At 40.1% G+C, this 72,089-nt stretch overlaps 1 protein-coding gene across 1 annotated transcript; it reads right to left on the bottom strand.

Moving 5' to 3' along the window:
* Window positions 1-28,823: 28,823 nt before the first annotated feature.
* LOC106654865 (transcription factor HES-1-like) lies at window positions 28,824-34,779 on the bottom strand. Its single transcript, XM_014374955.2, has 3 exons — window positions 34,176-34,779; window positions 33,758-33,853; window positions 28,824-30,654 (listed from the first exon to the last, which is right to left on the bottom strand). The coding sequence occupies exons 1-3, from the start codon at window positions 34,266-34,268 to the stop codon at window positions 29,539-29,541; spliced, it is 1,305 nt and encodes a 434-aa protein (XP_014230441.1). The 5' UTR covers window positions 34,269-34,779; the 3' UTR covers window positions 28,824-29,538.
* Window positions 34,780-72,089: the final 37,310 nt, after the last annotated feature.

The following is a 72,089-nucleotide window of genomic DNA, read 5'->3' as shown; positions in this document are numbered from 1 at the left end:
GTTGGAACTGCGTCAAGTCCAGCGCTGGCGTGGTCAAGCGGCTGCTCAGTCAAGAGGCAGAACGTGTTATTCTTCGAGGAGAGGGCGTCGTACTTCCTTAAACAAACGAGAGGAAAGCAGCGGCAGCAACAGCAGCAGCAGTAGTAGTAGTGGTAGCATCGGTCGAAGTTACTAGTCCAGATCTTTAGAGGTACAACACCGAGTAGAAGACACGAGGAAGAAGGAGGGATAGGATAGATAAGGGGTGAGTCCTGCCGCGTTGCTGCTCTGCTCTGGCTGACGGCCATAATCTACGCGAAGGTGCAGTGAGCTAGCCAACGTCGTATTCGCAGTCATCGTCGTCGTCGTCGTCGTCGTCCGGGGGTTAACTTATAATAACAGAAGTTGTCGGAGAGAGAGAGCGTGCGCGCGTAGGGAGAGAGAATCTAGTTCGTCTATTGAGGGAGGGAGTATAGTGGACAACGCTTGGGAATGAGGGATGGGTCGTCGCCAAGTGTCCCCATGCTTCAGAGTGTACTATACACGTATATATGAATGTATACATGTATATTGTATAATGGTATACAAGACGACGGACCAGGACGTGGACTCGCTCGGCTCCTTCTCTCTCTCTCTCTCTGCCGCATGACCACCAAGCAAACTAAGCGTGCTCTTTCTGTCTAATACTGCCTATATACCTGTACATGGGGCGAAGAGCTAGAGGGAGAGAAGCCACGGCGGCGCTGCTGCTTGAAATTTGTTGATAGGACTTTCGCCGGAGTTACTATCTCTGTTCGTCTTGACCGAAAAGACTCGATTTGCATTAGACTGACCGACGCACGCGTACAGCTCCTCATCAGAGTTTATTCATGAAACTCTACACACACATACACTCGCATGCGCACAAATACAAATACATACATAAATATATACACAGACACTTGCACCGGCAATACACATAGACAAATGAGAATATACTTGGATACATCTCTCCGGCATGCATATATAGCAGTAAGACGAACTTCAACGTGTTGTATAATGACTTTTGCCAAACCGTATTATATGTCACACGACTTATACACGCAGCCACACGCGCACGCAGGGCTGATTCGACGAGCGAGAGCGTACTGTGCGCGCGATACATCCCCGAAATTTATATTATGATCGATGCTCGCGTTATTAGTCACATAAATTATAGACAGTTGCGGAGCAGAGGCTCAGGTTATGAGCGCGCTAGGTGGCTCGTTTCTACAATTATATAACACGAGGTTTCACCGAGGTAAATGATTAATCGCGCCGCGCGCACAGATGCGCCTGTTGATAAAACGCCAAAAATGTTTAGCGTGTACGCGCGCATCATGAAGAGCAAATACGAAGCTTGCGGATATACATGTACGCACGCGCGAATACTAAATCATTAATTAACAAACAATTTTTGATTCTAAAATTAAACGAGACAGTGGAGAGAAGATTAAATAAATAGGAAGGAGGTGCAGCTCCGCGCGAGTAAAGTGCGGCCGACCTGACTGTGAGCTGCCATTGTGTTGTGCTGTGTGGCTCGTGTGTAATAAATAATCACCGGTGCAGCGCTTCTATCTCTCTCGCGGCGCAAAGCTCGCTTGTACACTGCGGTCCGCGCTATAAGTCAAATGTTCAATAGGCGACAAACAACTATTATTATCCGCAAGTAGCTAGACACTTAAGCCACACGCGTTCAACACTGGCACACGCATATTATAATGCGTCATTTTTACGAGGATGAGTTTCAGCAAATGTGTGCGCAATGTATACACATTTTGCTTTTGCCTTTGCCTTGTATATTATATGCATTATTGAGAGGCTAAGTTTATTCAAGCTCTCGGACAGAGAGAGGTAAAATATTATTTCGAGAATTTATGAGTACAGCGCTGAAAACAGCGATACAGCTCTCTGAAATAGATCAGAGCCACGCGCGACGTACAGACTTCGATTTCTCTCGTGTATGTGTGTGTGCGTGAGTGTGTAGTGTCGAGAGTCGCAGAAACGCTCGTAAACATCGATTAGCGCGCGCGCGAAGGGTGTGTTTCGTTCGTCTCGATGTCGTAAACAATCGCGTTAATACTTTAATTTGGCGCGAGTGCGAAGCTGCATACACATATATGTGGAGCGTATATTACGGCGACAACTTTTCTTTGCTGCCACGGTATTTATACGTCTCGTATTATGCGCGCGCGTGTACGCAATGCGACTCGTTAGAAAGTAAGCTCTGTGTATGATCGACGATTTACTTCGAACGAATTGCGCGCGACGAGAATGGCAGGCGTACCGCGCAATTATGACAATCAGCTCCGTATACGCGAGAGAGACCCCCACGCACACACGTGTAAGTGTGTGTTTGTGTGCATTTTGGATGAGCGATACGATCGCGCGTTTGTCGCTCGACGTATAATAGTCGTCAGCGCACTCGGTCGGTCTACGCGATATACGCGCGAAGGCGGACAAGTTCAGATTCTTGTTAAGTATTATATTACAAAGATACTAGATGTTAAAGCCGGTGTAACGATGTCCTTGGCCCAGCTGCTTTGTTGTGAGGATGACATAGCTGCTATGTCATTGAAGTGTAACATTTGTGCCTTGTCAGTGCCTCATCAAGTTTTAGCGCATAATACCTGGTAGAAATGCTCAACATTTTGTAACTAGTTTTCGACTAACGAAAAAGTTTCGTGGACATTAATGTACCATTGAAACTGGATACATACTGATCAAAATTGGAACATATGTGGCAAAACTGTGGCAGAATCACTCAAAATACAGCTGACAATTACAATTATTAATATACAATAATTTTGATTTATACAATTACTTTGACTTTGCCACTTGCAGATTTACGAATAAAGGTACTCGCCATCTAGTGTCCACAGAGTCATTTTATCGTATTAAAAGTGTTTGAAAACTAAATCCAATTAATTCTTTTGAAAATTGATCTTTAGATAATTAGGTCGTATTTGATGTTAAACTTTTTTAACAGGGATGTGACGGAGCCTATTACAATAATTAGAGTAGACGATATTCGAACGGTTTTACTTTTTTCGCTTATTCAATCTGTCTTGCAGTACCAAAAGTCACAAATTATTTTGAAATATTTCATTTTAGTATTTGTGTCTTATGGCAAGTATCATCATTAGCAAACAGAAACTAGCGTCATATCAAGAGCAATTAATAAGTTTTATGTAGATATCGATCATTATGTTTATTATGATTTTATTTTCTCTACCATATTCAGTTCCAGTATAATCAAGAACATTTCATGCAAATAATGCACTCGTATTAACAATACGTGTATGATTTCGTTTTACTCCGATGTTGAAAAAAGAAAGAGCAAAAAAATTGGCCAATTATAACCCTTTATCGATAATCGCATATCGAACAATACGCAAAAACTACTCATAGATAAAAGTGAAGCACATTTAAAGTGGTCTGCGCGTAGGCGTTTATATTCGTATACTTTCAAATGTATGGAAAGTCGGCGCTTGAGTGCATTAATTATAGATAACCCACATATAGCTCGGAATTGTAGTCGCACAGGCAGACCCGGGCAACAAATGCAATTTATAATGACGAGAGAGAGAGAGAGAGAGAGAGACGCAAAAGCAAGTCAGGCTTGTCATCATGCACCTTGAATCTGGTATATAAAACGAGGTAAGATAGTATATCTTGAATGGAAGTATAAACGCTGCTGGCCAGCACTCTTTCAAAGAGCTGCTGTTGCTCGTGCTGTTGCTCGCTGTAAATTCAATTACGTATTAGCAAATCGCAACTCTATATACACTTTGGCGCTTCTTTATTAGATTTATCTACATATACATATTATACGCGTTCGAGCGGTTGTATTCTTAAAAAGCTCGAGGGCACATTTTCTTCTTCTACTTTTTTTCAATGTGTTGCGCGCATGTATAGGCACCCGTTGGAGCTTAGCGCACTTAATGAATAATCAGTAAGATGGACACATAGGCACTCGCGTATATATAGAAGCTACCTAATATATTTTGTCCCCGAGGATATATTAAAATGCCTTCGGGCTCCAGATGCGGCTGCTGCTGGTCGTGTTCTATCTTTTCGCTCGCGCTCTAATGTAATTAAAAACGTCAAGCGCGCGAAACGCTCTGATTTAAAATGCGATTGTATAATATATACCTGAGCCCGCGCGCGCATGTGTGTATACAGTTACCCCACGTGCATGAGCAGTCAGTGCGTTTTATAAGGCTTGCTACTAGTGCTATTACAACCACGAAGCGATCCACGTACCTGTGCTGCTACTAGTGTACTAGTAGTGTGACGTACCCGAAGAATGTCGATTGACTTTAATTGGAATTTATTTTTCACATTCGACCATCGTGTGTGCTTTTGGATTAATAAGATTGCACGCGCGCGTTCTGACCAGCATCCAGGATGATTACCCTTGCTGTTTAATTGCGTTATAAAGTTCGAGACTTTTTACTTTGAGCCATCGCCTGTTTGGATGCTCTAGCATAGGAAAAATCATTAATTGATGATAAATAATTCACTGGTTCACTTGGGATAAGAATTAGTTACACCGAGTCCTTTTATTACGGTGTGAAGAAAAAAAATAAGATACAATAAATATTCAATTAATGTCTGCCAGCCATTGATTTTGTCTACATTTTAACAAGCACCGAAAAATCTTGGTTGACCTTTAATTTTTTATTCCTTAAACATTTTAAAAATAGTATTTTTCATAGGTATTGATTTTTTAAAAATATGAATTTTTTGTGGAATTCTGTCGAAGATTCTTTAACAGCTGATCTTATACAAATGCTTATCAATTTCAAAAATCAATACTAACATTTTAGTATAGGAAAATAAAAGATAAACATTCCATAATCCATATTATATTTTAATAAGATTCATCGAAATCAAAAGTGTTGTATTTGACAATGAGCTTTTTGATTCCATCAATAGATGGAGCCTTGTAAATTCGCAAGTGGCAAAATATTTTTTGAAGGGCTTATATACAAAACGAGTATAATTTTCAGCATACTCGCTGCCACGACAACATTAGAAGCACTGAGACAGTAATGTACAAAAGCAGCAAGAGCATCTTTCGTCCTTATCCCTCTTTCGTCCCCGTTCGTCCTGCATAATGAGAACTTCAACGTAGGCTTTTTTATTCATGCACACGCACACAACATACTGGATTTCTCATAAATATATGAGAACATCGCGAAGAATTCTTAAAAAAACCTACTCTTATACCCACTCGCTTGGCAAGGAGGGTAACGATCCTTCTCCTTTTATTTCGAGACAAGAGGGCTTTGTGCATAAAATTTGATGATAAATCACGTTTAATCGTGCTACTGCAAATTTGAAAATTGTACATAAATTAATCAAGCTATAATGAGATTTTAGACTACTTTCATTTTCAATATTTAAAGGGCGCATAAAATTGAGGACGAGAAAGTAGATGATCGAAAATTTAAAGAAATTCAAAAAGTTTTATGTTTCGATTCGGTGCTTTTGATTTACTATCTGCGGCTCTTGTATCGAGAGAGGGAAAAAAAACAACTTTTCATCGAGACTTGATGCAGTGTACATAATAATGCAAACAAGAGAAATCATGAATTACAAAGAAGGCATATAATATTTAATGTATATAGCCAGGCTCTTACATTTAATACCGCATTGCCCGAAGCAGATACATCAGCAATAAGCATACATAAGATAAAAATAATTTGATGGTGGTTGGAAATGTATTATATGAAGTTTGATCACCCTTTATACGGGCACACGTGCAGTGCGCGCGTTTCTTTGCGCTACGGACGAGAGCATATTAAAAGTAGTCGGTAGGTAGGTAGACATCATTAAGGGATGAGCCGTTCTACTTACAGGAGATGAAAAACTGGCAATTAAAAAGGCTTCCTGATTGGCCACGACCACGTTATAATTCTCTCTTTCTATCTCTCATTTGCTGCTGGCTTGCCACGCAGCATTATCTCCGCGTATCAAAGAGAAAATATGTATTATAAATATCCAAGCCCTGATCTGTCTGGCAGTAGTGAGCGTATAATAAGTTTATGTGCGTATACTCGTGTATGCGCTTGTAGTTTTACCAATGTAACAATGTCCCCGATAATGAAGAATTATCACCGGTTACGCACTCTATAAGACACGCCTCGTAAAAGGACCTTCGAGTAAAAAGAACGAAAAGAGTACGCTCTCGTTAAGAGAGACGCGTAAGCATCGTAAAAATCATTCACCCAAGAAAAACATAGTAAAACCTGCGAGTATCTTGAATCCACATGTGTGCTTGATAGTATTGCTTTCTGATTCATGTCAATTTATGAGAATTTATTAATTTTATGATCTTATACATTATCATGTATACAGGGGGCAAATTAGGGTATTCGTTTCTTTTCATTAACATTTCAATGCGACTAAAAATGTAATTTTTCATAATTTCTAAAAAATAAATATTAAATGGATTTACGATCTAAAAAGTTTAAATAAAATATTGTATTAGATTAAAAAGAAAGTATTTTCACTAAAACAGGTGAATTTTTAAGAAATAGGATAACATATTTTTCAATGTCTAAAAGTGACCATTTAACATTTTTTAGAATTTTAACTAATTTTATATTTCAATTGTGCAATAAATATCAAGTGTAGTTAATAAGTTAATTGATTCATATAGTTTAGACCAGTTTTCAACTACTTTAAATGCGATGATACTACTTTGAGCCTTTACCACTAGATGGCGAATACCCTTCTTTGAAAATCTGCTGGTGGCAAAGTTAAAATAATTATATAAGTCTGCGTGGGGAAAGTGAAAGTGAAGAATTGACTTTTATATTGTTAGCAAAATTAAACAATTGGAACGTAAATAAAAGTTCTAAAAATAATTTATTTTTTGCGTGAATCGCTTGAAAAAATTCAATCAAAATAAATACCAATTTTTACCACTAGATGCCGAGTACCTTTATTTGCAAATTGCAAGTAGCAAATTATAAATGATTTTATAAGTACAATTTCTGTTGTATACAATTCTAGTAAAATAATTTTCGTCTAGTTCTTCCGTTACACGTTTAATACACGCACTTACGCATGCAGTTTCATTCTGGTCATTTGATTGCGATAATTATAAGTTACTTCTAATCTTCCAAGTCCCACGCGGCTGATACCTGTCAAAAAGTATACTTGAAAAAATTACGTCCTACGAGGCTCGTACTCATCGAACCATGTAAATACTGGCACAAGATTCATATTTTATTATTCAGAAGGACATGAAAGGAGGCAGCCAGTATATAGCCAGTCAGCGATTTGCCCGAGGTGCTGCTCCTTATTCGCACATTCACGTGTCTTAACGGACTATATATGTGTAAGTATAGACATGCTGCGCGCTACGCTGCCAAGTGCGCCGTTACCCTCAAGGCACAGGCGCGCTCGCTTCCTGTTCAATATAAGCGCACGCACGCACGGTGTGTCGCGCACAGCCATTTCGCAGTGATACTCTTTTAATCCCTACTTCGATCGTAAACAATTCAACAACGATCCTTAAGCATCAGCAACTTTTTGGCGAGTGTATTAGCATATTTTAATGAGCTGCTACCATCTTCAAAGACGCTGTGAATTTGGTGGCATTTCACGCGATCTTTAAACGGAATTCCACACCGATGCAGCGACTTTGTGAGCCGAGGTAATGTAAACTATGTGCTCGGTGAATATTGATAATGAGAATTTCAATTAAAAAAAAGTCAGCGATGGTACAAAATACTCTCATCTCCACTATTATTACACCACAAAATTTAGTGTTTTTTAACAGACACGTGTTATGAGTCTTTAGGCTATACGCGGCGATCAAGAAAATAAACAATTACCCCAGCGATGATTCTGCATGAAAATCAAGTATGCAAATGGAGATATAATTGAAGAATAAAAGTAATCCGATGCACATATTAAGAGAGCAAAGCGCGATAAGGATCGCGAGCATCGCTCGAGTGCAGCTGCGTGCGAGGCGCGTGCGGATCATCATCGTGCAAATACGGTAGCTGCGCGCAAAAAAGCTCTTATCAGTGAGCACATGAGCTTGGCTCGCGTATGCTCATATATAGCCTGTGCGCGATGACGTCCGCTTTTGTCCAGCCCTACCGTATGTATAAGAGCCTAGCGCGCAACGATCGCGCTAATTAGATCGTTGATGATCTGAAGCAAGCTCGAGCGGCTGTCCTAACGACTGCTACATATACCGATGTGCCCTTTCTATCTCACTTTATGCACACAAGTACGGGTAAAGGTGTGTGTGCGCACATGCCCACGCAGCCGTGTGTGGCTATATGCTTACCAGGGCTTCTCGATAATTATAATTAGTAGAGTTAGGTAGACGCGCGCCGGATTAGTAATTAACACTTGACAGTAATCGCATGTGCTGATGCTGCTGCTGCTACTGGCACCGTCGCCCGCTGACGCCGCCGCCGCCGATCTGCATCGATGCTATTTCGCGCAGTTACCAGGTGATGTGCATACTCGCCGAGCTACATACGCACACACGCATACACACATATACATACAGGAGATCCGTATAATAACCTGAGAGAGAAAGAGAAGCCGATTTATAACGTAGATCATAATTGCAGGGACGAACTTAATATTCATGAGCCAATCAGATTTGCCTCCCTCAAGCGACGTTATACTACGAGCTCTCTCGGGCTCCTCTATTTGCAAGCGCCCATGTATTACGCTTATACGTACGCGAGCGTATGTGATCGCAATGTATGTATAAGTATGTATATAGGTACCTATCTCTGGGACGCCACCGTTGTGTGCACTTGCAGCAGTTATCCGCGAACGCACGATGCTTTTCTTCGCAAGTATATACAACCTGTTTGTACTCCCGCTCGCCCTATTTTTCTGCTGGCTCGTCTCTCGCGAAATAATTATTCCGCTTTCCTTCGGCTCGTATCTATCCGGACGTCATCCTAATGATTGGCTATATATATGTACGTAAGCTCAGGTAAATAGTGCCCCCGTGTGCTCTCGTCGCAAACTCGTGCGCACCTATATATGCACGCTTGTGTATATGTGAGCTCGTGGATGTGTGTGCAGCTCTCTCTACGTCGAGTAGTACGGACACATCGGGGGCCACGTTCGCGTAGCAGCAGCATGCTTGATTGGCTCAGAATCGTGCTACGTGAAAATTACGATTTCCATGTGCATATTGAGCTGCTTGCACCCCCTCGTGTGCCAACATGCGCGAATTTTACGTGATCAATTCCATTTTAGCAATTTTCTATTTTCTGACAGTTTTTTACATGCCTACACACACACACACGCGCACACACACATTTACACACACAAGCGAGGGCATACACACTTTGAAGGGCTTACCAAAACAATTTTCTATTTTGTTAGTTAGTCAAGTTCTAGCTACTAGTTTTTTTCCATCAATTTACTGTCTATTCTCACGTATACGCGCGCGCGTGCATATACATCATAGAGGATACAATTTTGAAAATTAAATTCGTAAAATATTTATACTGCAGCAAAGGTGTGTATCTATGCGAGCGAGTGCGCGTATTGCAAGTGCAGCGTAGCACACACACGCACACGCACACACCTCGAGCGCCACGTTCAAATACCCGAGAAAAAAGTGAGTAGGTATGAATTGAAAAAAACTGATTTTGTAAATAAAATCTATTTTAAATAACGGGAATATGTTCGATTGAAGTTTGTCAAATAGATAGCGCGCGCGCGGCCCGGCCTGCAAACAAAACAGTTTTCACTAGGTTATATTAAAAAATATTTGAGTCAACGTGCGTGAGGTATACGTGCATGAAAACCATAATACGCGCGCGTGCACGCAGTATCATGTACGATACATATACTACATGTATTAAAGAACGAGTTTGGGATTCTTTTCCCCCTTCGCCCATTTTGAGTGGGCTTTGAATTTCAGTTGGGTGAAAAAAGTCTATTTGCAAAATAGAATCTATAAAAGGTTAGAGCAGCAACGCGCGCGCTCGCTGATGGCACGAACTGAAGCTTTTATAAAAAACTGCAAAAATGTATTTTACTTACCAAAATTGGATGCATCTCTTCTCTATTTTGAAATTGTTTCCATTACGAACGCTGTCAGTACATCTCTATAAGCCTGGCCGCTTTTGTTTTACATCGCAAAGTTTTGAAAATACCCCCGAAAATCTGCAAAAGAATGATTGATTTCGAAAGAACTCATCTTGAAACAAAATACATCGATGCTTTGTATCGGAAATATTAATCTTTTCCGTTGCAAAAACAAATGCATACACGCACCCACACAAATATTGAAGCGTAGGTACGCAAAAAGCAAGTATAAGAAGAGTCTAAAAAAAAAAATAGAACAACGAAATATCGTCGTGCAGCCTATCGACGTATATATTTTTTATATAAGCACGAAGGCACGAATTGTCATTTAATTGTGCGCTCGAAATAAATTGAAACGTCGGCTTCGAAAATTTACACCCACAGGATAGAGCCACCGCTGCCGTCGTTGCCATCGCTGCTGCTACAGCACAGGTACCTACCTATAAAGCTTTTTACTGCGCGAAAAATGTGAATGCACCGTTGTTATACTGGAAGCTGGATCACCCGCACACACTCACACGCACGCAGGCTGCAGTATAGAGAGAAAAAAAAGGAAGAATCGCGACGTAGAAAAAGTGCACGCGGCAGTGAGCGCGGCGTTGTCCCATGATTTGACAATGTCGAAAGCTAATCAATATACCTCATCCCTATAGGCATTGGCGCGCGCGCCGCTGCGTTAGAGTATACGCGCGTTACACACCGCGTATTGCAACTGCGTCTATGCGAACTCGAGCATTCGATTTTTCAAAATCGAATCACTATCTCTGACCTTGTTATATGTGCATTTTCCGGTCTGCTAGACGCGTTATAGTCACGCACACGCCTAAACGCGAAAGCAACCGGGAACTGGTCAACCAATGCGCCTGGCGCATAGGAATTGCACCTACACTTTGGTCTTATACAATGCTACTCCTAATAGACGGTTAACGGGGAGACAAGCGAAATGAAAAAAAATCCGAAGAGACGCGTACGAAATACGAGCAACTAATTTTTGGCGTTGCGCTGGGCGATCCCCTTTTCGATGCACGTTACATGCGAATAAATATAAATCTGTAAAGTGCTGCAAAAAAATTTCTAATTCCGCAAGAGAAGTATTTTAGAAAAAAATTGTAAAATACTAGGTTGTGTTTCTGTGCGACAGAATTTTCAAAAATGGATACAAAAAAAAAAAACAAAATAAAGTGTACGAAACCGTAAAATATATCTGAATGATTTAAAATTGAAGCGTACAAATAATCATCAATGATGCAGATGGATTTGTATACGAACTGTATCATGGATTACGAGTCGAGGCGAGATTTAATTATTGCATCCCGCGGCACGTCGCTATATATAGCTAATATCCAGTTTTTAAGAGTTTAATTTAGTTTGCAGGCGCGAGCAAGCGACTTTTTTGTACGCACTGTGCTCTCGAACCCTCTCCCATCGAGCAAACCATGCGTGGAAAAGAGAGAGAGAGAAAGAGACATTTTCGCCCGGTATTATTAATAAATATTACACCAAGCTATCAGAAAAAGTATATATGGGTCAAAATAATACTTTTTTACAAAACCGTGCGCACGTATGTCACCGATCTTGACGCGCTTTTGGTATGTTATAGTACATGGTAAAAAGGTCCCAAAAAAAAATTTTTAGACCCCCTCCCCCCTCCTACCCCCCACTTCCGGTATAAACGTCCATTTTCGATCTATATTTTTTCTGAGGACATGAAGCAAGTAAAAAATCTGAAAAAATTCATAAAAATACTTTTCCACAATCCAAACAACCTTGAATTTTTTCAGATTTTTTGAGTGCTTCAGGCCTTCAGATAAAATCATTGAAAATTTCAAAAATCGAGATACGGCGGTATGAGCCGATGTAGTACTCGGAAATTTTTTCAGTTATTTTTCGCATTAAAAAACATAACCTCAATTTTTTTCAGATTTTTTCAGATTACCTAACGCACCTTTTGAAGCCAAAAACCGATTTTTTTGACGAAAATAATTTTTTTAGGACAGTACGGAGCCTCGAAAAATCTGAAAAAAATTTTTTCTTGTTTTTTTCATCAAAATACGTAATCTCAAATTTTTTCAGATTTTTTAATTGAAGGCGATAGCTTCTAGGGCCGAAAAATGCTATTTTTAACAAAAAATGGTTCCTAGAACCCGATGGTTCCGGTGAAAAAATTTGAAAATATTTTTTTTGAATTCCTTGTCAAATTTTAATAAATTTTGACCGTTTCAAAAGTTCGATTGAAGCTTCCTAGCTCATTTTAGAGCAGGACAAAGATTAGTGCAAAATATCTGAAGACGTTTCTGAAGACATTAAGGAATGATAAAACTCGTTTGATGCTCTAAAATGAGCTAGGAAGCTTCAATCGAACTTTTGAAACGGTCAAAATTTATTAAAATTTGACAAGGAATTCAAAAAAAATATTTTCAAATTTTTTCACCGGAACCATCGGGTTCTAGGAACCATTTTTTGTTAAAAATAGCATTTTTCGGCCCTAGAAGCTATCGCCTTCAATTAAAAAATCTGAAAAAATTTGAGATTACGTATTTTGATGAAAAAAACAAGAAAAAATTTTTTTCAGATTTTTCGAGGCTCCGTACTGTCCTAAAAAAATTATTTTCGTCAAAAAAATCGGTTTTTGGCTTCAAAAGGTGCGTTAGGTAATCTGAAAAAATCTGAAAAAAATTGAGGTTATGTTTTTTAATGCGAAAAATAACTGAAAAAATTTCCGAGTACTACATCGGCTCATACCGCCGTATCTCGATTTTTGAAATTTTCAATGATTTTATCTGAAGGCCTGAAGCACTCAAAAAATCTGAAAAAATTCAAGGTTGTTTGGATTGTGGAAAAGTATTTTTATGAATTTTTTCAGATTTTTTACTTGCTTCATGTCCTCAGAAAAAATATAGATCGAAAATGGACGTTTATACCGGAAGTGGGGGGTAGGAGGGGGGAGGGGGTCTAAAAATTTTTTTTTGGGACCTTTTTACCATGTACTATAACATACCAAAAGCGCGTCAAGATCGGTGACATACGTGCGCACGGTTTTGTAAAAAAGTATTATTTTGACCCATATGAATAATTGATATTGAAAAATCAGATTTTCAACGTTTTATCCTTAATTCATTTTTCCGTCGCGTAATCATTTTAATAATTTTCATCGCATCGCTAAATTTTTACCGTGACAGCTTGCGCATATTATACACGTAGTCACGAGTTGGCCCTTTTTAATTTTGTCAAAACTTTGTATCGAAGCTGCTGCATATATGAAAACAAAAAAATGAATCTTGAAAAAAATAATCCAATACCGTGCGAAACGATGTATTCGCAAATCGAAAACATAGCAAATAAAAGCTGGGAGTGTATTTATATACGAATCATGTGTATAGAAAAAAAGTTGCCGACTTTGGCCGTAGTGCGCGCGAGTAAAATAATAAAAACAAAAGAAAAAAAGGAGAAGAATCTTGGCTAAACGCCCTGTGGCATACAGCATCTCGAGCGTGCATGCGTGAAGCGCTGCCGCTGCAGCATGCGGACCTGAAGCCGGCAGCGCGGCAGATTATAATTAAAACGTCGCGCCCTGTGCAGTCGCACAATAAATTAATGCACAATTAACATAGCTAATTATAATACAGAGACTGGCGCGCAAAATTTTTCTCTCGCACACACACACATATATACGCACGAGACAGGGTAGAAGCAAAGTTACACGCTGTAAGCGGCAGCGGCGGCGTCGGCGAGCAGCAGCTAGCATGTGCTGCGCGCGCGGCGAGTGCAGGAGCAGCAGCGGCAGTCGGTAATTTACGATCAGACGTGAAAAATTACCATCTCAGAGAATACGAAGTGGAGTTTCGTCATCTTCTTCCTTTCTCCCTCTAGCTCCCTTCCTCTTTCTTTCTCTCTCTCTCTCTTTCTCTTCACAAGCTTTACTGGAGCAGCAACAGCGGTAGCACTTTTTTTTGATCTCGCACATCCAAACTCTCTCGCATTATATTCCTTTCTCTCGGGTGCTTCGGTGGCACGGCTATGGCTACGGAGGTATAGTACTGCTGTTTCCGCCTCTTTTCGCTCTGGACTTAATAACTTATTATAATCCTTGAACGGCGTTAAATGCGCCCGCACGTACGCGCGTATATACGCGGGGGTGCGCCTGCTGCAAAGGAGCTTTATGACTTGGCTGCTCTTCTGATTGTGTGCGTGCGCGGCCGTAGCTCGCGAACGCAGATTCCGCTAGCCATCGCCGCGTATAATCGCATTTTTATTCGCTCTCCTTGATTCAATACTTGCTTTTTAATTCACCGTGATTTAAATCTGGATCTTATGCATGTTACTGATATAGCCGCGACTAAAAGCACCGAGTGTGTGTATGAGCGGCTGATTAATTTACTTCGCTCGATTCTTCATTTCGATTTTATGATCGTTTTCTCCATACACATATGCTTCGCGCTCATTTGCGGCGGCCGATACCCGATTGAGATGGGAGGAGATTCAATCGTAAATAGTTGTCAGGGACTTTTAAATTGAGTCTAAATGAAACTCGCGAACCGATAATTTGTACCTCGTTATGTTGAGCAAGCGTATAGTTATTAAAAATCCATTCGTACATGGGCGCTACGTAATACGCGCGCTTTAACATATCGTTGCGGATTCAACGGATTTGTAATGTACGAGAAATTTTTTTTTTAACTAATAAACCGAACTGACCTAGAAAGTATTTCAATTAAAAATTTGAGCACCAAATTATAACTACTTTCAAGATCATAAATATTAAAAAAAACCTGCGTAACCGCTGATCGACTGTGCGACAAGCATTAGATATGAAACCTGTACATAATTCACTTACAAATGCGTACGTTTGTATACTTTTGCGCAGCACAGCCAAGCTCACCACCGACTCGCTGAAAATTCAAAGTCCTTTACAGAAAGCTATTGACAATTTTCACGATTCTCGACGTGCTTATTATACATGCGGTATAAAATTTACATCGCGCGCATAAAACTGCATGAGCTCGCAGAGCAGAGGTATCGTCACGCGCGCGCAACGAACTGCAGCAAGCCCAAGCAGCAAAGAGTACGCGAGGCAAGATGAACTGCCAGTCGCGTTTAAACTTACGAGCCTGAGCGTGAATATAATCAGCGAGATGTATATAACCACTTGGTTGCCTCCTCGCTGTATATATGCGTATACGCACTCTCGGGTACGGAGGAAAAAATAGTTTTGCCGCAATCATGCGAAATACCGGCGTCCGCGATATCCTTGCGAGACGACGACGACGACGTCGACAACGACTCGTTGACGTATGGCCTACACCGTCTTATGTGCCTTTAGCCGAGAGAGAGGAGAGAAAGAGAGAGAGCAAGATATCGGACGACTCCGCGCGCACAATGACTATTGCCGCGCGCACTCGCAGCAGAGAGCATTTGTGAAGTATAAGGAGAACTCATAAGTTCGTCCTTTGCCGTATACGATTACGACAACGACGAAGAAGACGACGACGAGGAGGACGAGGAGCGGTATATTCGGAGATATGCTGCATGGAGGAATATACATAAACATTTTATCCTGTTGACTGCACGTAGAGCACATACACGCGCGTGCAGGGACATAAGTATAGGCTTGACTGACATTAATTGCGCATAATTTCTCCGGATATGCGAGTGTGTATGTATGTGCGCTGCACATAACTGCGTGATTTTCTGTTATTCTCAAACAAAAATCTGAGAATGTAGATGCTCATTGTTGCTTTCTTTCTCCGTGTGGGTTGTTCACCCCTCTCTTTCTCTCTCTGCAGCTTGTTCGCATATGAATGAACGGCGCACTGGCTTGGTCGTGTGCAGTCGTCCGCCAGTATACACCAGTCCAATATAGCAGAGGCACGAGAGAGAGAGAGAGAGAGAGAGAGAGAGAGAATTTGTAATGTGTGTTTACGGATCGAGCAAGGTGTATACGAGAGCTGGGCGCTCGTCATCTTCAAGCGAGAAACCCATTGAAATTGGGTTGTGTTATGGCGATGTGCTGGCTCTTGGGCTTGATGAGAGAGAATCGATCGATCCTTCGCCTGCGTGCGCTTGTCAACGCGAACGACGATCGAGCTTCGAGAGACTGAGCCCAAGCGCATTCTCTTATAGCCAAGCTATATTTATATACACATATTATTACGAAAGGGGCAGCGGAGAAAAAAAATTATTCCGGAATGGCATTTTCGATGATGCCGACTATAAATTACTATTAATTGCCTATAGTTTGTTTAGGGTAGAGGCATGAATTTTCAATTTTCATTGTTTTTTTCTTGTGAACGATGTTGAATGCCATTTTCTCTTTTTTATTGCGAGAAAGAATGGCAAATTTATACAAATAATCGATAATTTTAATCAATTTACACAGGTTTATTGAAATTTTATCCAAGTTTGAATGCATAACATTTCATGGCTTGTTTTTGACCATCGAAAAATTTCTCAATCTTAAGCTTGGGTCATTAAAGCTGGAGGTATACTAACCAAAATAGTAACGTTTTGTTCAAAATTTTATGTCCATATATGACGCTCCTCATTTATTCATCATGTAATGACCATTTTTAATTAGTCGGTTAAAATGCATAATTTATTAGTGCAACTGAAGAGAATTTAAATTGTATAAGTGCGATATAAGTATTTGACCTAACTTTGCCGCATACAGATTTTTTTTTTTTTTTTTTTTTTTAGGGCCTNCAACCTCACCGTTCTACCTAACGGTGGGTCTTGCGTGTATGTGTAAGTGTGTGTGTTAGTGTATTAGCGTGTACCTATAGTCGATATGGTTGCGCCTCCCATACCACTGAGGTTACGCTTTGATAATGGTGTGACCCCACCGCTTACAGATTTGTAGATAAAGGTGCTCTCGCCATCTAGTGGTGGAGATTCTAAGTGATATTATCGTATTAAAGTGATTAAAAACTGGTTCAAAATTTTTCTAAATAGATTAATTTTCACTTCTGGGTTATTTAAAATTTAGTTTCTAGATGGTCATTGACATAAAAAATCATTTTATATAATAATTCATTGGTATTTTAACATTACTAATGTTAAGCATTTTTACCGGGGCAGTTAAAAAATGAATATTTTAGTTTCTCAATTGTTAAATAAATACTAATTCATTCGCGAATAAAGTTCACAAGACACCTATGTATCTACTTTTGAATAATTTACTTTGATAGCGAAACATTAACACCCTAAAGTGTCGCAAAATATAAAAGAGAAAAAAAATCTTAATATGCGTGAATATACATGAGAGAATGATATTCTAAAATCGAGGCGGTGCAAATGCTTGCACATAATAACATCATAATATTTAAATGCACAGCGGCAAGAATATTAATATTGAGTATTATAGCAGCTGCATGTTCGTCACATTAAACGAGTCAGAATATAAACATTATAGGATTCAAACGTATTGGTAGAATCGGCCTTAAAAGCACTTTACTGTTTTACTAATTCGCTTTATTAGAGAGAGAGAGAAAAGCTGCACAGATATATTTAACACGCCGAGCTGCTGTTTAATGCTCGTTCCGTATACTCATTCATTCGTTCGTTTCGTTGTGCATAATATCGGCCTGTTAATGCGCGCGTATACGCCACTGTATGCCCCGCTGGTGGTGGTGCTTTGCACATGTTGCGACGAGTGCATATAAACGAACTACAAGCTTCGGTGTATCATTATCGCATTTATATATTTAAACATTGGCTGCAGTGGCCAGTTGTGTATAGGTGTCTGTGCAGTCGTGCGCGAGCATAAATCGTCGAATAAATCTGTTTCTTTGCCGTCATTTTGTTTATATAAGCAGCATAGCAATAGCAGCATTGGCCGATTGAACTGATTAGAAGCCGTGTCGAACAATAATTAATGATGAAACGTCGCGCGTTGAAATATTATGTGCGTATATATAGCTGATTGATGGACAAATTAGCTGGCAAGCATGTACAGCAGTGTGTGCGCAGCTCGTCTATACGCACGAGTATACACACTCGCAGCAACAGTGAGAACAATTAGTCATTGCATTATCTTCCGTGCCGGTATAATATATACTAATTTCGCATTGGATGCCAACAGTGCGCCAACAGCGGCGTACAACTCGTACTAGTGCCTGCGATGTATATATAAGCTTGTCGTTGTATACGTTGTATGCCTCTGCGCGGCATGGCGTACTACATACACCGCCATCGGTTGCGAGAGCATTATGTAAGCTTAATGAGTTTAGCTTAAAAGCACTGCCAATCTCTATTACGCTTGTACGCGATTCTCTGTTTTATATACGGTGTCTTATATAATTGTTACAATATTAAAAAAAAACAAATGCTGCGACGATATTTTACACGTAAATCGCACTCATTTACAACTGTGTTAATACTGCGTGTGTATGGTATATATAGCACTCGAGGAATCGAGCAATCGAACCGTCCGACGAGTATAATAATCTATTTCGACGCGAGAGTCGAGCATTTTTCAGCCGATGGATCTAAACCTCGCAGCGAACACGCCTTTTGATTACAAATTGCTTATTACCGCTCTCTGCCCCGCTCCTCTCTTCTTTTTTTCCCCTCCTTTTTTCCTCCCGATATTCGGCACGTTATAATGCTCGCGCTTAATGCATACCTTCGCTCTATCTTTTCTTTGACTGCCTGTAATTTTCGATGTTTAATTTATGGTTGATTTAATGAGCCGCAAAATTAAAAAAAAAAAAGAAAAAAAGGAAGCTGTGTTCGCGCCAGAGCGAATACCGAGGCTGCAAAAGAATGAAAAAAATCGCTTTTTGAACTCTTTTGCTTGTAGTGCGAGCGATTTAAAAAGGATTACTTTTAATTATTATCCGAGCATCTGTGTTGACGTTTTACACGCCATGCGGATTGCTATTTCTCTTGCGCATACAATTTTTCGTATATTTGACGTAAGGAATATATTAATAGTATATCAATGCAGTATACTCTATTTTTTCACGTTCGGAATTGATTGTGTCATCTACTGGTTAAATCCGAATCTCTTTGCTGTTGCGCACTTTAGTATGTTTTTCTTGAGAAACTAAAACTTCCAAAGGAAGCCAGCTACATTCCTATTTTCTATCTCAAGTTGTAAGCTATTTGTTAAGCTATTTGGTATTAACCCAAGTACCCCAAGTTCACTGTAAGTTCATGTGTCATTGTATTTACTAACATTTTTAGAAAAACTAATAAAAAATTGGCAGTACTTAACATTTCTTACTTGCTATGGTTCATGTACGTGAATTCTACTTCAGAATGAAAAACTTTGACTACAGTCGTCCCTGTTTTTACGCGGTAGTTCCGTACCAAAAAAGTACCGCGTACAAAAAATCGCGTCAAAAAAATCATTGCTCTTATGGGAAAAGGGGGGTTACATGCAAAGGTGTGACAAATTTTCGATTTCCAAAACATTTTATTCAAAAATACATGTAAATGTTACTTAAAAAAATCAGTAACGCGTGTCTGTTTAGCACGTCTCATAATATTTTTGTGTAATTCAACGTAGGCAGTCACAGCAACTTCACAATCATGCTTAAATTTCATGCTACGCACCATGATTGGATCATACTCGAGGGCCACATCATTCGGGAAACTACATGAATATAGCTGATTAACAATAGAATAAGCGATGATCATTGGCGCTACTCGCGAAGGAATCCGCGTATAATCAAATCAGTGCGCGTAAAAAAATTTTTTCGGTCTCAATTCTGTAACCGCGTATAATTGAAATCGCGTAAAAAAAAGCCGCGTAAAAACAGGGACGACTGTAATTTTTTTCTCTGAGTGCAAACATTTGAGATGAATATATGTTCAGTTTTTTATTCAAATCCTATAAAAATCGTACTTTCCGCCTTTAAATTAAGAATGTACATTTTACGTGAGTAATAACTTATTACTAATAAAATAAAAATGAGTTTGACACAAAAGGTCGAACTACATATTAGAATAATTGTAATGAAAAATTATTTGGAATTTAGAAACAGGAATAAAACATAACTATTTCTACCAGGCCCAGACCGGCTTATACGATGCAGAAAAAAGAATCTTCGACATTTCGACAACAAGAGACAATTTATTCACGTTTATCAGCGTCAATGGCGTTCGTTACGTTTTTATAGGTGCACACACTCGCTCTTCAAATTTGGTTATGCGATCTCTCTCTCTCTTTTTCTCTCGCACCGAGCAATATGTGCACACATAGATGCAGCAGTAGCAGCAGCAGCAGCAGCTCTTTTGCCCTTTTCTTCCTTTATTTCGTGTTTTTTACTCGTCGAGGCATACGAGCGGCGTTACACTTCCATTTTTTTTATTCCACCTCACGTTCCGCATAAAACACGCGACGCGGATCGCAAAAATGTCGCGCAGTGAAAAATGCATCGAGGCAGCTATACTAGATATATATATGTGTGCGTAGAGCTACGATTGATAGGTGCGTAAGCACGTAGCTACGCGCAGCCGAACGTCCAGGAGAACGTCCACGCGTACTTTGTCCTTTCGCCTGCTCTGCTTATTCGCGTATTGATGCGTGTGCATTTGTTGCATTTTGTAACTCGATGAAATATGTCTGAACCCTGAAAAAGGTTTCGAGGGATAAAAGTCCTAAATTTTTTTTGAAAATCTTTGAACATTATGTTAAGAAATCGATAGTTTATGTATAAGTAGGGATTGACCGATCGAAAAGGCGTCAAAATACTTGAAATGGAAATCTCACTGATTATAATTAAATATCCAAGATAATTTGAAACAATTGGAAAAAAGATAACGTGAACATTAGTACGATGGAACTTCGCAGCCTTGTAACCTTAATTTCGAAATGTGCTCCCGGTCAAGCTGCACGCGCGGACATCACACGGCACCGAACAAGAAACACATGTGCACGTACAAGCAGTCTATCATACACAAGAAAGCTCTCGCACAATACCATACATATAGGCATACCGGCATGAGGCACTGGCGCAGAAAGGATATATACAGAGAGGGTGAGAGAAAGAGTAACTGCCACTAAAAACACTGTCGGCAGCGCTACCTAGAGAGCGACAGAGAGAGAGGAAGAGAGGGAACGAAAGTTAGAGAGACATCCATCCCCCTTTTTCGCGCTCAACCACGCGCTGCACACTGCACCGCGCGTGCTTTTTTAATGCTAAATGCTCTTTTGTTTGTATTATCTGCGTGTACGTACGTACTACGTATGGCTGGGACGAATAGGGGATGCGAGCAGAAGCAGCAGCAGCAGCAGCAGCAGAAGGGATCCCGGAGATATGCTGCTATTCACGTACGTCTCTATATTCTCTTTTTTTGGATTATTCGACAATGTTAAATGCTTTGCGTTTTCTCTGTCGCGCGCACTTTTCACACTTGTTGTGTATCCTCGTACGTACGTATTCGCAGTCAATATCGTGCGAGCTGTAACTTAGCTCCACGTACTACAATCCATATCAACCCTCTGTTTCGACGTATGAACGACGTGCAACGAAATATCGCAGACACGCGCCACGCATAGCTAATTAATGCCTCGAAGAATATACGTTTCGTGATATTATGTTTATTTGCATCGACTCGCGTGTCAAATTATTTATCCGATAAAATCGAACGATGCAAAAAAAATTACTCGAAAAATAGTACGGACGGGAAAATAGTATAAATTGAAATTGCATCGGTCTAGGAGAATATGCGAATTCAATCTAACGCTCAGATGCGAGGTTTTTTGTTTCCAGAAAGAAAATAAACTCAAATAGTTAATCCGTGGATAAAGTGTAACATATAATACGAAACATATGGAAAACAGCCGCAATAGCAGCTCACAACACAACTGCTCTCGTTGCATATCAGACAGTTTTAGATATATACGTATTATGGGCGCAACAAGAGCAGCAGCGGACCTCTGGGCAGAAAAATCTAATCCGAGTTTTATCCAACAAAATACCAAAGCGCCGATAAACAAAAGAGGCGCATGTATATCTCTTAAAGTCCAGGCTATAAAACCAAATTGACTTTTCGATACTTTTCGACTGCTATACACCATCACGGCTACTAGGGAAGCTGCGCAGCAGCAGCAGCCCTCGAGCTACGCGAACGCATATATATACCTACAGTGCGTATACATATCGACGACTGCAGTCGCGAATAGCCAGAGAGAGAGAGAGAGAGAGAGAGAGAGAGAAAAAGTATTGTCAGGCCGATATCTGCGCACGTATGAAAACGCGAGAAAACAAACGGGATCATTCGTTACCTTAGCGTTATTTCGGTTGATGTCGCATTAGTCGCGGCGCCCCCAAGTCGTTCCACGACCATACATACTATACAGGCAGATACTGACGCGCCGAGCGCGTACAAAGAGCGAGAATTTCGCATTAATCTGCACACATCTATTCGGTCCTCGTTTGCTAGAAAAAAAACCCTGGCCCTTCTAGTCTGCAGCCATCCACTTTTCGTCCGTGTATGTGTGTATGTGTTTGCGCGTCCGTGTATATTGCAGCAGGTCGTCGTATATTGGTTCGCGTCGATAGCGAGTAAAAAAACGCCTACACGTACGTATAAGAGGGGGATAAGAGGGAGGTTTAAAAGCAGCAGTCGCAATTCACAGAGGCCGCTCGGAGTGATATTTTTACTTTTTATTCGATGTATACACGTACACATTAACAATTTGTATCTACGTTGAAGAGTCACAATTACTCGCGTTGCTTATTCGTCTTTTAAAAACATATCTTTAAAAATTATCTAAATCTATCACAGACGTCGCAGTAGATGTAAGAATTCGTGGTAAACGAAGCAAGGGAAACGGGGTAAAGTATACACAATTATGGACTGTTTTAAAATTGACAATTCGGTAAGCGATCTTAGCTATTTTATTCAAAATTTGAATTAATTAATTTATCGAGGTTTTTCTTGACTTCTTTTCTTTAAGTTAATGTGAGATTATTTTTCGGGAAATTTGATTTTTTTATAAATTGAAAATATTTTCAAGCTATACATATTGGACAAAATGATATATTATTATAATATTATAAGATATATTAAAATGAAAGTGAAACAGAAATTGGGTAATAGCCTCCTGCAGGCCTTTTCAAGGAGGATTTATAGAGATAGAAAAAAATCAAGGTATTTCACTTTTTTCAGGCTTGTACGAAGAAAATTCTGTAAGGTATACGTGCGAATATTCGTCGTGTAAGACACTCATTCTTAGATAATTTAATTCTTGTATAATTTTCCTCGGCGTTTAACTTTATAAAGAAGTAAACAAAATTTTCTGCTTTTGAATTTCAAAATGTCATCTAGCGGTAAAACGTAAAACTACATAATACCGCAATGTCTCATCAAGTACTCGTATCAAATATTATCAAAACAAACAAAAGTAAACAAATGTATGCCTCAATATAAATTTTGGTTATGTTCTTTCTAGTTTTCAAACTGTTTGTGGCAAAAAAAAAACATAATTCATCTATAACAATACAATTATTAGTAAAACGTGCATTAAAAATAAAGTCGAAAAATAAGACTTTTCTGAAGCATCTTCAGAAAAATAAGTACTTTGTCGACAACGTGTAGGGTATTTTATCCAGTGATTGATTGCTCTCAATACAAACACTAAATTGTACCACTTTTAGATGTGCAATATTTACACCTTTTTTTTGTTACATAATAATAGACATGCATAACATATTTTGTAAAACGGTAGCTCACATTGTCGATGTAAATTTTCATTCATTTTACTATAAAATTATTGACTGGAATCATCAAATATACCGATCTGGATGCCATTAATGGCAAATTTTTCTCGATGTAGTGCAAGAAAAATAATACAGAAGTCTTAGTGAGATAATCTTGAACAACCCATAAGCCCTGAAATAAATCTTGCCCCAAGTTTTCAAGTAATGCAATTCGCGTACTCACGAAATGTGAATTATAACATTTGGCGGAAACAATATGCGAAGAAGAACAAAAAGCTTCAATATCACCATTACGCAAAGCATCGTTTCTGTGTGTGCAACGATATACAAGGTTTAATTCCGCAATGCTACCAACTTACCTCTCCGACAGCGACCGAGTGGATGACAAGTTCGATAGCAAGCGCCAGAGCAGGCGAGCCCCTCTTCGGCCTCTTCAGCTCGCGCATTTTTGTATGCGGCCATGTGTATACGTATTATATATATCTGTATAGATGGTGGCTTGCTATGTGTGTGGCTTCGATAGGTATTGATATATTATTCCCAATAGTTTGTGCGCGTTACTCGTTCGGCTCTTCTCCACCTACCAATTGCGCATATACATATATGCACGTAAGCGCCTTTCCTCCGCCTATCGCCGCCGCTGCTGCTGCTGCTACCTCTATACACACATATCCACGATCCACATGCATTCTCGTTAAACTCGTTGCTTTTTCGTCAGCGCCCCGTTTTTTTCAATTATAATTCTTTTTCGTATCCAATCAATCATTAGTATTTCCATTGTTCTTCGACATTTTCATTTGGATTCTCTCTTAGCTTTTGCTTCTCGATTTTTATAATATTATACCCGAGCAGCATACAGCACACACATTTATATGCGAGCATAAAAATTCGAATATGTGCGGTTGAGATACCTCTTGTCTTTCTGCGAACGTTTGCTGGTATTTGTTATGCGAAAGATTGAATGGTGCTGTAAGTGTGAATAATATGGGTAGATGCATATTATTTTTACCTCAACGGGATTTAAATATTTGCTATTCTTTCTGTTACGTTTTATCGTGTGCTCTTATATTGACAAAGGTATTATTATTTGACAAAACTTCGCATGGATTCTATTCTTTTGTCGGTTTAATTTTATCACTTCATTTTTTCATGTGACCGTTGTTTAATTAATCCAACTTGTTTGAATACATTGATGTTCTGTCACAAATTTAGCATTATTACGAGTTGAATAAAAAAAGTTGCTTGGAAATAATACCAAATCTGAAAAATTTGGAAATTAGAATGTGTGCTTAGCTGAAAAAATGATTGCATACATAAGATATTAGAAAAATATACGTTGATTGTAACGATTCCCGATAGGAAGCGCTAATCTTATTCCCGCAAGAGAAAAATAAATTATTACACATATAAATAATTTCTATTATTTATACTCTCAGGGTGAAAATGATCTCGGTCCTTCATTTCATCATTTCATTTAAAAATTCCATTTCATTCATTGGATAACCGAGCATTTTCACTCCTCCATAAAATAATAAAAATTGAAATAATAAATTAAGCTCCAATCTCTATACACTCAAACAAAAATATTTTTACTCTTTTTCTTCGTTCACTTGCACTTCAGCTCAATAAAGAGACAAGGTTTAATGAGGAACTTTTTACACTGAATAAATTTATCAAAACAGAAAAAAGGTACCATAGGTCGAAAAAGGCATCACATCTTCGCATCGTCTATGTGAAACCGAAAAATGTTTAACACGTGTACATTAACCACTAAAAAGACCAACTATTCTGATTTTAAAAATTTTCAAATTTAATTTCATCTTATTATTATGTTGCATACCTATTCATCTAGAGGTTTTGAATCTTACAAGTTAAATCATCATACTAGTTGAATCGAACAAATTTTCGATTTTTGAGATTAGATGAAAATCTAGCGACCAAAAAAAAAATAAAGCCAAAAAGCTCGCAGCTGAGAAAAGAATTGTAATCAAGCTTGTACGAGTTAAGAGATAAAGCGCTTTGTCATGAGTTAATTACAAGACTAAACGAATGCGCACAGTCAAAAGCCGATTGCGCGACTGGCGGTTTCGCTTAAAAAGAAGAAGTGACCCCTAAGCTAAATTTTCCAACGCAGCAGCAGTAGCAGCAGCAGTAGCAGCAGCGTACGTCATATCCAACAATGTAAATTCGAATGCATCTCATGCGTTTGCAAGGATAAAGAGCTCGAGAGAGAGAGAGAGAGAGAGAGAGAAGGAGAGAGAGGGGAGCAAAGAGAAAAAGACAGAACCGACAAAACGAATGAATTTCCGACCATGCATAGACCCTCACACACATACGCGTACACCGAAGTATGGCTATGCGACGAGAAAGGGTTGCGAGAAAGACTTTGTGTGTTAGCCTGCGCTCGGGCCAATGGTTACGTATACTATATAAGGCCAGAGTAGACAAACGCGTGGAAAAATGTTCGCGGGGGGTAGTAGTAGCAGCAGTAGTAGCGCTAAAGCGGCGGTAGCAGGTTTGGAAATGAGATTTGCTGGTAAACCGACAATTTATCGCGTATGACCAGCGAGAGAGAGAGAGAGAGAAGAGCGCGCGGATACTATCAGTCTAAAGTATCTCTCTGTCTTTCTCGCTCACTGCCGCGACCAGAGAGTTATAATTAATACGCTCGTCATACACATATCGGACTGCGTAGGCTACTGTTGCCGCCGCCACCGCCATGTATACAGGCTGAGGCACACACATATCATGCATCAGATTATATACTCTCTGCGTGCATACGTAAAGTAGACTCTGCTGATTAAGTTTGAATGGCTAAGGCCACAAAAACATATTAAAACTTGAACGAGTTCAGATGAAAATTTGGTCTCTCGAAATCAAATAACCGCAGAGCAAATGGCTTGGTGGTCAGTATAGTAGCGGCATACATCCACCGCTATAGTGTTGTATGCGTCGCACCGATTTATATACCCACGCGCGGTATATACGTTTGTCTCTACATATTTTTGCACGCGCGCGTGTATGTATGTGCGTGTGTATTTCGAGCAACAGACACACCACTCTGTCAAAATATCCATGCTGCTGCTGCGAGGCCAAAAAACTCGCGTCCACGCGACTAGAGAGATGACTTCAGTTTATCTATATACCACCGCATGGTTTGTCTCTCCCTCGCACGGCCTCCACAGTGTTATAGACCATAGACAGTGGATTGAATTCGAGCTTGGCGGCCGCGACTGTGCAGGTGCAGCACACATCATAGTTCACATGTGCACACACACACACACACACACACACACACACACACACACACACACACACACACACACACACACACACACATACTCGCATAAAACGCACTCTGTAACTGGCTAGGCTGAATTTGATTTCAATTGATAAATGCTGACTCGATCATAGATCGGTCAGTTTTTTGGCGTTCTGTCAGACTATATATCGATGTTGCAGAGATTGGTTTGTTTACTTACGAAAACTATGATCATACATTCCATGTATATGTGTAGATATGCGCCGCGTACCGACGTCGCCACATCGTTTTTTGTTAATGTCCGATCGCGAACAAGCCCGTAAACTGCTTGTAACCCTGTGACTTTTCCAAGCTTAAATTGACGAATCGAGTTATTGGCACAGCCCCCCAAAAAAATTTTCTTACCGAATCGATATTAACAAAGTAAAACGAACTCGCGGTTCAGACAAACTATGATTGATTGTTAGGTAAAAGATAAATTTCTGTTTTTTCCAATTATTAGAATAAAATACAATAGTCTGATAACTCTTAGATCTTATTCTCATTGTTGAATGAAAATTTGATCAAAATTAAGACCAGTCTTTACAGCTAGATGGCGAGTACTTTTATTCGTAAATATACAAGTGACAAAGTAAACATAATTTCATAAGTCAATATCGCCATTGTGTTAATAATAAGTTTCTTGGCACAATCTTATTGAGCAATTGAACTGCCTATATTCTATCAAATAAATTTCTTATACCACATGCGGTCGATTCAAATAAAATCGGCACATCGGGGATAATCCTTAGTACTTATAAGTTAATAGTTCGAAAACATATTAACAACACTGTTACGCAAACGAAAACAATGTACAAAACCAAAACTCTTTATGGTTCATGAAATTTAAAAAAATCAAGTAAAGAATATTAAAGAAAAAAGAGACAAAGTATCAATATGCATCCTAAGGAGAGTAAAGATGATCAAGTAATGTAAACTATTAAAAAAAATTGGAAATAAAAGTTATAAACTATCGGTCAATGATATAAAAAATCTTACCTAAATAACAAAATAGCACTGCCATCTACCAATCAAAGTTTCACATACTGGAATATTAAGATTCCAACGCTAGCTTTTAGATGGCGCTAATAAAGCGATGGTGAAGCGGAAACTTTTGACAGTCGGTAAGTGTTACCGACCGATATTAATTATTTGATTGTTGCAAAATTTTTTATAAATCATTTATTATAGCATTACGAGCATTTTAATACGTTCATAAAAACTAAAATAAAATACATATTTTTAATTATTTATGTTGTTTTAGTTGGGTCATGAAACAATTTACCATCAAGATGTCATTCAGAATAGTTCTGCATTTATTTTTGAGTGTGATAATTTTAAATGGAATATAGATAGTTGTAATTCAATTTTTCATTTAAGTAATTATTACACACATTTTCCTTTTAAATGAAAATACACGACTACTACGTGCCAGAATGATACCATGCCGATTTATCGAGCAAGTAACTAACTTCACATTTTTATCCAGTAATGAAACATTTTTGAAAGGGATAAAAACATTAATCCATACTAAGATAATTCCATTGAGTGTTTGTTACAATTTTAAAAACAAATGTTAACACTCGGGCGAATCAGCTTTAGAGCTTTCATTGATTTTTACTTGGAAACTCTTTCATGATAATACATGTCGTGGTATTGTTTGAAAATGAAATGCTGTTTTTTTTTTAGGATTTTTATATCTATAGACATTCACAAAAGAGTTGTGGAATAAATGAAAAAAATAGTTGAATTGATATTAATTTATGTTCATCAGTTTTATTTTTCATGACTTGAAAGTAATTATCACAAATCTTAATACTAGAACGCATCTTCAATACTGACCACAACGGATCTTTTACAAAAGCAAATTACCACGTAAAATATTGGTGTGGAAACAACGCGTAATTGATTACCAAAATATATACATATTTACACAATAGATGAATAATAGAAAATATTCTTAAAGCTCGCATTATACATTAATACATTCATACAACAAACTTCTAATTTATTACTAATAAATTACAATTGAAATACAATTGAAATTAATTTATTAGCAGAAATGTTTGTAACTCTAATGAAACTATGATGTATATTTTTGGTAAAAATATTTCGTTTGAGGCTTTGACGACATCGTTTAAAATCACATTTCATTAAAAGTATAAACAACACAAAACATACCCGTAAGTTTAAATTTACACTCTTATAAGGCACAACATTACAGCTAAGGACAAATTTCATACAAAAAAAGAAGTTTTTCAGCAGTTTACAAAAAGTTATCGCGCTACTTATTGAAAACAAGTCTTACATCTCATAACTTGGTTTTTTTCACTTTATATGATACACATTCATTTTTATAAATTTAATAATATCGAACATTAAACACGAATCAACAATATTTAATGAATAATTCTGATTAAGGTTCGATTTACATTTGGTAAAACAAGCGAATTGGCTAAATTATCATAAAACAATCTACCACGGTCTCCACATATCGTTATTCGCTGATTGCGAGCTCTCGGAACTCACAACTGGCGTTATTCTTTCTACCTCCTGTGAACATTCTTCTTTGATTTTAAGAGATGGACTATGTGAACTTGGAGAACCCATGGAAGCCGCTGATGTTGTCGCTTCGTGATATCTAGGTCTTTTTTCGGCCACGGTCAACAAACCATCCGAGTGATGTCTTTTCAGACCAGTTTTAGGCAATTCTAGCGTTCTGTTGTACTTATCAGTAATAACGGACAGGGGTTGACGATAACTTTGTGGAACTGTATTGAAGCCTGACTCAACAATATCAGCCTCTCTCTTCGAGGGCTCGACTTTCGATTGTTCGATAACCGGCGAGATTCTGTCGCTGCTCGAGCTTATCTGTGGTTTTTGTGTTTCAGGCGAGGAAAGGCTCTTGGACGAAGACGAAGCCGGACTTTTCTCGGGAACTTTGAAGCGCATCTGTGGCGAGAGCGAGGTCGGATACTGTGATTCGGAATGATGATTCTCTTCGAAGCTGGATGTCGAAGTTGACGGACTCAAGAGTGGACTGTGAGTTCTCTGCACCGCCGTGAAAGCCGAAGGTTGACCTAGACGAGTATTGGCATCGGCGGCTGGTGGGAAGAAGGGAAAATTAGCAGCGATACCAGACGACGGAGGTACCAAGAGAGCGAGTTCGCCGTTTGGCAATCGACTCGGAATCAGCTGAACGTTGTTTGGTATTTGAATGCGAGAACTTCCGTTGTTGTTCTCGTCGCCGCTCTGCCCGTCCGATGGGAATCCAACTTTGACGTCGGAATATATGCGATCTTGCATAAAAGGTACGTAGTGGTTGTAGTAGGGCGAGACTTGTTGAAGGTTGGTCATGCAGTTGTTGAGATGACTGACTAAGCGCTGTTTCACGGTGGGGTCAACGTTTTCCAAATGATTGACGTATCGGTTGACCTCGTTGGCGCATTCAGAAAAACCTGAACGGAATTTGGTGAGTACGGCAGGATCGCTGGCGACCGCTGTCGTTAATTGTTGACGTTGGATTTGCTGAAGATGTTTCACGGTCATCTCCAAGATATCGGCCTTCTCTAATTTTGAGTGTCTTGTTGGCTGTAATTGAAAAAAAAAGATTTATAAGATTTTGTGTTTTATTTTTTAATGAAAAATTAGAAAAATTGTTGTTTTTTATTGTACGATGTTATTCTAATCATGGCTGCATTCTACATCGTTTAAATCTCAAGCATACATTGATTATAAGGTATACATGATTATACTCTACGAATGGTCGTATAATATTTTATTTGCTACCGAATTTGGGCTTTCTTGGAAAGCTAGGGTTGAAAAAAAATCTGAAGCTGATGAATAGTTCGGAAGATAAATAAGCTCCAGGAAGCAGAATAAAAATGAAAACAGAAGCGCGCCGAGATAAAAAAAAAGATGAATAGCACCAAGACCTTTCATCAGTAAGTCATTATTCTCGTATCTATATAGTTATTTATATGGTAAGACCGCCAAAGAGCCCACAGAATCATCGACCGATCGCGTGTTATAAGTACGTGATCATTTCGAAAAGTCAAAACTTTTTTTCGAGGGTCAGAAATATATTATCTCGGTCGACTTTGCGTACCACTCCGTGGGAACTCGTTACCAGTCAGCGCGCTTATTATTGCAAAGCGTGGCAAATGAAAAAAAAAAGAAAGAGAATAGAAATATCGTAGAAAGAGTAAATAGAGCGAGACGTCTATACATATTCATCGTAATAATAATCGTAACTATTTCCGAGTTTTAATTTTTGTTTGGAGGCATCCGAAAAAATCCAATCTCAGAATTGGTAGCTATTTTGCGAGTAAATTATATTTATTTAGAACTTATAAATTTTCCGAAAAAGCCCATCAAAAGAGGCTAGAATGCATTTTAAAATCGATTGTTTGAAGCATTATTTCGCGAGTACATTGGCTTTTTAGATTCACATCGACTCTTTTAAACACGCGTATTCATGTTGTACAGTACATAAGTCTATTCCGTTTGACACGAGTCGACAAGCAGGGTAATGGACAATGAAGCGTGGGAGCACATTTAACACTGCTGCGAGCCAACTGCAACAAATACAGTCGCTATTATACAGGCGAGACACGCTTATTCAGGTTTATATACATTTACTATGTGTGTAAAAGATCCAGAAATATCCGGGTCGTTATTTTTTGATCGTAATTACAAAATATATTGTAATCAGTCATGTTTTTAAATACGGATTAATGTCTCATTAATATCGTCGCTGAAAAGCTCGAATCACGACTCTGAAAATATAATTACTTCAATATCTGTACAGGAAAAGTCGTAATCTATAAGCGATATTACAAACTTTCTTGTTATTCGGTGTCTCGACCATACGAGAAAAATACTTAATTCGAACAAAGTGGGAAGGAAGAAAAATTAAGTCGGTAAATAGACACCCTCGAAGAGTGAGAGAGGCGAGCTCGAATGGAGCACCTGTTATCCACACACACACACACACGATGCATTTACCCTCATGCGCGCACGAGGGGAGAAAACGAGCGGCACGTCCCCTTCTCTCTCTCCCGTCTAAATATATACCTCAAAAAACGCTACGCTCCCACGTTCCGACACACTCGCTTGCGCACACACACACACGCGCGCGCGCGCACACACGAACGCGATCTTTGCGTGGCATGAATAGAGGCACGCGCGTGTGTGTGTAAAAGTGATGTGGATCATCGAAAATGATACGGTCAACGCACACATAAAAAGCAGTGCCAAGGAGGCGAAGACTGAATAGAAGGAAGCCCTCTCGCTCGCTCGTGCGCTAGAGTACGCTACGCTGCAATGCAATCCGATGCGGAGAGCTCTTTTTAATAATTTTTAAGGTTCCCACGAGAGAGCCTATATGTGAAGTAAGGAGGCGTTACACGCGCACACAGACGTATCGTTGTACACAAACAGCTACACACGAAGCTTTAAGAGCTTCGCGCAGATTGAATGAACCGAACACTTGCATGTGCCCGTCTGCTGCCTGCTATGTATTGATATTTATACGACGCTGATGATGTCGCAAGTGTAGTATATATATATGTATATGTATATACGTCTCGGCTACTGATAGGTACTATATTATATCCGCTTTATATAAACGCGAGATTAGATTTATATTAATATGTAAAATTATTTCTGGCAAATCGGTTTCTGATAAATTTTACCAAATCCAGCAATACCCGTGCGAATCAATCAGAAGAACGATCAAATGTACACGGTCGGAGCCCAAAGTGATAACGAGCCTGTATACGTGTTGACATTGCGAATGTAAATTGCGTAAAAAAATCAGTCGGGGCTTTCGACGAATTCAGGAAAGAAAGATCATTATTATGGTCGCGTCTTGAATTGAAATGAGTCAGCGGCCGCGCTCCGTAGCGAAGTAAAAGTTTGCGGTCATATTAATGATGCGGCAAACGCTCTTGCGTCCGTGTCCAAGCCGCGCGCGCGCGCGCCCCGATGAGAGGTTCTACTCTGACTTTCCCACGCACGCGTCGGCGCCGCTATTTTAAATCTAAAAATGCTCGTAATATATATGTGTATGTGTATAAAAGCCGAAACCTGTCGCGTCTTTAAACTCGCCTCGCACTCCACACAGACACACGCGCCAAGTCGAGGCACGAGCCGCTCCGGCTTCCAAAAACAAACGTCGTTTTCATAAAATATTGTATTTACATGCGCGACGCGGAGCAGCTGTCTGCTGGCGCGCGAAAGATCGGCGGCGTCCGAGAGAGACTCCCACGGTACGTGAGAGTACGCAGCACCGACTTGCGAATTGCGCGGAAGATCGTGACGATCGCGTTGCCAAAGAGCTTTTTTTGTTTAAACCCCGGGTTGATCGAGGGAATTCCTTAAATTCTTCATTAATAAGTATATTTCGCTCGAAGGCTTAAAGTGTTGAGCGCACACGTGCGACTGATAAAACATGACTGAATTTTGCGTGTTACGAGGCTGGTAACATCCGGTTATGTTTTTATCAACCGTAAAAAACTACATTGTGTAATAGGAAGCCCTAGTGCGATTCGAGCTAACTCGCTGGTAATTTGATGGCGCGTTAACTAATAATCGCGTTCTTAAAAGCCAGCATGTGATTAGAATTTCTCGCACAATGAGGTACAACTTGCTAAGCTACATGAATAAGTCATAAACAAGAGCTTTAACTTACGTCTTTTTTCATGGCCTCTAGTATAAGACTCTTGAGTTCGTCGAGACACTGATTGATACGTGCTCGTCTTCTTTTTTCCATAATCGGCTTATTACTCTGCAATGAAAAATTGAAACATGTTATTTTTGAGTAATCAGTGAACCACAAATATTTGGGTGTTTCAAAACACCTGAATAAACTCGAATACACGTCTGAGACATTGACACATGCGATGCATATCGTCGGTTAATATACATATATCGCGAGCAAAGCAGCGCGAAACTTGCGCGCAGGTCACGTGCAAGCTCAGCACGTGCAATTTTGCTAATGCCGATCGACGCACGAACTCTAAACGACTCGCGATCGCGTCGACTTTTATCGCGTAACAATTGAATTGCATGCACGACAATAAGGAAGAAAAAAGAAGTTCAATGCTTACCCTTCTCAATTCGGCTTTGGTCATGCCTGTCTGCATTTGAGGCTCGAATTCTTCGTCGCTACCCGACATTTTGCAGCTGTAGTAATCAACCATTTAATTGGCAATAACAACACAAAAAAACTTGATCAAATCTTGATAACTTTCAAGATTATATGCACTCGTTTGTATTTTCGATGCAACCGTTTTACGAATTGGCCTCGAAAATTCCTTTTGCACTTTTGCACACAATATCATATAATATATATGATAACTGATTTGAAGAATATCGTTGGATATCACTGAATATGCTTGCTGAAGTAGCGAGTATATTACAAACACACAAATAGTGACTGACGATAAGCTCGACGTCGAGTTACACACACGAGTGGTATAATAAACAAAAGTAACTTTGGTACCAAGTATGTGTATGTAAGACTTTGCAGGAGCCCGAGGAGAGAAGCTTCGGCTCGCTCGGGGTGCAACGGATAACTGTTTGACGTATCGAGACTCGAGGAACTCATGAGAATATCATACCGATGCAGCGGCATGTGCCGCCGTCGTCGCCACCACTACTCCGACCCCCAATGATTCCAACAGTGTGTATCGTACGGCACTGGGTGGGGGCAAGTGCGTAGCAGCAGCATAGCGACACAGACTACTGCTCAAGGTGGTGCTGTGCTGGTGGTGGTGGGGACTACACGAGCTACGCGAAGCTCTCTTGCAACAACAGGCAATTGCCGCGTTCCTGTAGTATGAGTATGCACACACACGCGCACACAGAGCTCCAAACGAAGGGAAAGAAAAAGGGAGGGGGTCCGAGCGGCTGCTGCTACCCGGCCCTAAAGGAAAGACCTGTTGATGTGTGGGAATTCACGCCGTGTGTTTTCAGACTTTGTTGTGTGTCGATGTCCCATAAGACCTATACGTTGTGTAAGGAGCTATACGTGAATGAGTATGTGTGTGTGTGAGTGTGTGTGTGAGTATACGCTGCCTATGCTCGTGCACGCGCGACCAATGGCAAGGAAGCATTTTTAAAACTCTCCCAGGCTTTGCTCGCTCTCATGCAGCAGCAGCAGCAGCTCAAGAACATCTGCTTAATTTTTCTTATTACCATTATGGCATTGTTTTTTTCTTCGTCCTTTTTCTCTTTCGCTCCTTCGCTTTCTTCCTTGATCAATGAGCCACTCTACGATATGTCAGACGCAACTGCGCAGCGGCAATATTCGCGCTCTTATCTGCCAATTCTCTGCTCGCAGATAAGAGTTTTTGGCGCTTGTCACATACAGCTACCATACCTTATTAGTAAATATTATTTCTAATAACATCATACATGTCGTGCAGCGAATGAAATGATAAAGTAAACGTATGAGTGAACTGAACGCGTGCGGCAAGACGTTTTTTATTGCTCAATGAAAAATTATTGACTTGAATTAACGAAGTAAAATAAACGAATTTAAAGAAGCAAATGTAGCGAGGGAAGAGTTTATCGATTGAGTGATTTTTTTAATACAGTCAAGACAATTATGAATAAAAATGATTCCTCCCTTGAAACAATTGACGAATGACGTAATGATGGGCTGAAACAAGTCACTTTACCAAGGCAAAATGAATTATAAAAATGAAAAAAGTGGTTAACGTTCTCCCACGCAGAAATTCTTCATTTAATGATCGTAAAATTGCATTTGATTTTGTCCCTTGTAATGATAACAAGCATGATTATCATGCAGCTGCTTATTTACAAGTTCAACAATTTTGTTTAAAATTAAACAAAATTTTAATACCGGTAGCCATGGAATAATCGAGAAAGTACGAAAAATTTTAACTCGGCTCGGCGATTCTTCACCCGCGCCATCATTGGACAATGCAATTTCGTTGATACGTAGAAAAACGGGAAACTAAGAAAGTTACTAAGCAAATATAGCGAACAATGAGGAAGTCCAGCGAGTGCGTGCTCGTAATTAAATTTTAATAGTAACGACCGCACGCGTGTACTTGTCGAGCGCGATGCACAAATACTTTTCAATTTCTATGATCGACGTTAGAGCCGAAAGAGTTAAAAGCTATTTCAAGAAATTGATTTTAACTGATTTCGATCATGAATTCTGAAGTACTCGGAATCTTCGAAAGATATGATTGTAAACACACAGAAGCCATAGTAGTAATTATTAGCCATCATCTGCCATACGCTTGAAAACAATAGTGAATTGACATTCTTCAAATTCGATGGACCTAATAAATCTCAGCTCTTCTTCTAAGCCTTCAATCTGTTCAAACAGTCGCGCGCGAGAGAAGTTGCCATACGTGCGTCGGACATAAGCGATCATAGAACGCAGTAAAACTATAAAAAAATTTACGATCGTCCGAGACGAGCTTTGAAATCGGAATTATTAGACGGCACGATGTTTTTTCTTCGCTTTTTTATTATTTTTCACGGGAAAAGTGAAGAAAAAGGCATCATGCCAGACACGGGCTTGACCAACGGGTGACAGTTGAAAGTTCTGCGCCGTATCTACGCGGGGTAAAGTATATCGCAAGTCTTGGAATAAAGCGTGTTACAGATTGAAACGCGTGTGGTCACAGACGAATGGCCTAGCACGAGTCGTGGAACCGCTGTGGTTCCGAACAAAAGGATTTAGAAAACTCATGGTAAATTCGTCAAAACTCGGGATATTGATTAAAAGAAGATGTTAATATTTACGCGATATCGCGTTTGCCGGATGCTTTTAAAGAAACCACGCATATGTGTGACACTGCAGCGGTATTCCATGCGGAGATGTATTAATCAAAATATTTTCTACTCGTGCATTTGTGGCACGCAAGACTCGTGGCCCGCCCGGGCCTTTATGAATATTAATTTTAATAAAAACTCATAACTGAATAATACAGCTCAAAACTCGTATCATGATTCTATGTATGAAAAATCATTCATCATTTTTTGAGGCGACGAAGCTAGTTCATATTCATAATTTTATTAACTTCTATAATCCAATCGAGATGTACACGTGTTTATCGTATGTAACACTGAAATAAGAAACGAACAAGTACCGCAGAACCAGTAGTCGCGACCAAAATATCAAGATATTTCTCTACGGAGGAGATTACTCCAGATAAACTTGTCAACTCGAGCAATGAAAATAAACTCGCGACAAATCAGGATTTGGCATCGTAAATTGTTTTTTTCTTTTTTTTTTCATTCGGCCAATACGAGTTTGCCACTGCGCTACGCTATTTACTCACTTCAGCAACCCTAGCGCGTTTCGAATGGCAAAAAATTCTCTTTCCAACTTCTCTGAAAAAAAAGTTCTAGCGCTAATGGAGCGTATGTAATAAAGAATCTGATAGCGATTTCTTTTAATGAAATAAAAATACAAGCACGGGACACCTGGGTCTGTATTTCAATATAATACCCTTTCTGTTTAACTTCAACGAGTATGGCGATGCAAGTACGCGTTTAAAAATACTTATAAACATATGTCTTTACCGCGCAAAAAAAAAACTATTTGCAGCGATAATAATCGGCAAAAAATTCAACGACGGGTTAGAGCAATAATAATTCAAGAAAAAAAAAGTATGCGACGACGTCGAGTCAAGCGAATGTATGCCTACGAGTCAAAGAGTCTCTCTCTCACTCGTATTTGATGTTTATCATGAAGCACACGTTGTAATACATCGCGTGATACGGAGCTCTGGCGCGGCGCACCAGCTTCAATATACACCCGAAATATATAATATATAAAGCCAAAAATATACAACATCGGACGGAAATTTTGACAAAGGTGTTTCGTAGTCGCTCATAATCTGCACGTATACGTGAAAAGCAATGAACTTTTGATGCTGATTCGCGCGTGACTGCGGCTTGCGTATTTTTCTCTCCTTATTTGTTTAACGAGTGTCGCGATAAGGACTGCACGTGATTAAAAAAAAAAATGTTGACACCTCTTCTATGACGATAAAAATTCGTGCACGGCAGCGGTGGACTCCATTATAGGCTCATAGATGTGTGGTCGAACGCTCGCGATTATCGGCCAATTACTTTCCGAATTCATGACGCTCGATAATTTATTCACGCAAGTGGGCCATGTGGCGTCAAAGGCCTGAGCGTAGCAACACGCTTCATCTCGTAATGTAAGCTAGCGAACGGGTACGTGCATATACTTGTTAGTCGATCGTAGCGCTCAGAGGCATTGTTGGAGCATCATCTGACAACGCTGCGTGCCACACATATACTTCTACACATTAGAGAATGAATAGAAGATTGAAAAGTCATCAGCGCTATGATGTCACATTCTAATCTGTAGGAATAAATTATGGTAGACCCCTGGGTTGCGGTATAATCGTGGCTGACCATCTCATTAGTTCTCGCTCATTGTTTTCGTTTTTACAATTGCAGCATAAACGACATACAGAATTTCCAAACTTTCTCAATGTAGATCAATTATTACCGATAAACGACGTTTCCGTTACTGCTTCACCCGAAGCTGCCGTGATTTTAAAATTATTCTTGCGAAGTTATTGTCATGTAAAATTTGTATTTGAATTGTTAGTAACCAGTCTCTATTTAAAAGAGGTATCGCATTTGATTTAAAAAAAGGTTAAATAAATCTCGTGCATAATAGTGCAATAAAATCTGTATACTTTCATCTATTTTTTGAAAATTTTCTTTTCCTTTGATCAATCCTTTCTATCGATCCTCGAATCACGTATGTATTAGGCTTCATCTGGAAATTTTAAACGACGAAAAAATAATCCTTCCGATCAAGATTGACATTTCTAGTAGCGCGAACAAATTTCTACGTATAAATCAATGCGAAAATATTCTTGAAAAAAAATCTCTCATGGATAAGAAACGTACTCGCGCACCGCCGTACCGCACCGCGTAACGCCACTCTTGAAAAGTTAGTTGGCCGAATCAAGGGAAAGAAAAAAAAATAAGAAGTAGGTATGAAAGCACTTGCCTTCCGTATTATAGTTATATTGAGGCACCCACGCCCTCGTGCTCGAGACTTTAGAATAAGATACACCTGCTCCTCAGATCGTGGGATAGTCTTGAAGGAATAAGTCTTTTGGGAATTTATTTATATACACTTATATGTAATACAGGACACGCAGGAGTGCGAGCCCGCTGAGCGGTATGCCTGTTGTGTCGATTTGCTTCCGTTTCTCCGCAAGAAGATTATATCCAGTCAATCTGGCAAATTCATTCGATTTTTGTGTTAATTTATTCGACTCGTCAGGCACACCGATGAAAATTTTAATACCAATTTCATAAAACTTTGTTCCTTTCTTCGAAGATACGTTCGACAACATCGCTCATCATTTTTTAAAACTTTTCTCATCTCTTTGACTCAAATGACAAATCGAGCGCGGTCGGAATAAATAGGCACGTCTCGAGTCTTTCTGATCTCGTGTCGTCGTCGCATTTGTGCAAAAAAAAAATATATAAAGCGGAGCGTGGACTTTCTAAACCTCCAAGTCTGAAAAACGCGAGCGTGCCTGCCGCGTGCTACACACTGCCGTACTTACGCCAGAATAAAAAGCTTTTTGGCGCGCATCGCGTCGCGCGCGCGCGACATCGCGTGAGATGCAATTGCGCTCGAGCAGCGGTGTATGTAAGTATACGCGAGCTCGTCGTATGTATAGCCCCTGCATGCACACGTAAATAGTGTTATTTACTCGAGCAAGACGCGCGAGGGCTACTTTCACACGTGCGCACGTATACGTACATACGTACGTGGATTTTTTTGTTACAGTCCGTCAATGCGCTTACCTACCCTTGGCGATCTTGAGGTCCTCGATTTTGCTCGCATCTGATACGTATACCTATACATGTACGCACACACATGTGTGCGTATGTACGGGCATGCCGTATAGCATCTTTTCTCCCCCTTGTTTTTGCGCGCTTGCGTTCGGAAGCTTGCAAGTAAGAGAGGGCATATTATGAGCGAATAACCATAGTGTCTGCGCGCTGAGCACATATATAGGTGTACGCACTGGGGAAAGAAAGAGAGAGAAAGAAAGAAAGAGAGAGAAAGGTTAAAGAAAAGAGCAGATCACCTGGCGGCAGTTCCCACGTTATTTCTGCGCAGCAACCCCATCGAACGGTGTAAGCTGCCGCTGATGCTGCTGCTGCTCTTTCTTATATATGCATGTAAAGCATTGGCCGTTTTTCAAGGTTCTTCTTCCTCTTGCGTGTACGCAGAGTAGCAGCAGCTTGTGTGTAGCTTGTGCTCGCAGCACCAACAGCAGCGCTTAAAGCGCAAAATTCGCATTCAGGGTATGATTCGAGAAAACAAAACGAAACTGTATAGAAACTCCAAGGGATACTCGTGTGCTATTATGCGACCTGTTCGTCTCTCTCTCTCTTTTCCATTCTTTCTTTGACTGGATATCACAATAAAAATTGCGCGTGCCTGACACACGCATGATTGGTTCGTGTTGGCGACGTCTTCTCTGTCGCTCGATTTTTCCAAAAGCCGGAATAACGAATAGCAATTGCCAATAAATCATTTTAATATATTTTCATTTCACTAATTTTTTTTTAATTGATATTTTGAATTTTATCGAAAACAGTTGAATTCAATTGGTCACGTTCCGTTTGCTCTGCATGACAATGCATTTTCTTAGGAACTTTTTTCATTTGAGTTGATTTCGAGAGTTTTGATGATTTAGTAAAAGAAGTATAATTAATATGTACAGATTTACTGATTTAAAATAGAGATGAAATATTGAATGATGATGGGATAAATCAGTGCACTAGACTCCAAAAAGGTGTGAAATTTTTTCCAAATTTACAATGGTTTACCTAAAACCATCCAACAGTTTTCAAGGAAATACCTTTGTTTACATTTCAGTCATACGCGAGAAAGAGAGAGAAAATCTAAATGAAATCACGGTATTCTAGGTGAGCGAGTTATGACCTTGCGATCTGGTGTGGCAGTCTTGTAAATGTCTTGATGAATATTATGAAGATCTATTATGATGTGTCGATCGATTTCAGTCATCTACTCTCATAAAAAATCACGGGCGGTCTAACGCCAACCTGTATTATATCGTTAGAAGATCATATTGAAATTTCGAGATTGCATACATAATTTTCGACTGATTTGTACAAAAGTTTTTTGTTCACTTGAAATGTTTACAACAACATTTATAATAATATTACTTTAAGTAAAATTCTACGTAACTTCTACACAAAAGTATCTGAAGAAAGTTTTTGAAAGACACCAACATTCTTGTACAAAATTTTTTTAAGATCAATAAAAAAATCCGCAAAGAGCCCTTTTGTCCAGATAACGTGAGATAATTTTTAAAGTTCCTCTTAGCTTTCTTTTTCTCTCTGTTTATGACGGTAAAAATTGAAGGACGAGCCTCATCTGCGGAGTATCTGCATCATATCTCCGCTTCTTCCCAGGGTATGTACATTAGATTATACGCTATATAAGAGTAGCCCGCAGAAATTTTTGTGCTTTCTAATTGCTCGCTGCATCCTAATTACCGAAAATAAGCCGCGTGTATAGACCTTCGTGCGAGGATGATGGTGCTCAGCCTTTCTTCAAAAGAACACGTAACTCTTTCTCTCTCTCATCTTCTCTTTGCTCTTGCACACCTACATATTTGCAATAGTTGCGAATTTTCAAGGAAGGAGTATTCTTTCCATGCTGCTCTCTCATAATTATCGTTACTCTTTGCATGTTACAGATGGTTATTTAAGCTCAAAAAAACTGATTCATCTCACGTATACTTTGGGCATATCACGTTCGTTGCTCCGATTTGAAATCACGCACTTTTACTTGACTGCAGCATCAAAAGAGGTAAAAATGTGAGCATGGAGTGGTTCAGGGAACGTTGTAGTACATTACATTTGATGAATTTTATAATAAATAAATAAAATGTAATTTTTTTAAGAAAAAAAAAGGTCATATTATGAATAATGACCAATATCGGATGGGAAACATTTTCCATGTCTTGAACATTGACTCGTTAGATAATCGAAAATCTTTACATTTATAAAAGCTTGAGAATAATGATGAATAAAGTGCTGCCGTGTGCCCCAACACTAGTTGCAAAGCTTCTCTCTGATCGCAGTTATACGAGAAGTGAGGAACGCGCGCTACTGCCGAGGCTTTGCCGTGTAATTCCGCTTCATCTATAAATACAGTAGAACGAGACTGAAAGCCGAGCTATTAATCCATAATCATAGACACGTTCCGAGACATTATACACAGAGCGACCCTATGCCTGCGTTGTAGCGTGCGCGCTGTAATGTACGAGTCGACGATTTGCCTCAATCTTTCTTCCCCTATGGGCCTTGCGGATAATGCTCCCTTGTAACTTTTATCGATTCTTCAACGATCCGTATAAGCGCAAGCTCGTTGATCATAGAGTCTTGAATAATATTTACCGCAATTTTTGAGTTTTGAGTTTTGAATTTTTGAATTTTTAACTCTTTTCATCAAGATTCTTTAAAAAATTCTACTTTAACTGTCACAAATTTACTTGCAAAATTAATCGACAAAGAGTAGAAAAACTGCAACAGCATGATGCTTTATTATATAATTATATTGCAATAAGGAATTATCTTGATGTTTAAAGGTACATTTGAAGCAAAAGAAAAAAAGAAAAAAAGAAAGAGGAAGGAAGAAAAACAGATAGAGAAAGAGAATACGGCAATTTTCTATGATTACGAACAGTAGTAGCTACGCGTATAATTTGATTTATTGCACGGCTTTTCGCGTCATTATCAAGAGAACGCGCGCGCGCACGTGCACGTCTCGCTGTGTATACTCTCAATGATATGATACGTTGATGATGATGACGACGACGACGACGACTACGACGTTGACGTCGAGGACGAAAGCGACAACGATGATGATGATGATAATGATGATCATCGTGTATGTAAAGTAGACACGATTTATTTGAAGAGGATAGTTTAATAAACGTGTGAGAAAGCAGAACAAAGAGTTGACTACTTATTTGTGTACTTATTTATAGTAAAGCTTCGCAGAGGTTCATCTTTTCTAATAACCAACGCAATGAGCTACTGAAATAGACACTAATCTGCATCTCGCAAGGCAGTAAGCGCGACGTCGATAAAATCGAATCGTTACGATCGAGTCGGCGCATTCCATCCTCCGGTGCAATACCCCTTTTTAATAGGATAGAAGCGCAAACTACGGTAGGTAGATGATATATAATGCATGAGCAGCACGAACGAGTGTGCATCCTCATCAGTCGGTCCCGCCGCGTGTGTAATACGCAGCTTCTGCATCAGAAGCAGGAGTCAAGTACACCTACACGGCGTAATTTGCTTATGTGTGTGCACGTAACAACGGTGCGCGGCGCGGTGTATATTGTGTATTATATGCGCGTGTACACGTGTACGGTGTGCGCGTCGTGTGTGCAGAAACGAAGATTGCGCAAAAAAAAAGAGAAGCAAAAAAAGGAGACACCACCACGAGGCTTGTGCGTGGATCATGCACACTCACGCATCGATACACTCAACAAGAGAATGAGAAAGAGAGAGAGAGAGAGAGAGAGAGAGGAAAGAAGCAGCAGCTGAGGCACCTTGCTTGGCTCGCGCCAACTCTCGCTTCACATAATAAGAATCATGTAAGAACGAGAGAAAGATAGAGAGAGAAGAGAGAAAAAGATGAAAAAGCAAATGTGCGTGCGTGAGTGCCAATGCACAGTAGTGTATATAAGCGCGCACGCATACAACTTTGGGCCCAGCAGATCGGTGTACAGACGCGTACTCATAATACGAGTATGCGTGTGTGTATATATAACTTCAATATATGTGTGTGTGTGTATCATGTATAGCAATGTAAGTAGGCAGGCATGGGCAAGCAGCAGCGGCAGAGGTACCGGTGGCGGTGGCGGCATGAGCGTCAGCAGCAAGCAAGCAGCAGCTTGCAGAGCGCGAACAAGCGAGCGGCTGGCCTGGTGAGAACACTCAGCGATCTACGTTCCCACCATCGCGCGGGGCCCGGGCGCCGTCGCTGCTGCTGCCTCCTGCTTATAGTAAGCCTATGCCTCTGCACTGCTGCTGCTGCTGCTGCTGCCGCGAGTGACGCAGAGCCTTCCCTCACTTCTACTACTACCACTTTGCTCGCTTATATACTCTGCTCTGCTCCGCTCTGCTGTGTGTAAACACTTGTATACATACACACGGGTTCCGTGGTAGTGGTGGTAGCAGCCATACCCATGCACGTATACTTGTGTCTATGTGTGTGTGTATCGCGTATCGTATCCTTTTTTGCGAACTGCTGGTGAATCAACGGCACGCTCCGCTACTCGCGCCCCCTCCGGCTCTTCTTTAACTACCGGCACGATACGCGCGTGCCCCTCTGACTGATGCACCGCACGCAAGCACACGTATATACATGAGTACGCATCTGTATGTGTGTGTGTGTGCTCGCAGCGTCAGCGCGGCAGTAGCTTGAATAAGGCCCTATACTTTTTATTCTGTTTACGTATACGCGTATGTGTATTGGAGCCCCTATAATATGCCCGTGCCTCGCTAAATATCTACACACGACTCCGACAAGCCATTCGAGTTCGAGTTTTTTTATCTATTATCGCGTACGCAACGACTTTTCGATTTATTGCCTGCCACTCGGTTTGGTTGATATCCGCGACACTTTGATAAATATGAATGTTGCCTGTGTGACGTTGAAGGATATTCAATTAATATAAGAGAAGTACAAATATTATATCCATACGCGAGCGCGAGGGGAGAGGGTCAACGATAATTGAGAAGAGAGGGTTCGATAATTACGGAGAGAGAGAGAGCAAGACAGATATACACGGGAAGCGGTAGTGATTGGTCAATCATCGTTGAAGCGTGCCGACTGCACGCACAGAGATTAATCGACCCGTACGGATAGCGCGCGCGCGCATACATACCTACCTTATAACTCTTGCGGCCTTTTTTTTTTAATATCAAAGCTATTATAAAAATTAAAAGTGTACGTGAGATCCTTCAGTGAGAGAAGGAAAAGACTGAAGGATCTTTTTTTAAATGCGTTTTTAAATTATTACCTTGAGTCGAAGAGAGAAGGAACTTTGTGAAGAACGAGTTGCGAGAGAGCGCAAATTATTTTATTTATTTGGTCTACATTTTTTTTATTTATTGATTGATTTTAATTGATGCAATTTGTAGGGAATTAATGCTTCGAAATTAAAAAAAACATGGTGGATATTTTGAACAACAAATATTTGTTTTGTAGCAACAAACAAATATTTCACGAGTCATGCGGGTTAAAAATTTCAACAAAATCTAATTTTAGAGTAATTTTGTACGCTTAATTCGCATTTCCTGACTAAGCTTAATAGCTCATTGCTTTATTATTGAGATACTTCAATTTTCTGTGCCCACCTCTCGAGCGAAAAAATACAGCAGCAGCGGTTTTTTACAATCTTATACTTCGGTGGATCAGCCATGAGAAAAGGTGCTTTAAGCGTAAAGTTTGCTTAGTCGTGTGGATTTATTTCTCAGTAGTGAGTTTACTCAAATTGTTTCGAGAGCAAATATACTATAGCGAGGAAGCAAAAAAGTCAAGCAGCAGCGTCTAGAGGTGCAGAGGTATTTTTTCTCTTTTTGCAATCAAAATATTTAGCCGAATCATTGCTGCGGACTCGAAAGTGAAATGAACTCGATAGCCAGGCTTATACAGCAGCGCAGCAGTTCCAGTAGCGATAAACTTGTACACGAGTTAGCTCCGGTCATCTTATACCCCAAAGAAGAGATAAGATGTAAAAATATTATGTATACTTGGCTAGTATAATTGTTTTAAATTTTCGTCTACGTCAGCAGTTCATAGACCCGATGAAATAAAGTCCAAGTTCATGTGATATATAGTAAACAAAATACATTCGAAGAATTTTTTAATGGAGAAATACCCTTTTAAAAAATTTGAGGAATCAAAAAATGAATGTTTGAATGCCATGAAAATGTATTCTGCGTATTTTTTAATGCCTTCTTGTATTCGTAGTAGAGATTTTCAGAAGCGAGCAACCCAATCGATACTGCTTGCGTATGCAATATTTTGCAAATAGGAAGAATAGCTGGTCTTTAGAGGAAAACAAAAAAACTAGGGTTCAAAAACTATGCGAGAGTGACCTGCAAGAAACAGCTGTGCTTACATAGAAGGGCCTATTTGAACCGATTGAAAAAGTTCGCGCGACAATTACGCTATGGCTAAATACACATACGCTGTACATAGCTGCAATGATTTCGCGCACCAGTAATATATATAGCTAGCTGCGCGGCTTAGCATCTGTAAAAAAGTTAAAGGTGCGAGGAAAGACGAGCTTAGGTATTCTCCGCGCGTACAACAATGAGGAAGAAAAAAAACTACGAAACATATGCGTAACTTGGTCAGCTGGAAGAGCGACTAGCTCGGTTACTCTGCTTAGTACCACTGTCATGCTGCGGACACTGCAGGACTAACTATAGATAGCTTTATGCAAATTTATCGATACATTTGCTCGCAGCAGCAGCAGCAGCAGCTGAAATTGGGCGCATTCGGCTCTTTCGCGCGCGCGTGTGTTGGCCGCGCCGATTCGACAAGTATGTATAGAGAAGAAGAAAAAAAAAGCGAAAGAGAAGGATGCGCAGCCAAGAGAGCGAGAGAGACTGTGAGAACTTTTTTGCAGCAACGCGCAACGAGTAGCATTAATGTGTCGTATACGTACAATGACGAAGACTCGTCGCAGGGTGGCTGCGGAAAGGTGCGCAGCGCGCGAGCTCCGCAGTCTGCAGGATGCTGCAGCAGCGGAGCTTTTATGTATTGATCAGCGCGCGCGGAGGGTTGTAAAGATGGCCTAGCGAGCTATAGAGAGCTTGAAATACCCGAAACAGGATAGGAGCGAGCAACGACCGGTGACACAAGCGACAATCCAATTCGACGAACCAATTTTTTATTTTTTTATGATAAGAAAATTTAAATCTTCTCCATTTGTGAGTCTCGTCGTAATATTCCATGAATGATGAACAGACGCGCGAGAGCGAAGGTGTCATGCATTCGGTAAACCGATGCTGTCACCGCGCGCTCATGAGGTTGCGTTTATGAGACTTGAGGCGCTTCTGGCGTGCATGATATGTACATGCGGTTTTATCTGAGATAACTTGCAATTGAAACCGTACAATGCCAGAGGTTCCCATCATTTTGTGCGCAACCTCTGCAATATGCGTAGTCGCATCTCGCGCGCGTGCATGTATGCAAGTTCATACCTACCGAGCTCTGTGTGTATATCTTATCTTATACTCATCCGAGCATCGTCGCATCCATCAAGACTTTTTGCTATCTCACGATTATTTAGTTCATACGTATTATTTACACACGCGTGTAATTTTGATGTTTTTTTACACGATCCTCGATATAATTGACACACGCGCGCACGAGCACGAGTCTGGACAAAAAATTTCAATTGCAAACTTTTTACATGCGTCTTGGAGAAAAAGTCAAGCTAGTTTAAATATTCCGTTTATAAAACATATGTTGCACACGGCAAGGTGGTGATTCAATACGATCAGCTGTTTGATTTGAAAACGAAATCACAGACGTGTGTGCCGAAGGGTTTGAACGAGGGTAACAATCAGAGCATCTCGCAGGGCAGCTACCCTACTTATTCTCCTGCCTTTGGCATGTATATAGTACGTGCGCGCACACACACGCAAATTCGCAGTCGGTACTTGAAGTCGAAGGGAAGGAAGGAAGGAAGGAAGGGAAAAGGGTCGAACTTCCCTTTGTCGGTTTTCTTGCCTTCTTACTCTGTTTTTTTTTTCGTTGACGCCACGCCTGCCGTATACAGGCGTATACGTAGCTAGAATCCCCAGTAGAATCTTGGCACGCGCCATGCGTCACCTGACACTAAGGTTTATCGATTTTTCTTCCGTAAAGCTTACGTATGTAAACGCGCGTTCAATTCACAATGTCTATAAGCTATGAGAAATTTTGACTTTTTATTTATTTTTTCCTCTTGATTCAGCATTTATGAAAAGAACTTGATTAATTTTGAAATGTCTTTATAGTTTCATTCATGTTTACGGGTGAACGCTTTGCGAATATACATTGCCAAGAATTAAATCGAATCCCAATATTGTTCTGGGTGTAGATTAAGATCAATATAAGAAGTTATTTGATTAATAATCCATGTACGGCTTTTAACTTTTTATTAGTACCATTTATTTTATAGGATGAAGCGACTAGAAATATTCACGAATTTTAAAGATATGTTTTAAATATTTATTAAATTTTATTTTCAAGAATAATCAATAATGATTCATTTTTATATCAAACGAAATGAATCGGACCAAAATATATTAGCTCGAAAGCAATTATCACTACGAAAACTAAAAAAGAAAATTACTGAAATAAAAGTACCAGCGGATCTGAAAATAACTTTCAAGGACCTTTGCGGGAGTCAGTGGTATTATATGTATACGAATGATAGAAGTCAGTCGCGACAAAAAGTGCAGGTACATCGTGTAACAACGCGCAGTGTCGTATGTTCGACCCATACACTTGTGCTGTATAACATACACCCACTTACTCTCGCGCCAAAGCGCGCAGGAAGGCAAGTAGCGTGTCTGCCTCTGTCTCTCTAACAGCGCGGCGTTAATGGGACAATGTCACGTCAAATGTGGCAGCAGCAGCAGCAGCAGCAGCCAAGCGAACCCGTGAGAAAGGGCGTTTTTGACGACGCGGCTCAATATAGCTCAAGTACAATGGCCTTTACGCAAGATGCGTATTTTTTTTTCTTCTTCATTAATGTATACCGTGGGTAAGAAAAGGAAGAGTCTTCGTATACGAGCGTAGTAGCTGTAAGCATGTCTGCAAACTCACGCATACACACGCAGCGCTTGCACATGCAGCAAGAAAGAGAGAGAGAGAGAGAGAGAGAGAGAGAGAGAGAACCACAGGCACAGTATGTGTGTGTGTGTGTTGTAAGGAATATAATATATAACTTATAAGAAGAAGAAGACCACGCTTGGGGAGAAAGAAAGAGAGAAGGAGGTAGGGGAGAGAGAGCGAGAGTCTTGGCACGCGACCAACGTCACCTGCCCAAGAGTCTCACAGTGTATTATGAACGGTGGGAGCGTGTGCTCGGCAACAGCGACCGATTTTCTTCTGTAAGTTCCAGGAGAATCGGACCGCAGCTGCCGCTCGGTGGCGGCGGCGGCGGCGGCGGCAGCTTATGGCTCATATTAAGCTCGCTGCATCTTATGGGAGCGAGATCGCGAACGATGATCACCATCAGTCCGAGAGAACTGAAACCTCATCTATTTATTTTCTTACACTGCGCGCGTAACGACGATCTTTCACGCTCTTATCGATAATGTTAATATTTGAAGCACTGACTCACCACGAACGACGTAATACAGCATAATCATTCGTTTATTGGTTCTATTAAATTATGATTTTATCAATAGTATATACTACCCGGATGTTTTTAGTTCCTCTTTTTGACTTAATTTTTTCTTCCTTTAGTTCGATCGTATAACGGATGTTGCAGATTATTATCACTTTAAAACACGTTTGAATTCTGACTTTTATGATCGAAGTTCGCAATTGTACTGTTCCCTATTGGGGCTTCGGACAAATGCGGGATTTTGATTAATAAAACTCAATAAAGTTATTGGGATGTAGTAGTTATATTGATAATGAAACGGGCGCTTGGACCTATGCGAAAATTTCTTCAATAAGCATGATAGATACTTGGTAAAACATTACAAGTAAAATTTTTGATAAAAAATTTTAAATGTGTTTAAAAAAATCGGAAAAAACTACACGAATCATATCCATGTCTGACCGTAGCTGTAGCTCGTTATTGAGTACGCCAATCCGAATACAATCCTTGAAGTACCAGATCACAAAAATCGGTTTGTTTTTGTTATAAGCCATTGATTGGCGCAATTGGAAAAATAGAGCAAACAAGTTGGCGGCGACTGCGGCAGGCAAGCATTAGTCGCTGCACACACGTATGTACAAACACGCAGGAGCAGATTGAGAGTATCATCGGAAGGAAGCGCACAAATAAGCAAACGAAGGTAAAAAAGGAGAGAGATAAATAAAAGACCAGTGCTGCTGTGGCGCGCGTTCACACACACGCCCATGAGCTGCTGCTGCTACCAGCCAGGTGTCAAGGCCATTCGTGGTAGATGCGAGCAATATACATGGGCTACGACTGCTGCCACCGCCACCGCCGAGTTGCCGCCGCTGCTGCTGCGGCATTATTATAAGTGTGTATACGTTCGTGCGAATCCCACGTGCCAGGTTCCCACGTGTGTGTACACCTTTGCGTGCCGATGCTCTTCGAGAGAGCGAGAGAGAGCGCAGCAACTTCTCCTTCCCCTAATTCTTTTTTTTTCTTACTTCTTTCAGCGGCCGTCTATATAGGCATGTGCTCGCTCGAGCTGTTTACCTCTGAGCTCTCTCTCGTACGTAGTATGCACGCTCCTTGCGATTCCTTTTGCTTTTATGCTGCTACTACTGCTGCTATACTATTTCCTCATGGTATACATACGGAATCTCGGCTGCCCCGTCCCTTTTCGACTATTACTACGACGTCGATTCAACTGTCCTACCCTTGTGTAGCGACGTACTTCCGAATGTGTAATGTAAGTGCACCCCAGCGAAGCACATGTAAATAATCCAGGTCTCCGTTATCCGTGCTACATACGCCGTTTGCTTTAAGAATTTCGACCACACGTGGATCAACCCCTAAGTAGTAAGTTGTGTAGCTTCTGTACGTAGTTCGCCGCGCGCACACGTGAGCTTGCGATTTATTTTTTGCATTGTTATACGCCATTAAGCGACTTATCACAATTACTGATAATCGTTTGAGATGGCAAGCTTTTTTGACAATTTTTTTACAGCGACGCGCGTCTTCTGGGTGACTTCAATGATGTATGATTTTTCAGTCAAAGTAGTACAGCTCGTGCTTAGCGAGGCAAATTTACTGTATAAATCATATATTAAAGCATTTAAATCAAACCGGAAGCGTTGTATTTTGGATCAATGAGTGATCATACGGGTGACGTAAATAAGTATTTCAATAATGATGTTCTTTTTGAAGCAGAATACGTATACTTATTTCATTACCTTGAATCCTTCATTAAATACCTCAAATTTTAAGAAATAAGGTCATAAAAGCGCATTCCCGAATGCACAAAAAATTGATTAATCACGAAAAACGATTCGTACTCATTGGATAAGTAAGATTAATGTATACTCTGATGCGAGCTTGAAAAGTAAGTAGGCAATGTATGCGCGTATGCTAATAAGAGGTTTGCAAAAAACCTTTACCGATAATCATGTCCTCGGCAGATTTGGTAAGTAGACCGACAACTTCACTCGTGATGATGGGTACTTTTCGTAAGGGGAGACAGTTTTGTCGAATATTGAGGAGCTAATAAGCACGAAGTTACGAACCTACAATTTTTTTTTCTTGACCATTCTTCAACTCTACTCAAGCGCACTTATTGCAGCAGCCTAATTTCGGCAAATAATTATTCACCATGCAACTAAAGATATATTGTAAAAAAAGGGACAGCTGCCTAAGCGTGTAAACACTTCACTGATGTGATTGTAAGAGTTGCTTAATCAATTTATATATCAAGTCGCTCGCGTATCGAACGGTTTTCAAAATAAACACAAAATAAAGTTCATCAATACATCGTGAATAACGAACGGTAAGAAGATCGGTAAGAAAGTCACAAAACCCATGAGAAACAAGTCCAGATGGTCATTTCAATCCCGTACAGCATACACGTACAGTACGCAGCGACATATGCCACTAATTATACCGGTGTGCTTATATTTATTCGTATACACACATCGATGCGCATAAAAATGTGGGAATGTTAATAAGGTATTTGTGCGAATGAAAGACGCTCCTGCACTTTATATAAGCAATCGAATTTACGCTTGGCATGCAAAGGGTTGCAGTGGCTACTGAACCTAACACATAAAAGTATGTGTATAAAGTTTAACCGTTTTTTTAACGCTCATCAGTTCGATACATGATGCTTCAACCACGTCATTGACTTCACGCGCGGGTCTACTGTTTGAATTTCCTAAACGGCAAAAAAATCTTGGACCGAAACTGATAATGGGCAAAAAGTGTGGAGAAGACGCGCGCGTTGCGCACGAGCAAATATTTGCCAAGATCCACACAATTTTTATCAGTATTGCAGGTAAAAAAAGAAGAAAAAGACGAAGAAAAAGGAGAGCAGTTGTTTGGTCTGATACTCGCTTCTTTGGACCACCACCGTGAGAATCGCGATGATTTATCAACGTAATTCCCATGGAAGCTTCAGCACCTGGCGAAGCGTGACCGCAAGAAGAAAAAGAGAGAGAAGGAACGAGAGAGAGAAAAGGAGCTGGGCTCCTTCAAGACGTCGGCGTGCCCGCGCTCCTCAGTGTGGTAATACGTGTGTGTGTATGGGAAGTTTTGTCCTACATAAAAAAAAAATGCGACTATGCGCTCTCATTCGTCAACGGGACAATGCTCATCGGGCATCAATAACAGTGCATCCTACTACAGGCCGCGAGCCCATGCGCGATCGCTCATGATTTCTACAACGATCGACTCGACTCGCGCGCCGGAATGAACATCTCGCGAACAAAGGTGCTGATTATTCGTTTTGGGAATGTGCACGCCTCGTTCTTTCTTTTTTTTTGAAATGCCTGTAAATGTATTTATTCAACTCGTTTGCGCTTGGCAGCTGTCAAAACTCACTATACAGAAAGTCGAATGGTCCGCATAGCAAAAAAATCGCGCTATGAATTCATTTTTTAGCACAAAGAGAAGAAATATTTGCAAAGCTACTGTTTAGCTATTAGTTACATCTATTTCGTAGCATCTCGTAAATATGAGATGAGTAAGTCGTGCGCACAAGCCGATACCGTGGGAGTATTATTTACCGCAGCGTAAGGTGCAACTTGGCGAGAAACTGCGTATATAACGTCCGATATTTTGCTTAAAATGCAGAGAAACGATGTGCAGTTAACTGTTGAACAGAAAAAGGGTATGCGTGGAAAGGAAGAGAGGTAAGAAGAAGTAAAAAAGAGGGGGTCATGCGTAGACACAAGAGGGTGCAAAAAGAAAGATGATGGAACAGGTGCCAATGGTGATACTACAATTCTGCCCTTGATTATACAAGTCTTGTTTCCGGTCAATTACAAGCCCTTGACTGCAGACGTTCGAAAAACCAGAATAATGTATGCGCGCTTGTATTGAAGTGATAAAACATTGTTGTTGCCCGTTTTCTCGTACTTACCTTGTCTTTCGAGTTTCGGTCGCTTTCCTTTTTTATGGTCTTGCACATATAATGTACCTGCGAACAAATTGAAAAAAAATTAATTAATTTTAATCGAGCTTTTTAAATCATTTATATTTTTATATCATATGATGAATTACTTTTAATTAAATTTTTATTAACGTTTTTTCAATAAGTAGATCAGGAGTTTTCTTTTTTTATGCTAATTGGTTTGATTTTCAAACGAGAAACGTATTATTTTCTCCATTTCATGGACTAAATTACGAAAACTTCACTTGTCATACTCCGGAAAAAGGGGAAAGTGATTTTACCGACTATGGGTAGTTTTGTTAAGGGTAACACCTGTAAACATCCTTGTACACGTGCAGTACACACAATTCGCCACTGCAAAGCTCGTGGCGCTATTGGCAAGAACATATTTGATAAATTAACTTTTGAGTTAACATTTGACATTATTTTTAAATTGTTTTATTATTTATGTTCTAATTAATATTCCAAAAGCTATCTAAAATTAAGTATCATCGACTAGTGCGGAAATGGTTTTTTAACAAAACCATAACTGAATTCGTTGAAAAATATACTATTTAAACCATTAATGACCTTCATTTAGAGGGGAGATACTTTGACAAATTTTGTAGTTAACCCTATCTAAAAATTTTTGGAGCGGATAAGCCTAATTTGAAGGAAAAAATCATCATAAGGTTAAACTTGCATGGATAGCTATGGTTTTGTTTAAAAAATGTTGAATTAAATTTTTATCGAATACAATTAACGAATAAAATTTAAAATTTTTTGACACAATGCATAATAGAAAGGTTAAGCATAATGATTTTGGAAGTCGTATCACATCCTGTACTATCATTACATATGCCACATGACACAAACCAGTATTTTTGAATGATTAATTTGAAACATGCGTCCTCGAAAAAAGAAAAAAAAATTAGCACGAGAATACGAACTTTATGAATCTACTAACGTTCTCGAATAAACTGGATTAATTTTAAATTCTAATTTTCGCATGACAAGTGCTCCGTGTCTATGGTATTTAAATGTGTACATGTACGCTAGTATTTCGCGTCAATCCTTTCCATCAAGAGAACATCTCGGTTACATATGGTTGAAGAAACTTATCGCTATACAATCGGAATGGTAAGACACGCTCGACGGAGGTCCTTGATATATATACTTTTTTCTTTCTTCCATTCTAGCGATCGCGAGCGGCAAAAATAGTCGTGCAAAAAAAAGATTTTCGAGTACCGTCAAAAACTCGTGCATAACTCGATACACTGTTTCTACACACGCGCGTGAGTCAAGAAACGTGTATGTACAAGCCTTTCACTGATATGATTTATAGAGATTGAGCGCAGGTGCACGAGCGATCGTGAGAGACTCCGGCGAGCAATCACGCGCCCGAGTATGTGTTGTATATGTGTTGCGCGCGCGTGTGTGTGTTGTATTAAAAAAAAAATCGAGAGTGAAGAAAAAAATAATTTTCGCTGCTTCCTCGCTCGTTCATCGAGATCGCTCAAAAATCACGCGGCAGCTCGTGCACCGCATCTCTCTCGTAACAATGCAGTGCATCAAAGCCGGGCTTGTGCAACGTTGAGATACTCGCGGCGCGCAAGTCACGGACGCTTTTCTCCCGGTTTTCCGATCAAGTGCATCGTCTTGGATGGCTTGTGTGTACCTGTATACTTTTGAAGAAACAAAAAAAAATTATCTACCGTGGACCGAGCGATTGCGAAGATGAAATAGTTACGAAAGTTCTGCGGTAACTGTAATTTTTGTTTTCTTATATACATGTATATATCGAAGTGGGGGGAGGGGAGAATAAATGGGTTCTGCTACAGTAGCGTGAGAACGGAGATTTTTTTTTGATATTCACCGAATCCCGAGCGAAAAGAGTGGAAGTATATATTTAAAGGATGTAATAAGAAAAGACTCGAATGGGCGAAGGTAGCGGCCGTATCGCTATATTCACGAGAATATATGTGTGCACGTTGCTGCCGATGCCGATGCCGCCGCCTGCCGCTTGTGTGGCCCGGAATCAAAATTAAGCGACTAATAATAGGCGTTTAGGGCAGATAAAAACTATACTTTGAGACGGATCCTGATGATGAAGCTCGTAATAATATTTCAAGAGCGCAGTGAAGTAGATGTAGAAATTTAATCAGAATTGTGCGCGCGCGCGTGTGTGCCCATACCTGCGGCGCGCTTCTTTCTCTCTTTTTCCCTCGTTAGCTTAATTTTACGACCTACATTAATAAGTGAATTGCGTTGACCACCCGTACATCCGTTATGCTGTTTTTCGGGTAATTTTTCGGGCTCACGATCGAAATCATCTTGACGTGCGCTGACCATTATCTTCGCATTACCGGTAACGTACTGTCCGCCTATGATGCGGCAACTCGAATGTTGAGCATTTTTTTCGTCGCGTACATTACCCGTTCCCATTTTTGAGTCCCCGGGTAATTGAGTACTTGGTATAAACAAGGGACGCTGATTATTCCGCGAAAGTGACTGATTTTTTAAACTGAGTACGAAATCAATTAAGTTTATTAAACTGATTCGTAATCACCGGATGTTTTCTTTTTTTTATAGATACTCTTCAAATCTAAAACTCAATTGCTAATCTTACCGATGATATTTATAGTTAAAAAGTTCACACGCTTTTGGTGCGGAACTCTACTTCCTGATAATGAATCAAAACTTTTAAAAGTACAGTAACATCAAGATTTGAAGCTAAAAATTGATTACAATGTTCAATATGAATAATTCATCTATTGGTGAAACTCGCAAATATCTAGACTTACAATTCGATTAATGCCAAATATCAGATTATGCATTTGAAAAATCATTAAATATTTCCCCTCGACAATATATTTTTAAGAATTATGAGCTTGTGCTGCGTTCAGACATTTACATATGCAAACGTTCATAAAACCAATTTACACTGAGCACAGAAGCATTTCAAGTAAAAAAAGGACAAAAAATAAAGATGAAAATGAAGTAGAAAAGGGAGAAGAAGAATAAGAAAATAGTGTGCAGAAGGAAAGAAAAAGATACATGCAGCCGTAATAGCCCGAAGGCTGCCGGCAACAGCAGCGGCAGCGCTATACCATAAGCAACGAGGAGACTGCAAAAGCACAGTGTGTTGCGGCGCATGCGCGTCGCGTGTCTTACGAGGAAGGCTCGCGATGCGACGCGTGTGCGGGAGGCAAACCGTTCGCGTGCGCTTAAAAGCGTGCCAAGCGCGCGTTCAGATCGCGAATCATACTCGTGAGGAGGGATGATAGGAGCGGCGCACGGCGCCGCTGCGTTCAAATGACTGCTGCGACCTGGCGGTCTATCCTTGAAACTTTACTGCTGGCAAGGTTCTCGTCTCTGCTAATGGTTTAGCCAGTTGACGGTAGATGTAGTTGTTTGTAAGTTCCGTCATGTTCATAACAAGGGATGTATTATATGTATAAAACAATTGCAAAATTTATGGTAATAGCCTGTGGCTGTATAATCAAATTAATTAAACAACCCTTGAAATTGAAAAAAAATTCATTTGCCTATCAACGAGCATCTGTAAAGATCAGTTGAAAGGGAAGCCCTAAAAAAACATTTTTAACTCTGATTGTTCAATAGTTATAAATGACTTTTGTTGTTATTTTGAGCAAAAACTATTTTGAATACTCGCTCTGCAGTAGAAATTATGAAACTCAACATTTATTTAAAAAAAGATGTACTCCATACTTATAATTAAATTTGAGCCCAACAATTTGTTATTACTGTACTATATTGACCCTCTTATAGTCGAATTCCAAGCTAAATACCACTATATTTTCATTTCAATGTCTTGAAATTTACTAATTCAGTATATTTACATTTGTTTTCAGTATATGTTATACGATACTTTTGTTTACTTTGATATAAGTTGATACGAGTCCTCGATGAGACCTTAATGCACTATATATAGTTTTACGTTTGATCGCTAGATGGCACTTTCAAATTCACAAGCAACAAAACATTGAACAATTAATTTGTAGTGAAGTTAATTCAATTAACTTCACTTATTCACTTGTTTCACAAGTTAATTCAATTTTTTTATTCTTGTATGAATTCAACGGCATTTTGATGAGAAGGCATGTGCATTCGTTTGAATTAGTCGTACGCCGTGCGTTAAATGTAATGATTTGACTGCAATGCCGTCAAGAGAAAAGGTGATAGGTAGATGTTGTTTGATGGTCCTCTTTTCTCTCTTATCTTTCTCTCTGGCAAGAAATACCATTTTTTGTATTGAACGTGCGTTAAACTCATATGAGGATTTCGTTTGTAGCTCATTGATTTTTTCAAATTTAAGTAGTCTTTCACGTCGTAATGTTTTATAGGAAAGTGGATCGTTTCGACGAAACACGCGAAACCTCAAGGCACAGCGCCGCGCTCCTTTATACTTAATAATAATGATTTTTCTCGTTATCGGTTTTGTGAACGATTATTATTTGCCGTACGCCTACCGCACATATTCACACGCGCTAAATTAATGACTTCGATTGTCGACTATCAAGTTTTTTCTCTAATTGCTAATTAGCAACGTGTACCAGTAGCTTTCCGTCATCAGTGAACAATCTCATTGCTTAAAGTTTTATATTTTACATAATATAGTAGTCACTATAATCTTTAATAATTGTCGCATATGCTTTAAAAAATAATGGGTTATGATGCAGTGAAAATTCATTTCCACCCATACGTGATGCGCGTAAGTGAACAATGATGAAGAAAATTAATCAATTGAGTAGAATAATTCTGGCTTTGTTCTTGAAGAATAAAAGGAGCTAATTACGATTAATAAATAGCTATGAAAAAATCTAAAAAAAAAGTAATATTTCGTTAGTTGGAAAGGATTTTAGGTTCTTACCACGTGGGTGTCTCTTTTAATGGATGCTGAACTTGCTTTAAGTTGAAAACCCACAAAAGCATGACTAATGAGAGAAAAAAAGCTGCAGTACGACGACATGAAAAGAAATGAAAAAGTACTTTGCTCCGAAAAAAACGTCCTTCTTGGATCGCATTGTAGCATGTGATATATATTCAACCATTATATAAAACTACAAGAGTGAAAAAAATATTACTGCGAATAATTATAAATATCCTTTTTTCTTATTCAGTGCGCATTATATTAATAAACCTAAAAAAATCTAAATAATTGATTATAAGATACGTTTACTGATAGCCGTGAATCATGATAAACAACTTATAGAGTTATTTTTTGATGGTAAAAGTGATATTTATTTTTAATTTTGTCATCTCTCTTCAAATTTTTATTTAAATTTTGCTGCAAAAACTAATTCATATAATAAAGTGATGAATTTTAGTATCAAGTAATAAATCCAAAAGGTTGAGCACGATATTTTTCAGATTTTTTTTTATAGAAAACTTTTTAGCTACTTGAATAAAAGGGAATGTAAGGCAAGTCTTACTGGAGTATAATTAAAAAAGTCTGAGCTTAGACAGTGGAAAATCTTATCTTTTCGAATATTATGCAAGAAAGTGGAAGAAGTAACAAATTAGACTTTCGAGAGGGTGAAAATACATTTACATGGAATTTAATGAACGAGCCAATTAAGAAGCTGTCGAAATTCCATTTGAGCCTTAATTTGTTATGGAAGATTTTCTGTTTGGATAGTTGGTTGTAATACATAATGCGCCAGGCGAAGAAATGATTTTATTTAGTAAAATTAAGAAATGAGTTGAAGAGGATACGTAACAGTTTTAAAATGAATTTTGTTCAAAAAGTAAGATTTAAGATTGATAGTATAAAAGGTATCAATATCCGTTCAATTTTTTAGCTTTGAGTGCACTATCAATCAATTACCCAACATCATTGTTTAAATGATGGGTTTCAGAATTAATATTTAGTGCCCATTTGTTTAAATTAAGTATCGTATGTATTTTGTGTTTAATTATATTTTGCGTATTTGAAAGATTTTTAAATTTTTGAAAAGGAGATTTGATCAAATATTATCAACGTAAAAGTACTGTTTGATCTTCGAAACGGAGATTTTTCGACATTTTTCTTGAAATGAAAAGCGAGTTCAACGTAGGATATCACCTCAACGTCAGTCTTTATTTTCTAGATCTTAGATTCTAACTTGATGTATTTATATCAATACCCACACGTCCTCGCATAATAAAGTGCACGAAGTAAATAAAAGGAAAGTCGTGTATAAGTTTCATGGAGACCATTTTTGAAACAAAAAATACAGTAGGTAAGGTATACATTTTTCGTGACTTCTACAAGGAATATCAATTTATAGTATACCACATTTATAGCCCTGTTGAAGCGATTGCTGAATTTACTTCCCAACCATGAGCATTCAAGACTACGAGAATTCGAGGTTTGAATATTGTCAACATTGCAAGCAATCAGGTGTGAAGCATCGTAAATAATGACGATGCTTCATTTGCATAATACTCGGAGCAAACCATATTGCCGATATTCTATTTTGAACTAAAATTATACTTTTTACGCTGGCAGAAAGTACTGCGAGGATATCAATTTTCATCTTAGCTCCGCGCTACAGTTTCGAGAATAATAAAAAGTAAGTAATCTAAAGCTAAATGCTGCGCGTCTTTCAACGTGAAATTTTAAATTCTGCGGGTAGCTATACTTTTAACAGGTACCGCGCGTGCTCCTCAAAAGGCTATGCAAATAATCGCGCGCTTAGCCTCTCGAAAAGTCTCAAAGTCAATCTCATCTAAGGCTCGCGAGATCAAAGCTTTAGAGCTACTTATAACAGATGCATGTATATTATAGTGGGGGTGTGTGCGAGTGCGAGTGCGAGTACAGTATATGTATTTATATAAACAGGAAAGCTTATAGTCATTTCTCTTGCTGCCGTGCTGATAGGTCTCCCGCGGCGCTCACTTGCATACATACACGTAGTGTGCAGAGGCAGCAAATCCCCTTGACGAGCATCAGAGCATCGCTCGAGCTGCGAACAGAGAGCGAGAGAGAGGCGATGGCGACGAAGGAGACTGGCAGGCAGTCAGGTAGCCCAGACAGTATCGGATTGATCTCGGCCCGAGTCACGAGTGAACCCAATTACCTGTTCTTTCTCCTCTCTCTCTCTCTCTCTCTCTCTCTCTCTCTCTCTCTCTCTCTCTCACTGTTGTGTGCGCTGCTGCAGCAGTTCTGCTTTGCTGCTGGTGCAGCACAACAAACCTAGATTTATTGTCTCTTGTGCGCGCGCGAGCGAGAGAGAAAGAGAGAATCGCAGCGCAAAACCGTAAGCAAAGTAAGCTGACGATCGACTCACCCAATTATCAAAGCCGCCCTTTTGTGTGTGTGCGTATGTCGTTACAAGGCCCGGCCAGCTTTGCTCTTCTCACTCTCTTTCTCTCTGTGCTCTCTTTCTCTCTCCGACGCACCTTTGTTACGTACCGTAAGTTACGTTTCACGTCTTGGCCGGCGCTCGCAAATCAGACTGACGCAACCTGATCCGCGCAGCGTCATTAAGGCGCACAAAATTATTGCGTGTTGTCACCCCTTTGGTTAAACTCACGTTGTCCATTCTGTATAAAAGCTGGTCGTAATTATTTTTCACTTTTTTGCTAGTCGCAGCGAACAATGAGCGCCAACATGAGCGATGTGGTGGTAGCCATTTTTTTAGGGGAAGAATTTCGTCCACGACAACCAGCTACAATTTTTCGTGCGTTTTCGATTCGGTTTTAGTTTTCGCTAAATGTGTGTACAATGATCGATTACATGGATATAGCTTCATCAGTACGTATTTTTATGATACGACCGAATAACGGAGGCCAACAACTGAAATATAGTACAATAATAACAATTTGAATACTTTTTCACCACAATCGTATCGAACGAGCAATACTTCCATGTCCGAAACTGCTTTGAAAATTGCGTTAAAGGATCATAAACAATTCATAATTGACATGATTTACGTCAAACCAGCAGTAACAGCTTTGAGCACTTCCCCATATATTTACTATTAACATGAAGCGCGCTTATGTATCGATCCAATGTACCCTTAATTCAAATGATGTCCATTTTCATACAGGTCGTAATGTATTTTGGAAATTTCAAGATTATGCTTGAATATCAGAGAGAATTTAAAATCTAATAACATTCCGTGGATGTTCTTTAATTTTTTCAAATTCAACTCAGTGAATATTGTCAAATAAAAGTAGAAAAAATTTGGCAACCAGTCAAACTAATACAAGGATTGCAGAAAAAACACAAAGAAACTGCTATCGATAAAATATCAGTAATCAACATTTCCAGCTGAATTACCTCTGTCATAAAATGTATATCTATGGTGCGGTCCGAAAACGGTGTACAACACCAAGATGTATCTATAGAAGCTAAAGCTTTTATTTGTTCGACTCATTTAGAAAAAATAGCGGAAAGTCAATACAGAACCATAAATGGAAGCTCTTTTCGAGGATTAATTGCTATCGGAACGATTCAATCGATCGTCACTGGTCGAGACAGATCTTGACATTCTGGTATATGGCCACCGAAATCGATTTTCGAAAGCAGCACTATTGTATAGTAGCTTCCAATGCGCTATAGTCCTCCAAGACCTTCTATAGACAAGTGGATGCTTCAATGCTCCGGTATATCCTATATACCTCTGTGTAGATATATGTGTAAATGCAATATTCAGTAGGATACTTCATTGTAGTCGATTTGATACGTGGCGAATAAACCGATTAGATGATGTTGCCTCAAATTGAGTATTGATTAAATCCTTAGTTATTTACTATGAATTTGATAAAATGTTGTGGAAACGTTCAAAATTAATAGTTTAGTATGTGAAGAGGAAATGCTCATAAAACTAACATAGGGGTGAATGAATCTTTTGTTGTAACTTTGTCGTGCAACTACATTCTTGCAGATATTCAGAAAAAAAATGAGGATACAAGCTAATTACATAATTGTAACTTATCATTACAATTAATAAATAACCCTGGTAAAAATGCTTAACGTTAATATTGGCTTAATGACAAAAAAAAATTAATTTAAAATTTTTTCCAATACATAATCATTTATTGGCTTACTTTTTTCGATTATAATGTTATAATTACTTTATAAATATTGAGCGCAATTCAAATAATCTGAAAATGAAAATTTAACTCTTTCCAAAATTTATACGCGTTTTTAACCACTTCAAAATACGATAATGCCACTTCAAGACTTTTCCACTAGATGGCGAGTATCTTTATTTGTAAATCTGCAAGTGAAAACGTAAAAATAATTGTATAAAAATAATGTACGACCAAATTAGTTCCGAATGCATATTGTTAGCAAAATTTTGGCGGTTGACAATGAAACATTCAGCAGGTGCCATATACACAATAACACGAAGTCTGAAATCGAAACTCTTTCACTGCATACATATACACGCGTGCTCTCACGCCCAGGCTTGGGTCGCGAGGCTATAATTATATTATTAGCCGACGATCAGTTGCAAGTGTTTCGCGTGTACATCGCATACGATGCACAACAACGCACGCATGTACGTATGTGTGTAAGCAGTTGGCTGCAATTTGTCTTCTGTCACACGATGTAATCTCTGATTTATTGTTGCGCGGCACATCGAGTAATTTCGCTGCGTCGCGTTGCAGATAAGTGCAAAAGTGTCTCTGCGTGTTTGAATCCTTTTTGCGACCGACCAACGCACTCACCGCTGACTTTTCTTTCGCCGTGCCGTCGTCACGTTGAGGTGAAAATTAGTGGATTTCACAAACGTGCGCGTAGTGCATCGCGAAGTCGCCATCAATTGCAGCAGCAACGATTACTTTATTTCTTACTTTTTTTCGATAACTTTCAAGCTCTTCTATAAACTATAGTGTTTTCTTCGTTTTCCAACAATTCTGCAAAAAACTTTAGCTTTTTCATTATCAACACTGGGCAATTGAATTATAATGGTTATTATTGAAAAATAAAAATATCACAATCGCATCTACTTCAAGTCAAGAATCAAGATCAGTCGTAATTATGATTTTGCTGTTTGAGATTGTATGTATGAATTTCATCACAGTTTGTCTATTACAGCTAGTACGACATTGGTTCTCAGCAACCGGACGCGCGTTTCAATTATCTGGTTGAAATTTAATTGACAATTTATAGATAGCAGCAGACGAAGTATTATTGTGCCGTGTTTATTGAACCTTAATTTGGACTTGAGGACGATGTAATATTGTCATGGTTTCACTACAATACTCTCTTCAATGTCAATATTAATAATAAAAATCTTCGTGCGTTTCGAAATTTAAAACAAACATTCTGATTGTTAGTATTTTCTTGCGGCAATCAATTTCGTTTGCGCTGTCACAAGCAGCTCCCAAAATAGCACGTAAGTTTGACGCACTCGTAGAAGGGGGTAATTACTGAGGGGCAAAATTAGGAAGTTCTGCGCAATGCCAACAGGAGTTATATACTATAACATATAACGTGTCTGGAGTCTGCAGGTACACACATCGCCTCGCTCATGGAATGCAGCATCGCGCGCAGCTCTTGGTTTCCGAAAGACGCGATGATGGACACACTTCATGTTGGAACTGGAGTCACGCTTATTTTTGCCATGTGTGTTTTCTGCGACAACAAAAACGGCTTACGTGCACAGGTACAAACTGACAATTTTTGTTTTAACTTTTGCTCTCTCGCGTCGAGTAGACGTGACTTCTTTTCGCGCATTTCTATGGACGCCGAGCTCGCTCGCGACACCATGATCTCGTGCAATTCAACGCTCGCTCGAGACGTGTCTCGATACGAAATGGGTAAAAGAAAAGCCTGCCGCGACGCAAGGAACGTAGATTGGCGACGAAGTTTACGCTCGCCGAGGCATTGTAATTAATGATGATTGGTTTGAATGCATTCGTATATACCTCGAGTTTAAGTATACATACCTTCGTGCGCTCGTCAGCCGCGTGTGCAAGCAGCCTACATAAAAGTGACGATGCCTTAAACGAGGGCTTTTTTTCAATATTTGGAAAATAAATCACTTGTACTTATAGATCGATTTGCCTATACATAATAATCTATAATAACACGTGCGCCGTACAAAATAACCCCTCGAGCTGTAAATACGAAAGTATCTTACAGTTCAAGAGTTATGCACGTTCTGTGTGTGTACGTACGCTACATTCAATAATCTTCGGCTTTGGTGCTTTCAATTATTTTTTTCAACTAACCGATCTCTGATTTATGGACCAAGGGTGGATAGTAATTTTTTCATCCACTTGAGTTTTTAATTTTCTCGCCCAGGCCAGCTCGCTCGCAAAATTGTTAAACAATTAGACTGGCAGCGCGCGTCGAGTATCATAACAGCGCGCGCTCGCGTAAGCGAGGGGAGAAGAAAGTCGTGTTTCGTGCCAGATCGTTTAATCGCGTTTGGCTTCGGACTCGCGCGCGCGCGTGTACCCTCCCTTATATTATTTTGAGCACTTATCAATTACGTCGGATTTATCCGCGCACTCGAGACTTTTACGCACACGAAGTTTGAAGCGAGGCCGGTCTAAATGGCTGGAGCTTTGTTTTCACTTAGAAATTTATTGGAGGTGTGGTTATCCGCGTGATAAATGTCGATTGAACAAACAAATGGCTTTATTCTTTCCTTTGCACAATTTACGATGTCCGTGTTGTACTGAACGTTAACAACTTTTACAAATTTTCAGAATGTAAATGCTTGTGTACGGTAAGAAAATATATTCTGGTGCCGTTGCATCTCAATCCAATTTAAGGAATCACAATCTAAGGCTAGAGTATATTAAAAATTAGAGGTTTAGTAAAAGCTCATCAGAAAGTAGGCAGTACCCAAAGTACATCTTTCAGACTTCACGGGCGACTACAAAATTCTATTGCCGTGAAGCCAGGAGGAGGCGTTACTTGCGTATGATCCACGATTCCCTAGCTAAACGTTGTTTTTACAGACCCGAGCGAGCGCTCGTATATATACCCCTTGCTAAGCGAGGCGTGCAGGTGCTAACAAAATACACGACTAATCAGATTTTAGGCCGGGGCGCGCATTCCCGCAAACGAGTAATTAACAGTCATAATTCTTTGCAGACGCCCGCATTTCCCTTTGACGAGATGATGAGTCTCGTGCTATATATACTGCGCTGCGGAAATGTTCTCTCGGTCTCTCTTTCTCCTTTTAGACGCGAGAGGATATATATACACTAAAATAAGATACGTAAATTGGTGAAATGTCGAACAAAATATAATGAAGCGCTGCAGGTACACTTGGGAGACTGACAAAAGGTATGTATAGATAAAGAAATAGTTCGGCTTGCAAAGATGAGAAATTTGTTAAAGAACAATATCTAGGTTTATTTTGACATAAATACTCCTTCCAGTGGGATGCAGTATTACATTCGAGCATTGCATTATAAATGCATCTAATGAATTTTTCACAATAATGAGAACTTTGATCTTACCACTTCTGATTAAATTTTATTCATAAACATTATTTTTGCTTTTCTAACAAAATAAAGGCCTTAATTCAAATGCCTTGATAGATAAAGTAATGTTTAAATGAAAGTAACATTATACTAATGTAGATAAATATTATCGTCAATTGGAATGAAAGAGGCCAGATGTTAAAGTTTACTCTTTATTATTACGATGTTTCGGTTACTAGTTCGTGACCCTACTATTACAAGTATGAGAAAAAATGTTACGAAGATAATTAAAAACTATTAACGTTTTGAAACCGTTCTTTCATTTGTACAATTATTTTAATTTTGTCACTTGCAGATTTATAAATAAAGGTACTCGCCATCTAGTGGTAGACATTGGTATTAATTATGATTGAGTTATCGTGTGACCGCGAAACTAACTAAAATTATGCAAACTGGCCATGATACAACTTTTCTGTGCTCGTCACAAATACCTATAAAAATAATTTACAGTTGTAATGCCGGAACATAGCTACGTCGAGCGTAGAAGGAATCGCCAGCGAGGAGGCAAGAGCCAGCCACCAAGCGGTGGTTGAGCTCGAGGAGTATATACGCCTCATGGAGCTCGGCGTGCCCGCTCGCCTCCGCGCAGAGCCGGAGGGAAGGGAAACCGTGGAGGTCTCGGGCGAGCTTGTCCCGGTCTATCCGAGTTCGTCGGCAATGACGGCGGAGGACGAGATGGACTGGGAGGAGTCCGCAGTGCTTGAGGGCTACAGCTGGCAACAGCCGGCGTGGCAGCAGCGAACGGACGCCGACAGAAGGAGAGAGGCGCGCCAACGTAGACGCGTCAACGGCGTTGGTCCGCGCTAACGCACTCCGTCGCCGGGTGAAGGACGACGTCCGGATGAGGATGGCGAGCGGCTGCAGGAGGAGGATATGCGGGCGATGCTCCAGCAGCTGGTGGCAGCCCGTCAACCAATGGAGGAGTGGGACGGCGAGGCTTACGAGGAGGTATTCCGTGGCTCGCCGGAAGAGGAGAGTTTATTGTTGGAGGAGGGGGAGGCGACGGCTACGCTTCGTCGCTCAGGTGAGCCGACGGAGGAGAGCGCACGGGTGCCGACTCCACCTCTGGCACCCGTACAAGAGCAATTTGCGCTGCCGTTGCCTCCACCAGTACAGCAAGTGAGCTACGTGGCGGGTCCGCATGGCTTGGTTTTCCAGCCGTTCGTCGAGCAACAGCGGCGCCTGCCACAGGCGGAGTACGTCCTCGACGGGCAACAACATCGCCAACTTCGTCGTCCGGGCCACTACCAGGAGCAACAACAACATCAGCAGCTACCCCGGCTGCAGCAGCAACAACATCAGCGAGAGGAAGCTCGCGTGGAGGTTCGACCTCTAAGCCCGGTGGCGGGCCCTAGCTCGCTGTCGGGGAACGCGACCGCACCGGCTCGCATCCGAGGCGAGAATTTTGGAGGCCTGGAGCCGGTGAGGTTCGTGCCGGGGTTGGATCCTCCGCGCGGAGCATGTTTTCAGTGTCACCAGCCGGGACAAACTCGTCGCCAATGTAAGAGTTGTTACGACGGCGACATTTGCACGAATTGTGGGCGGCGGGGTGTCAAGGTTCGGCACTGTCCTCGCTGCAGTCGGGCCTGGAAGAAGAGCCCGAGGAACTTCCATTCGAAGAAGGCCGCAGCCAGGAAACAGCTGTGGAAAGCCCTAGGAGGAGGAAAGCGCTAGAGTTTGAGAGAGAGAGGCCGTAAGATTTTTGGTTTTTTTTATATTTTATTTTGGTAGTTAGTTGTGTTGTTTGTAATTTTAAGAATCATTTCATTGAATGAGTGAATTTCGAGAAGTGTGTGAATGTAGTACTAAGCATCGATGGCTTGACGACAAGGATGTGTCGAGCGACAAATTGACAAACTTATTCGTACAGGTACGAATAGTTTGGTGGAGGGCTTTGTAATGCCGGAACGGTATTATTGTAGAGTAAGTCGCCCGACGAATCATTGTCGGTCAAGGCTATAATAATGATGATCGAATATTATGAGATGCTGCGTGATTGTTCCTATCTCTGTTATATGTAAATACGACGGACGACTGAGGGAGAACAGAGAAGCGAGGTAAAAGGCACGTGTGTCGAAGAAGCATGAGTGAGTTACCGTTGGACTGGTAAAACTGGTAGATCGCTGCCGTGTACGAGAGTCGCGAATCGCTTGATATACGAGTGTAATACCGAGTGTGATATATCGTGAGTAATAGTGAGTATCAGCACGAGGTTGTCCAGGAGACGACCTACGTCGAGCTGTGTACGCGTGTGTGATCGCGGTAGTTAATCCTAAGTCCTCGTGAGAGGAGTGCGAAAGAGAGTGAGCTCGAGGTTGTGCTGGTGTGTGCGTGAGCGTGTGTGCGAGGCGTGAGAGCTGCGAGCCGATCACCGCTGCAGAGGTGATCAAGCACGGACTCACCAGGCCACATTGCAACATCTGTTACAGGGACCGAGCCAACCAGAGGACCATCAACCAGCGAGGCAGCAGCAACACATCACCGGTCGATTGAAGATCGAACGTCGTCAGCGGTGAGCGAACGGTGCGACCGTTGTCTGCCTAAATCTTGTGTCGTTGTACTCAATACCGCTCGAGAGAGCTACGTTGTTAGAGAGCCACCGATGGTCCGGTCTCGCTCTCTCCGAGACCTGTTGTAGTTTCGTAATAATAAATCGTTATTATTTGTTTTCTTTGAAATAGAATATCGCGTGTCGTTATTTATGCGAGAATGTGTGAGTGGCAATATCCTTCTCCCGTATTGCATGCCTTCCACAGGTAGACCCCGGACGTGCGGAGCGGATCCACAGAGCCGAAGAGACATACGTAACCGACGAGGTACGTCGGGGGTAAGATACGAGGTTACACAGTTAAATCTCTACAGTTGTTGCATGACTTACATACAATTATTTTGACTTTACCACTTGCAGATTTACAGATGAAGGTACTCGCCATCTATTGGTGGAGGTTCAAAGTTTTATTGGCAGATCAAAGTGGTTAACAACTATTCTGAATTATTTGACATAGCTAAATTGTTATTATTGGGTTATTAAAAATGCGCATAATATTTGTAACATTATTTAACCATAAAAATGGCCAAAAAGCCCAATTAATGTATTTTAAACATCATGTTCATGTTTTAGTCATTGAACCATTTTTAATGTTGAGAGTTTTTACTGGGGAAGGGGCAAAAAAAAGGATATATTCAAGTTGTAATTATGGCGCAATAATATTTATAGACTATCATATTTTATAACTATATTATATAACTATCGTATTTTCTCTGTATTATTGTTCGGGTTTATTGTAGTAATGTTAAAGCCGTAACGGCCGAATGTAAACATTAAAATTAGCTGTTACTGTTACCTCTTGTACTCATCGCGGCCAGTTGTCATCGAGCTGGCTGAGCGAGAGCAGCTCACCATACTCTAGATCAATAAATCTATCGTTCAAATATTCAACAGCCTTTTACTCGAGTTTACCTCCACATTCAATTTATCTATCTTAACAATTATACATAATTTTTCGATCATACTTTAACTATAGTAAAATAATATGGCAATCAAAATTGCAACACTCTAATATCTGCATACCATAACGTATTAAAATGTCCTTAAAACTCAATATATTTCAAGTACTGCTGGTCATTATCCCTCGAGAGATTGTAATCTTGACGATTTTTGTAATTAATTTTCACGTTCTGCCTACAGAATTGATGTTCGCGCAAAAAGTAAGTGCAGGCACGAGCGGCAATCTTCAAAGTTAAAGTCTCATTTTATAGCTCGTATGATACATAAACATGTATAAATTGGTAATTGTGGCTAATTTAGCGAGCATTAATATTTAACAGCATCACATTCGTTTCGATTCTTATAAGCGATTATTACAACCGCGTTAAAGACAACTGACAGCGAATGACATTAGCTTCGAATAAATCAAGCTTATGCACTGGGTTGCCAATTGTTTATCGTAGGATTTGTATATAAACAATAGTAATAAAAACAAATGCTGACTGTTTTCAAGAAAAAAGGTACACAATTTCAAGTCAATAGAAGTAAAAATCAAAAACAATCAGAGACTTGGCCCGTTCCGGTTTTGCTTGCAGCTACAGCACACAGATGCGTCCGGAAAACGGAGCACGCGCGTTACATAAAATACAAGGTTTCTCGGGCCTCGAGCTTTTATACGAGAGACTATATTAATTCGCGCAGATATTGGACCACCAAAAAATTATCGATTTCGCTGGCAGCACACTCTTGCACACAGAGCGGAGAAAGAGACGCGCGCAGCAGCATGTACCTTGCCAATAATCGAGATTAAAGATCGCGATGGTTATCGGTGATATCGGAAGGCCTCCCAACACGATAGTGTTTGCCGCCTGCAGCGCGCTACGGTGCAACGTGTGTGCAACGCGCATAATGTAATATATTTTACGAGAAACGCGCGCCCATGTGTGTGCAGAGGCACGTATTCGCGGCAGAAATGAGGAGGCAAAAACGGCCGAGATCATCTCGAAGCTGTGCAGCGCGCGCGCGGCGTTGTTGACTTCCGTAAATTTTTATACGAAATCGAAGCCGATCTCCGCGCGCGCAGGACGGTGCGCTTGCACTTCTTCCATGCTTATGATTCAGCGTGGTCAAAGCGACCGATACAATTTTATGAGAGTCATAACGTCGTAGAGCCGACGAGAGAGGCGCGCTGCGCTGGACTTTTATCGCGTCCTTGGGAACGCGCCGCCACGCCTGCGCGCATATTATATTATATTATAGCCACCGCGGCGGGCGCGCATGTGGATTCTCGAAGAACTACTGCTGAAACTCACCATTAATTATGGCACGCGCGGCAGCAGCTTTTTCTAAAGCATAATTGCATTTTTGGACCGGACTATTCAGAGATTATGCTTATACACAATAGACAATACAAAGCAACATCCATATTCATACGCGAACAAGGTGCAAACTAGGTAGGCGGTAGCAGCAGAGGGTTTCGCATGGTCCACGGGGGCATTAATCAAGCAGCCAAGTTGCAACAAAGCTCTTTTATGTCTATAGCCGGCGTAGGTAGGTAGGTAGTTCGTTGCGTATACGCCTTGTGTGTATATGTGTGCGCGTGCAGCTTCATGAGCATACAACAATGAGGCCGGAGCGAAGAGCGACGTGCGCGCGCGCTACGCCAGAGCTACGCTGCCTCCGAGACATCAACGAGCTGGTGCTGTTGCTGCTTGCGGAGCAATGCCATGCTCACTTCGCTTTCGGCTGCTGTATATAAGCATGGACTCTCTCTGATGCGAAGGAGAGAGTAGGGCGAGGATACAGGGAGTTACGGCTTGTTGCGAGCTGTTTCAAGATTAGCTAAAACTGCTCGCCGGACTATTATGATTGCTCCGACTATACTCAGGTTCTCTCCGTCTAATTGTCTTGTTCAAGTTATCGAAAGTTATACATTATATATATTATACGAACTGTGTTTGAAGGCATAGCGATCTCGCGAGTGACCGCGTACACATGCAAAACGGAATTCGAGTTCAGTCGTTTCTTACTTGCAGTTCGAGTAACACTACGTGTATACAACGCAGCGCGAGCCACGGTTTACCTGTACAGGCGGGCTAGAGGGCGCCTATGCACGATTTATTAGCGAGGATTCGTAATTGTATCCCGTAATTGAGCGAGCATCGATCGGATATTAAAGCGAGCGACTTGTATTGAGAGGGTTTATGAGTGCGAGTGTGTGTGTGTGTGTGTGGGTGTGTGCATGCGTGTGTGCGAGAGTGACCTACATTTGAGGCGTACTCAGTGCACCCAAGTTCAGAAGGTGCATGTTACTGCGGGTCGTTCGAGATGCGAACATCGGCGTTGAGCATGGCCGCACCGGGTCCTCGGCGAATTTTACGTGAAACGTATGGGCCCTCGGAGAGATCGAGCCTGCTGGATATCGATTGTTTTCTGGCACAAGCGATTCTAACCTGAGAAACTATCCGCTAATCCTAACTAATACTATTAATAATGAAGTTGCTATTGATACTGTGATGGGGATTCTCGTTGCTTTTCTTGGTCTAACCATGTATTGACTTGGTTTTTGCGTTATAGCTGTACAAAAAAAATTATTAAAATTCAATCATAATTAAATGAAGTCTTCAACACCAGATGGCGACAACCTTTTTATCTGTAAATCTGCAAGTGAAAAAGTCAAAAT

Source organism: Trichogramma pretiosum, unplaced genomic scaffold, assembly GCF_000599845.2.
Source record: "Trichogramma pretiosum strain Unisexual culture from Peru unplaced genomic scaffold, Tpre_2.0 scaffold1, whole genome shotgun sequence".
Classification (NCBI taxonomy): Eukaryota; Metazoa; Arthropoda; class Insecta; order Hymenoptera; family Trichogrammatidae; genus Trichogramma; species Trichogramma pretiosum.
Note: the sequence above shows the minus strand (reverse complement) of the source record. Positions and strands in the feature narration are given on the sequence as shown.

What these genes read in the sequence shown, in the direction of transcription:
- LOC106654865 (XM_014374955.2), bottom strand. Translation starts at nt 34,268, where the DNA reads ATGGTTGATTACTACAGCTGCAAAATGTCGGGTAGCGACGAAGAATTC. An exon ending in CCAAAGCCGAATTGAGAAGG is followed by an intron (nt 33,854 to 34,175) that starts GTAAGCATTGAA and finishes TTTTCATTGCAG; the next exon opens with AGTAATAAGCCGATTATGGA. An exon ending in TAGAGGCCATGAAAAAAGAC is followed by an intron (nt 30,655 to 33,757) that starts GTAAGTTAAAGC and finishes TTTCAATTACAG; the next exon opens with CCAACAAGACACTCAAAATT.